Source organism: Mustela putorius, unplaced genomic scaffold (genome assembly GCF_011764305.1).
Source record: "Mustela putorius furo isolate JIRA1106 unplaced genomic scaffold, ASM1176430v1.1 tig00003932_pilon_pilon_pilon:0A:0A, whole genome shotgun sequence".
NCBI classification, from domain to species: domain Eukaryota; kingdom Metazoa; phylum Chordata; class Mammalia; order Carnivora; family Mustelidae; genus Mustela; species Mustela putorius.
The window spans coordinates 309,784-381,872 of record NW_025422077.1 but is presented as its reverse complement, the minus strand read 5'-3'; positions in this window follow the sequence as shown (position 1 = coordinate 381,872).

Genomic DNA, 72,089 nt, shown 5'->3' with positions numbered 1-72,089 from the left:
ATGTATTTTGCTCCTAAGTGAGCATTTCTTTCAATACATCATTTTGAAGATAAGGAAATGGAGATTCAAGGTAATGAATTCAATTAACCAAGATGACACAGCTCACTGATGACAAAGCAGGGGTTAGGCCTTATTTTATTTCAGTGTTTCTTCTGACCTGGCCCTGCTTCCGATTACTCCATCACAGAAAATTGTCAACAAAGAGGGGCTACATCTTCTGCTTTGCGCTGTACAAGCAACTATCATTAAGTAGCTAAGTAGTTACCCATTCATTCATGCAGTCAACAAATATCTGAATGGCTTCTTATACCTGATACTGATGCAGTTTCAGCAGATATAGTCAGGAGATATAGTTCAGGAGATATAGACTGTATAGATATAGTCAGGAGCTACCAGTCTGTCTCTGCCATCTGTGAGGACAAATGAAATAGGTCAGGTGGAGAAATATAAATCCATAAGGGGAGACTGGGAATCAGGAAGGGGCTAGGATTCTATGCAATCCAGCTGGATATCGAAAGGAAGGGCACTCCAGGGATAGGAAAAGCAAGCACACACAGGCCCGGAGATGGAAGTGTACTCGGCCTCTTGAAGAACCTGAGTGACCTAAGAAGGGAGAGTGCTAGGAGAGAGGACTGGAAAGGGGCCAGAGGAAGATAATCGAGACCACAGAGACGGGGCGGTGATGTTGATTTACTCTGAGATGGAAAGGTGATTGTCAAGTTCAGATCCCAGCTCTGCTACTTCCAGTTTATGACCTTGGGAAGTTACTTAATCTCTGCACTTAAATTCTTCATCTGTTATATGAGGAGTTGTGAGGATATCACTGGATAGGGTTGTGTGAAGTTTAAAAAGTTAACAAATTTAAAGTACTTAACATAGTGCCTAGAAGTACTAAAAAGAAGTTAGCAGTTATATTATCAACTGTTTAAATGATTGGTCTGGCTGCTGAGTAGGAACCAATTAGGGGAGTAGGGGCAGTGTAATGTGAAAAGGAAAGAAAACAGTTAGGGGTTTGTTATAACAATCTAGAGTATCATAAAAGATGTTTGAAGAAATGGCCTGAGTATTTGGAGGTATTGAAGGTAATACTAATTGGTATTACTAATACCAATTGGTATTGAAGGTAATACCAATAAAATTACAGATGGCTTGGATGTAGAGTCTAAGAGAAAATGAGGAGTTAAAGATGACAGCAGGCTCTTTAACTCTGTCACAAAGGAGTCGCCTGTTGCTCAGATGGGAAAGGTGGCAGAAGGGACTGGTGTGGGGTGGAGAATTACAACCCATTTCGGAGCATATTAAGCATGAAATGTTTATTTGGCATCTAAATAAATATGCTGAATAGCTGGCCTCGTCCATCAGCCAGAAGGCTGGGAGAGAAAACTGGGCTGGGCGCACACAGTTGAAGTTATGAGCAAGTAGAAGCCCTCTGACGCTGTGAGCTGGACGCAAACATCTTGAAGGAGTGGTGTGGACAGAGACAGAGAAGGCCAAGGGAAGAGCTCGGTTTGCAGGCTGGCAAGATAAGGAGAGGCTGCAGAGAGGGAGAGAGACATATGTGAGGAAGGGAAGAGGCTTTATTTTTTGTTTTATTTTTTATTTAATTTTAATTAATTAACATATACTGTATTATTTATTTCAGACATAGAGGTCAGTGATTCATCAGTCTGATATAACCCCCAGTGCTCTTTACATCATGTGCCCTCCTTAATGCCCATCACCCAGCTGCCCCATCCTCCCACCCCCCCTCCTCCAGCAACCCTCGGTTTGTTTCCCATGATTTGAGCCTCTTATGGCTTGTCTCCCTCTCTGATTTTGTCTTGTTTTCTTGTTTCCTCGGGAAGAGGTTTTAAAGGGGTAAGTGCTGTTGTGGAATCCAACAGAAGAACGTGTCCCAAGGTGTAAGGCTCTCTAGCTCCAGCAATGTAAGACTAAGTGTGGTTACGAGGCCAACCCTACCTTTGAGAGAAACTAGACCAAGATCTAGATGAAAGTAAAAACTATCTACTTAAATGCATTAGATAGCTAAAAATAAAGCAGAAATTGTTTAATCTGCAGAGATATTTTTCCCTTCTAATTCTGAATGTTTGATTTTTTTTTTTTTTAATTACTAAGCTATGATCTAGGAAGAGAAAAAACACCAAATGATAAATTCAGAATCTATGACCTCTTTTACTATGAGCATGGCTGATTCTGGAGAAGGTGGCTGAGAGGTTGGGAAGCAGAATACTGTCAGAAGTTTCACAGGTCTCATAAAACAGCATCCGGAGCCCAATGCTCTCCACGTGGAAGCCAGGAACTGGTGAACCTGTGGGCAGCTCAGTGTACCAATGAGCGATATGCTAAGTTCCAATGAACTCCCACAGGAAATCTTCTCAATTTCTAGGGCTTCTCTCAATTTATTGCTGTAATTTCTAATATTGTATTTGGCTCACAATAAAAAAATAGCTGGCAGATGAGAAGACAACATTTTTCAAAATAGCAGAATTAAATGACAGTAGAAAGAGATCCACAGAGGCTGTGACAATGAACTGAAAATAATTAAGCTTCTTGGGTTCCAGTAAATAAAAGACAGGATAGAGAAACATATAAAATATAAAAAGGTAAGGCAGAGTTGAAAAAAAGACCACTAACAGCAAAACAAAGAAACCAACAACAGGTGGGTTTAATGGCAGATCAGCTAGAACTAGAATTAGTGAACTGAACGACAGGTCAGAAGAAAGTATCCAGTAGGACAAAGACACTCAAGATTGCAATATGGAAGAGAAGGTGGCAGACACAGGGAACACAGAGAGCAGGTCTAACCAACAGACACAACATATAGCAGAAGAAAATTTGAAAGTAAAAAGCCCAAGAATTCCAAAACTATCAAAACATAAAAATAAATTGAATTCTAACAGGTGTGAGATGATACCACATTTTAGTTTTGATCTGCATTTCTCTGATGATCAGAGATGCTGACCATCCTGTGTCTGTTGTCCTATGTCTGTTGGCCATCTGGATGTCTTCTTTAGAGAAATGTCTATTCATGTCTTCTGCTTTTTTTTTTGAGAGAGAGAGAATGAGCTTGAGTGGGAAGGGGCAAAGGAAGAGGGAGAGAGACTATCTTAAGCAGGTGCTCACAACCCTGAGATATCATCCTGAACCAAAATCAAGAGTCAGATGTTTGGGGAACCTGGGTGGCTCAGTGGGTTGAAGCCTCTGCCTTCCGCTCAGGTCATGATCCCAGGGTCCTGGGATGGAGCCCCGCATCGGGCTCTCTGCTCAGGGAGAGCCTGCTTCCCCTCCTCTCTCTCTGCCTGCCTCTCTGCCTACTTGTGATCTCTGTCTGTCAAATAGATACATGAAATCTTAAAAAAAAAAAAAAGAGTCAAATGTTTGACGCCCCACTTCTGCCCATTTCTTAATTGGATTATTCATTTCTGGGGTGTTGAAATTTTAAGTCCTTTATATATTTTGGGTACTAACCTTTTATTAGATATATCATTTGCTAATCTCTTCTTCCATTCCCTACACTGCCTTTTAGTTTTTTTGATTGTTTCCTTTGCTGTGCAGAAGGAGGAACCCTCTGGCACTGCTGATGGGAATGCAGACTGGAGCAGCCATTGTGGAGAACAGTACGGAGCTTCCTCAAAAAGTTAAAAATAGAGCTACCCTACAATCCAATAATTGCACTATTAAGTATTAATCTCCAAAATACAAAAATACTAATCTGGGAAACACACTCACCCCAATGTTTATAGCAGCATTATCAACAACAGCCAAACTGTGGAAGCAGCCAAACTCCCCATCAACGGATGAATGGATAAAAACGATGTGGTATATACATATATACACATACATACCAGGGAGTATTACTCATCTATCAAAAAAAAAATGAAATTTTGCATTCACGACAACATGGATGGAGCTAGGGAGTATTATGCTAAGTGAAACAAGTCAGTCAGAGAAAGCCAAATACCATATGATTCAACTCATATGTGGGATCTGAGAAACAAAACAAATGTGCAAAGGGAAAAAAAGGAGATAGAGAGAGAGAGGCAAACCAAAAAACAGACTCTTAACTATGGGAGAACACACCGATGTTTACCAGAATGGAGGCTGGAGAGATAGGGATGGGTGAAATACGGGGATTAAGGAGTGTACTTGTTGTGATGAGCACCAGGTGTTGTACTGAAGTGGTGAATCATTACATTGTGCACCTGAAACTAATATTATACCATATGTTAACTAATTGGAATTTAAAAAAAAATAAATTGAGGCAGGATACACAGGTAGGATAAATATTTTTAAATGGACACATGGAAATATCATACTAACACCTTTCAAAACCAAATACAAAGATAAAACATTAAAAGCAGCTCGAGAATAAAATGCAATTTTTCTTCAAAGGAGTAAAAAAATTGAAGGAAAAACTGACTTCTTAGAAGACACAATGGAAGCCAGGCAAAAACGTAGTGCTAAAATTCAATTATGCCAGCCTATACTTTTGCCAGTGAAGATGTCCTTCAAGAATGAGCATGAAAGAAAGACATGTTCAGGTAAATAAAAACAATTTACCACCAGTTGAAGGGCACTAAAGAATACTAAAGGGTCTTGATCAAAAGAAAAGTCCACAGTTGCAAACAAGGAAATGTAAGGAATGCCAGAGCAATTCAAAAGATAATTACATAGTAAATCCAACTGAATACTGACTATAGAAAACAGTAACTGCAACATGTTATAAGGTTTTAAGTATATATCCATTGATAAACAAAAGTATGCAATTTGGAAGGAGTTAAATGAAATCAAAGACACCTTACCTTGTCCACAATAGGGGTAAAAATACAAGTCAAATTTGACTTTTATTAGTCAAGAATGCATCTTGTCATCTCTAGGTTACCTTTGAAAACAATAAAATATTATATAACTATGATACTTTTACCTAATGAACATATTTAAAACAAAACTACTCCGTCACCTCCTAGCCCTCTATGCTTCAGTCAATGCTCACTCAACCTTTCCACTAACTAAAGTGTTTGACAAAAGAAGGCGTGAACAGCTCTTCCAAGAGAAAGGCCTGGGTTGAGTAGATAAAGATGCAGAATTTGACCTATGGACTTAACAATCTAGAGGTCACTGACAGGAGCTGTTTTAATGGCAAAGGAGGGCAATTAAAAATAGTAATTGGAGTGGGTTCCCGAGACAAAAGGAGGAAAGAAGGAGAAACACAGAGGACTTTTGTGAGGAATCTCAGTAAAAGGCAGAACTTACAGCTGGAGCTGAAGTCAAAACCAACAAAGAATACTTTTGAATATGGAGGACAGTACAGGGATGTTTGTATGCTCGCAGAAATGATCCCACAGAGGGAAATCCTATTGCAGAGAGAGGGTGTGTGGCAGGGATTTCTGAAACAATCACCTGGATTTTGAACGAAGCAATGCAATGCAGTGCCCAAGGAAGGGGTTGGCCTTAGATGGGGGAAGACAACTCGTCCACCAAAAAATAGGAGTGACAACAGATGTCAAGTAGGTTGGTGGATGAGGTGGGGGACCATTGGAGGCTCTTCTCTGATTGTTTTGATATTTTTAGTAAAATAGAAGGGAGATGGAGCAGACTTGCCAGGCAGCACTAAGGATCATCAACACCAAGTGAGGCTAGCCGGCAGAGCTAGATGTTTTTCTTTAACAGCCTGGATGCAAACACATGAGAGAGGAGGATTTTAGCAGGTGTGGAATTAGCTCAGCTGAGAAGAGGGGACAGAATGGCTTTATCATATAACATAAACTGAGCAGAGAGAGAAGTGAGAAGACCAGCATAGTGAGGGATGATGAAAAGCTGGTAGAACCAACACATCATAGAGCTGTTAACAGAAATCAAAGTTTCTCTAGGGTTCAGGTCCTAGGAGTTGACCTGGAAACACATGAGGTGGTGCTGAGAGATGGCATCCTCGACGAGGAGAGACAAGGTGTAGCGATCTAGAATACCAGCACGAGGGTGCTCTTGGAGCAGTGAGGAAGTGGGCAAGTCCACCCATCAGTTAAATTTAGAATTAATCCACTAATATTCATGTAACAGGTTTTCTTTTCTTTTTTTTTTTTTTAAGATTTTATTTATTTGACAGACAGAGATCACAAGTAGGCAGAGAGGCAGGAAGAGAGAGAGGAAGGGAAGCAGGCTCCCTGCTGAGCAGAGAGCCCGACGTGGGACTCGATCCCAGGACCCTGAGATCATGACCTGAGCCGAAGGCAGCGGCTTAACCCACTGAGCCACCCAGGCACCCCATGTAACAGGTTTTCAAACCATTCTAGAATTCAAATCTGGTAATGCTGTTATTGAAAATCCTGTAGACTATGCTTCCCAATCTCTGACCTAATTTCCAGTATGAAATTCACCCACAGAGGTGGGCATCAGAGTCCGTCCATTATCTGATTTCTCCTTTCTTCTACAGTATCAGCAATAATTATTTACCCCCACATACCCTCTCTGGACTGAATATTAACTCTTTCAAAATATATCTTAGGGTGCCACTTTTTCTGAGACATAGACCTGCAACCATGCCCCACCGAACTGAGTTTAGCCATGTGATCTGAGTTTGAACACTCGTCCCTAGCATTGCACGTATATTGCCTTTTCACTACTAATGGCTTCCCACAAATCAGAAGGTCTTTGAGGACATGGATTTCTTTATCTGTAACCCTTGCTCTCTCACTACCACTTCAACATATTTGTGCATTAATCTAATTACTAAGAAAATGTAATGTAAATAAAGAATAAATGTACATCCTGCTTGAGGCAGAAACCAAGCTAAGGATTTAGCCTTGAGACTGCAGTCAGAAATACACACTCTGTTGTTCCCAGAGAGGAGTCTGGGGGTGAGGGGCAGCTGTAGGAAGAAATTAACTTATCAATGTATCCCAGTTTTTAGAAACATAGTAATGTATTACTAACCAGTAGCCCAGCAGATGCAATTGAAAATTTATGGGCAATTCCAAAAAGTGAAATGGTACTCAAGTTAAAGAAACTAGAACATGGTTTCAGGATAGATTCCGTATAAATGTCAGTCACTTCTGATAGCTTTGCCAATATGCTGACCATTCAACATTTCTGCTAATTTTTTCCCCCAATCTTAAAGTGGCTAAATAATGATGTCAGTTGTGTATATAAAAGAGGTAATTAATGCTTGGCAAGAAACTGGAAACAATGATGCTCAACTCTACCTTTATTTAATTCTGTTCAACATCTTTGGTTTCTATGTTCAGCTGTTTATTGGTATCTAGGTAGTTATTTAATTAGCTGTTTATTTAATGAAACCATTTATTACAGCCCAGATAGCCCTAATCAAAGGTATAATACAAATAAGGTATGAAAAAGATTAATATCAATTCATCAGACAAATATGAACTCCTATACAATGGGGAGATTTAATTATTTCAGGTCTGGTATCGAGATTAGCCTGACTGAATTTCTGGCTTTGATTCAATGATCTATTACCTCATTTTGAGATCAAATCTAGTGCGAAATAGTCCCATCATTTGTTTTGGAGGCCAGATGAAGGAAATGTATATTCATTTACCTACCATAGCACCTGACAAAACAAATTACTGAGCAAGATAGAATGTATTATGGTTTTTACTCATTAAGCTTCATTCTACACTAATTTTTTGTGCTGTGCTAGGCTTTAGGAAGACCAAAGTTGGGATCATGTTATTTAGATAGGAAGTGGTTTCTTTTATATTATGGCACAACCTGACAAAGCATGTTATAAAATGCTTACCCACAAATTACAGGAGAAAAAGATTTACTGTCTTTGTTTCTTCAAAAATAAACAAAGGGAAAAATATGGACTGAAGAATAATTAAAATATTACACAGTTTTATGAGACTCCAACACATGGCCCAAAGGCATACATTTACATAATGTCTGTGTGTCTTGCTCCTTATCACCCCACTCAAAAGCTAACTTAATCCCATTAAGATCTCTTTCCTAAGGAAGGAAAGAGCTAGAATGGAAGTATAAGTAATTAGGAAACAGAAGCACAGGTGGGGTGGGGGAATTCACACCTGCCTGAGTTGGAAACCAACCAAGAAAACTCAAAGGGGTTCCATTTGATTGGATTATCTTTTATTTCATGTGACCTTAATTAATCAGAAGGATTTGGCTCTTAGAAATACAGTGTTAGGTAAACCAAATTATATAGTAGAATCAAAGGCTCTAGACACTCCAAGTGATTTTTTTGTCACATACAAAATGAAAAAAAAAAAGTCTTGCTACCATGTGGAGATCCAGGAGCACAGCAAAAACTGGCAGCATGCTATCACTAACCCAGTTCGCTGATTAAGCATAAATAATGCTACTCACAGGAGAGGACTGGGTTTTCCCAGAGTAATTGCCAGTCAACTGTTAGATGGAGGTATTATTAGAACACCAAGTGTCTAAGCTGATGGTTTTCGATCTCAGGCTTTGATCTTCAGCTGATGCCTTCAGAAACGGAGAACATTGTACAAAAATTCTGTCAGGAAAAGGATGTGTCAGGATAAAAGATTGATACTTCCACATGGTATATTTTTCTAACCATATTCATGGTTGGTTGTTCTCAAAGGATAGTCACTTTAGCCCACTTAAGCCATTTCCAAAACTCAAGTTACTGGATTTCATGCAAAACATGTAATATGTTAACCACAATTTCTCATGATTTAATTCAGATATGTTTTTGTGTGACAACTTAGCACCTGAGGGGGGGCAAGTCTATTTTTTTCTTCAAAACTACTGCACAAGATGAAAAAGTTATGGGTCTTTTCAGTTGGCTTTTAAAGTAAGATCATTTCTTCCACAGTCACTTAAACTCTCATTTATACTCACACACCGAGAAAGCAGTCCCAGGCAAGTTCTGCAAAGCTCTGCTACACAAGGATTTGGATTCAACTCAGCAAGGATTTCCTCAACAACTACTTTGTGCTGAGCCCAGTGCCAGATATGCCAGGAGAATGCAAGGAATTGTAAGCATGGCTCCTCCCTTCAAACATGTTTTACTAATTGGAAAGGCAGAGTACAGGCATGCATGATGCGGTTTTATACATGTTTATGTGTTAAATACCATGTGTGGTGCTGTACCATAAATTAATGTAATAGCACACTTGGGCAGAGGTTCAGCGGACAGGAATTTATTTCATTATGGGGGAAATCCTAATAGAAGAAAAGTGACATGAGTGAGTACTGAAACTATAAAACATAAAATAAGATACTCTATCATCCAAAATTTTAAGAGATCAGATATCAAAACCCAAATAAAGAAAGCCAGGGAAATGGCACAGCAGCTTCAAAAATCAAGAACAATCTACCAAAATAAATTTATATATATCAACAGGAGTAAAGTTATAGGAACAGCAAAATTACATGTTGCTGGTCTTGAGGTGGATAAACATGAAAAAAAAAAAGAGGATAAGATCGTTAAGATTTTGAGGGGAAAAAAAGACTATTGTGGAAAGAAATTATGGAGGCACGTGTTATTTTAACTATCCTGTGACCCTTTCTCATAAAACACACTGAAAACGTGAGACTTTTCTAAAAGACTCCCATTGTTTCCACCAAGTAAGAACATATTCCAGCAAGTTAGCTTGAATAATTAAGAAGAGATTTTTGTCCTATAAATGATTTCTTTCGGGGAAAAAAAGTGGAAGTAAGCTTAGAGATTCTAATCATTTTGAGAATTGAAAAGGCATCATATAAGGCAAAGGAACATATGGCTGAATGTAGATTTATTACATTGGAAAATTCAGGTTATCAATTTGAACTCAAGGGCAAAAAAATAGTAATAATGATATGAACCACATACTATTCCAACATACGTTTTAGATCCTAATATATATATATTCTACCATCTATACTATTATATTCTATTTGTAATATAGAATATAATATTTGTAATATAGAATTTGTAATATGTAATTTGTAATATAGAATATAATATTTATCTCAAAAGTAATTTTAAGGGTTAAAATAATTAGTATATATTTAATCCATAATATTATTATAGTAGCATTATATATTAATATAGTTATTTAATATTATGTAGAATAATGGATATACACATACATATTCCTTAAAGTAAGTCTCTGAGGTAAATGCTTGATTGTCCCCATTTGCAAAGGGAACAATGAGGTCTAGACATGATAAGCAAAGGGCCTAAAATCCCCCAGCTGGGATGTAGATCTGGGGATTCAGTATAGGCAATCTGGCTCCAGAGTGTATGTTTTTTGCTTGCTTGTTTGTTTTTAGAGAGAGCATAGCAGGGTTGGGGGACAGAGAGAGGGGCGAGACCTCAGGATCCTGAGACCATAACTTGAGCAGAAATCAAGAGAGGGCGCTTAACCAACTGAGCCACCCCGGCGCCCCAGAGTATGTGACTGTACCTAGTACATTCCATCTCTCTCATTCTTGCTGTTTTTCTCGGGTGCTGACGTTAAGAGTTAATATGCTTAGGGGTCGATGTTTGGATCCCAGCAAAAATTGTGGTCAAACTTTTAGTGCCCAGAGCAGCCAGCCAGTCAGGAAAGCAGCAAGTCTTACACAGTGAGGCCCTTAAAGGCTTCCTTCTGATTGGTGCCACACATGCTAATCCAATTCCCTTCATTCCAAATCTTAAAAACTACAGTCTGACACCCTGCAGAAGAACTGCTCTCCTGTGATACATGATACTGAACTCCCTGCCTCAGGTTTATCAACAGATGGGGATGAAAGCCCTTGTTCCTACTTTCCACCTCAAATGGCAAGTCGACCCACCTATCGAATAGGATAGCAGAATAAAGAAATTATAGAACATTAGTATAGTAAACAAGGAGTAGAAATAAAGGGGTCCCATCCTTTCCAACCAAACACAAGAACCTTGCTTTTCAACACTAATAACATCCTAAAGCCCTATCTCTACTGATTTGCTTCATTTCCTGGTCCTCTGAGTATTTATAAAAATTACTTACTATATTACAGTGTGGTTTATCTAGCTTTACTGTCATCAAAAAGATTTTCTTCAGTGACTAAAAGAATAATTGTACATAATGGTCATACGTCTCATGTTACGAACACTTAATTTATGATAAATATTTATGAGCAATTCTAGAAAATACTGTCTGAAAAACAAACAAAATTAAAAATTAAAAGGGTACTTTATCCTTCCTACTATGGCATACAGTGAAACCATTTTAAACTTTTAAAGGGAAAAAAATACTACAAACATTTCAGTATAGTGAAGCCAGAGGTGAATACTTAAAGTTCTTTCAGTTCAGGAACCAAAATATATATGAATGTCAATGGAGGGGTACCTGGGTGGCTCAGTCATTAAGCCTCTGCCTTCAGTTTGGGTCATGATCTCAGGGTCCTGGGATCAAGTCCCACATCAGGCTCCCTGGTCAGTGGGGAGCCTGCTTCTCCTTCTCCCTCTCTCCACTCATGTTCTCTCTCTGTCTCTCCCTCAAATAAATAAAATCTTAAAAAAGAAAGAAAGAAAGAAAGAATATCAAGGGAGGGGTGCTTGGGTGGCTCAGTTAGTCAAGCATCCAACTCTTGATTTCGGCTCAAGTCATGATCTCAGGGTTGTGAGATCAAGCCCTGCTTGCTGTGCTCAGCAAGGGCTCTGCTTGAGATTCTCTCTCTGCCCCTCCCTCTGCCCCTCCTCGCTCCCCACCCCACCCCTCAAATAAATAAATAAATCTTTTTAAAAAGGATGGAAATGAAATGTTATGTCGAAATATCTCATGATACAAACATAATTGTTTCTTTTTGCATTTTGAATTATTACTTTTGAATGTAAATGACCCTGAAAAACATTTTTTCTGCTATTTCTTATACAGTTACCACAAAGTAATGAAGTAATGTGTTTCCTTTCAATCTGTCCATTTGTCAAATGTCAAGCTTTAAAATGATTAGCATCACTAATATTCTTAAAGAATGTTTATGTTGAGGGACGCCTGGGTTGCTCAGTTGGTTGAGCACCGGCCTTTGGCTCAGGTCATGACCCCACCATCCTGGGATCAAGTCCCACATAGGGCTCCTTGCTCGGCAGGGAGGCTGCTTCTCTCTCTGCTTGCCATTCTGTCTGCCTGTGCTTGCTCTCTCCCCCTCTCTCTCTCTGATAAATAAATAAAATCTTTAAAAAAAAAAAAAAAAGAATGTTTATGTTGAAGTTCACAGAGTTTTAGATTTCAGTGTTATTAAAAATGGATAAAATAACATTGTCTTATACCGCTTGCAGGAAAAAAAAAAGTGTTACAAATATACCTCCTTTTAAGCTTTAAAATTGGGGTGGTATTTTATTTTCTTTTACTTTATACTAGTTACACTTGTTTTATTTTATTTTTTGCACTTATTTTAGTTTTGCTGTAGAATTGCCATTAAGAAGTCCTGGTGCCTCATGCAAAAGAAATCAAGATTACATTTTTCTTAAATTCCTACACTTACCAGTTATTAATTCCAATGGGGAAAATTATCTTTAGCTTAACTAGTTCTAGTAGGCAACCAAATATTATTTCGTAACTGTTAACGAGTACAAAGAACAACCATACCAGCTGCTGTATCAGTTTGAGTCGGACCTTACTTGTACAAGTAGAGTGCATTGCTGGGGATCCAGGGCTGATGTATAACTCTCCCATTCAAAAGGGAACACCTGGAAAATTAAAACAATAAATAAAGGAAAGAAATCAAAAACAATGATTAATCTCTTACAGCTCCTAAAAATTTCCTGGTTTAATGCTTTTTGCCTTGAGGCAGGGTCAAGTGCTTATTCATATGGAGAACTCCTTACATTCTAAGAAGCAGGGGTATGAATGGTGAGTACTGCATGGGACCGTGTAGGAGTGAAATGAGATAACACACATGAGAGACATGGAAAACATGTGGCACAGAAGAAGCACTGAATAAATGATAATTATGACAATAATTTTCATTATTTTTACTATTACTTCTAATAATTCACAGCAGTTACCTTCAGTCGAATAACCAGAAGAAAGGTAAAAAGAGCTCAGTTTGCTGGAGAGTTATAATTTACTGTTGCTCCTAAGCACTCGGCTTTTTTCTTCCTCTTTTTTTAATTAAATCTATATCCCACTGGACTTTCAAACTCAACGTTTATACACACAAACCTCTAAACTTTCATAGTGATATTGGTCTTGGGTAGTCTTCAAGGGAAATGCTGAACAAGAAGAAACAATCTGGAAACCCCAAAGTAACAATGAGATAACCAGAATTTTTGTTGAATGCAACACCCTACCTTTTTATGGGGTCAATCAGTTTTCCAAGCACATGCTCAACGTATATTATCAAATTTCATCCCACTGAAGCCCTGTGAGGCCACCTGCATTCAGAGGAATGAAGGAAGCCTGATAGCAGACATCTGGAATCACGGGTCTAGCAGACACCCAGGAGGAGAGCAGGGTCAGAACTCATATGTTCTCACTCTGGGATTCCCCATTAAACCTATGTTGCCTTTATGAAGTGTTGACCTCCATGACTACCTATTAAATAAAAATTAAATAAACTTCTGAGCACTTGCCAACAGGACAGAAAGAAGTATTGGTTTCAGCAGGCTTTCTAACTGGGGAAACACAATGCTGTGAGGGACATAAGTATCACTTTATCTCTATGTGTGGCATTGCTAACCCTGTTTCTTCAAGGAAACTAACCAAGATGCCTCAATTCTTTAACCTCCTTGAGCATGGGAGTTACAAAGAAATAATGAGAGAACAAAGAACTTTGTAGAAAAATTTGAAGGTAGAAATTAAGTAATACAGGAAATTCCTTCTAAAGAAGGTGTTCTGTGACACCTGGGTGGCACAGTCGGTTAGGCCTCTGCCTTTGGCCCAGGTCCTGATCCATGGGTCCTGGGATTGAGTCCAGCATTGGGCTCCTTGTTCAGTGGGGAGCCTGCTTCTCTCTCTGCCTGCTGCTTTCCCTGCTTGTTCCCTCCCCCCATCTATGATAAATAAAATGTTCCTTAATAAAAAATAAAGAAGGTGTACTTTTTCTTTTTCTTTCTTCTAAACCCTTTCACTTTCCCTTTTTGTAGTATTTGTGAAATAAGGAAACTGAAAGGAAAGAGAAAAGACTTACACAAAAGGGAAGAAATAAAGTACAGTCTGTCCAGGTACCTGGGTCCATCTTCTTCTTTAATCAAACATAATAGCAAGAGGTGGGCTGTTTTCACAATGGTAACCCAACTGGTGGAAAGTGACTATTTCCCTCATGTTACTCACATAACACAAAGTCTTCTTGTTATATCTAATCTAAGAGTGGAATTACTTGTGTTCCCATATATTTCTCTCCCAGTCATTATACACAGAATAAGTTATCACTAATTTCAAATGTTGAGTTACTTTTTTCACTATATTACTCTTTCTGGGGTTGACCTTATCTCTGCTTATCTACACCATTTCTCTCTTCCTGTTTTAAATCCCCCCCCAAGATATAACCCTAGTTATAACAATATATAGAACTTCTTCTACTTGACAAATTTCACAAAGACCAAATAGGCAAAAAATTTGTTTTTTATATGAATATGTCAATAATGGGTGTCTGTCTGTGACCCATTCTGGAAAAAAAAAATCACACATATTATTTAAAGGGAACCATTAGGTATTACCACTTTGGCATTAAAGTCACTCAAATGAGAAATTGCTTCTCTGTTATTGTAGTTTCTTCAACCTATTAATTCAGTTCATTACAAGAAAATACTCTACTTATAAAACATTGAGCATCTGAATATACTTTTTCTTCTGAGTCTTGAGAGAGACCAAAAGTAATAAAACTGCTTTGAAACTGAAATAAAGAAAAAGGAAGAGAAAGAAAGAAAGAAAGAAAGAAAAGAAAAGAAAACAAAACAAAACAAAACTCAGGGAAAGTAATTATTCACAAATTGTAACTCTGCAGTTGGGCATGAAGATGAGACTTGAAATGGTCTTGATAAGCCCTCCAAGGGCACACTGAGGATAACTTCTCAGGCTTTGCTTATTACATGGCTATTTTGAAATAAATCAGCCCTTAACATGGACCCAGAAATATTTTTTTAAAATAATTTTTTTGTAACATCAACTCATCCTTATTTTTTTTTCATCCGTATTTTTCAAACAAAATTTGCTATTCTAATGTCTCCCTAAGAAATGTGAGCAGAGATAACACTGGAAATCTTTTCCAAAGAAATGAGATTTCCTCTTATTGTGAAGATGAAAACACTCCCTCTTAGTCATGGTGAAGGCGGGAAGGAGATCAGTCACTTGATAGTGCCTTGGTTTTAGGTGTGTCTTCTTAATTGGATAGTATTTGCAAACACTCAGGATGCAAGACAAGGACTTCGCCTAAGTAGCTCCTGATCACTAAATAATATAGATTTCAGAGATTACATTTGGTCCTACCCAGTGAAAAGCTGTATGTCAAAGAGGAAATGACCTTTAAAATACCTCCTGATTCCTCATAAGAAAAATCAGCTCATAAGACTAGTCCCAGAGAAGCAAGCTGAATTTTAGTATTCTCAGCTAGGTGACATTGTCATTAAACTGACATTTTGGTTTTAAAATAAGATAGAAGCTATCTTCCCAGTAAAAAAGAACTCATTTCTATAATATAAATAAATTCTAAAGGGGCAGTGAAGAAATGTTCAATTTTAAACAATAAGTGATATAAGTGTCACTTCCTGAGCATAATACTCTAATTGTTTGAGGCTATCTCATGACCTAACATATTACTGATCTCAGAAAATGTTTCATGTGCACTTAAGAAGAATGTCTATTCTGCTGTTATTAGGTATAGTGTTCTGTACAGAGATATATATGAACTCTGAGTACTTCTCTGTATGTAGGTGAGATTTTAATAATATTTTTATTAAAAAGAAAGAAAAAATAAAATTGGCTTTTCAACATGTAGAAAGGTCTCTAATCTCATTAGTAATCAAAGGGAAAATTCAAACAACTAGATTCCTGTTCTTGCCTTTACAATTAGCAAGGACTTTTATTCACATTTTTAATGAAAATACCCAGTACTGTTAAGCATCAGCGGCCAAACTTCTACACTGCTGGTAGGAGTGGTTTGGTATGACTCTTTCAAAAACAGTTTGGCATTCAATCATTTTACTTTGGGGAAAAATACATTAAAGTGTTACTTATATAAGCAAAAACTAGAAATAATCAAAATGTAATGGGTTACAATGATGTCTGTGAAAAGTTTGTAAGAACGTGGGAAAAAGCAGTAGACATTAACTACTATTTAAAAAGACTGTCAGAATACAAGCACACTTGCGCACACGCACACACACTGCATCATTATTAAACAGAGGCTGCCCCCAGAACATAAGGACACCTCAACATTTGAAATGCTCTCCCTGTAATTCACCATACTGGAGAATAACCACGTGACTCCGACAAAATGTTTTTTCATTCCAGTTAACTTGCCTTGTGACTGAACGTACCTACAGAAAATGGATTGACTAACCCTTTCCCTCTGTTTGGAACCTAAACTACATGCTTCGCCAGGCAACTGAGCTCCAGCAGGGTCATGAGCCAACCCCTGCTTCTGTGCACGTGAACTCATTCTCTCTCGTATAAAGACTCAGCAGATAGCAGAGTCCTACAATACACTTGGGCACTGTGGCTCAAAAAAGCACTTGATGAATCTCAATAGGCATAAATAAGTCTTAAAAAGTTCTTTAATTAGGAACAGAAGAGAATTTGCTCGTACTGATGCTTCTAAACTTATGGCAGGCCCTATAAGCTCACTCACTTTGCACCCATTCAATTATGCTCTGGTAGAAAACTTGAAGTACCAAGGTCAGAAAGCTAAAAAACTACATCTTCCGTACTTTTATTACAGCTCACTTTCTGTGTGGGACCTGGCTTCAGCCAGACAGATGTATTAGGTGAGACCTGGAAGTAACATGGCAGAGAGACTGGCTTGTGGTGGTGGAGGTCTGGTATTTCTGGGGAAACTGAGGCATGTGTCAGGGCATTTGTTCACAAAAGCCCCCAGTGCTGAATGGCAAGCCACAACCTCTGCACTATTTCACCAGAACCTGACTGTCATGAAAGGAATAGAGACAGTGACTTCACGAGGACAGAAAGGTGGGGACAGAAAGATGAGAGAGAGAGAAAGAGAGGGTTTCTGTCCACTTTCATGCCTGGGTATTACTCCAGGAATTCTCAGCTGTACCTATTTGGGGCCACTTTGCTCTGCCCCTGTGGGGGCTGCAGAGTTCAGCCTTGTGAGATGGACCAACCTCTTCAGGATAGCAGGATGGCCCCTGACGCCATGTCCATGATCCACAGCCTCAGCCCCAGCCCTGGGGCTGCGCCGCAAACACGTGGCTGTAGAAAATGTTATAGCACCCCCAAACCTGAACAAGGGTATAACACCACCCACTCTGACCAGCAGGAGTTGTGAACTAGCATCACTTCTTTCCTTTCTTCCCCACATAGAATGTTCTGGGAACTACTGGTCCGTACAGCTCGAGCTGATATGCTCTGTAAAATCAAAGAGTCAACCTTCTGCGATGCCTCCTGCCAGCTCTTCCTTCTGCCCCAGCTCCTTCTGCTGTCTCCCCAATTCCATCTGGCAAGATTGCAAATCCTCATAACATGTTAGTGCAGATGCCTCTTCCTCAGGCCCTGTTTTCTGGAAAAGCTGGCTCACGCAGGTAGACGAGCAAAGATTTGTGTGCCTTGGTGCTCAGACATGCACTGGCCCCAGAAAGGTGATTAACTTAGCTCTTCCACCTGGGGTTAAGGAACGAAAGGAGGGATGGGCAGAATGGGGGAGCAGAGAAAGCAAAAAGGAATAAGAAAAATGCTACAGAACAGTGGCAAGATAAAAGGCTGGATCTTTAAAAACAAAATGCTAAGATATTTGAATCTCTCTGAGGGCTAGTGATGATGAACATTTTTTCATGTGTCTGATAGCCATTTGTATGTCTTCATTGGAGAAGTCTCTGTTCATATCTTCTGCCCCTTTTTTTTATATGATTGCCTGTTTTGTGTGTGTTGAGTTTGAGGAGTTCATTATAGATCCTGGATATCACTTTTGTCTGTACTGTCATTTGCAAATATCTTCTCCCATTCTGTGGGTTGCCTCTTTGTTTTTTTGACTGTTTCCTTTGCTGTGCAGAAGCTTTTGATTTTGATGAAGTCCCAAAAGTTTATTTTCGCTTTTGTTTCCTTTGCCTTTGGAGACATATCTTGAAAGAAGTTGCTGTGGCTGATATCGAAGAGATGACTGCCTATGTTCTCCTCTAGGATTCTGATGGATTCGTGTTTCACATTGAGGTCTTTTATCCATTTTGAGTTTATCTTTGTGTACGGCGTAAGAGAATGGTCAAGTTTCATTCTTCTACATATAGCTGCCCAGTTTTCCCAGCACCATTTATTGAAGAGACTGTCTTTTTTCCACTGTATATTTTTTCCTGTTTTGTCGAAGATTAATTGACCATAGAGCTGAGGGTCCATATCTGGGCTCTCTACTCTGTTCCACTGGTCTATGTGTCTGTTTTTATGCCAGTACCATGCTTTCTTGGTGACCACAGCTTTATAATAAAGCTTGAAATCAGGTAACGTGATGCCCCCAGTTTTATTTTTGTTTTTCAACATTTCCTTAGTGATTCGGGGTCTCTTCTGATTCCATACAAATTTCTGGATTATTTGCTCCAGCTCTTTGAAGAATACTGGTGGAATTTTGATTGGAATGGCATTAAATGTATAGATTGCTCTAGGCAGTAGAGACATTTTAACAATGTTTATTCTTCCGATCCAAGAGCATGGAATGGTCTTCCATCTTTTTGTGTCTTCTTCAATTTCCTTCATGAGTGTTCTGAAGTTCCTCAAGTACAGATCCTTTACCTGTTTGGTTAGGTTTATTCCCAGGTATCTTATGGTTCTTGGTGTTCATCATCACTAGTCCTCAGGGAGATTCAAATTAAAACCACATTGAGATATCACCTTACACCAGTTAGAATGGCCAAAATTAACAAGACAGGAAACAGCATGTGTTGGAGGGGATGTGGAGAAAGGGGAACCCTCTTACACTGTTGGTGGGAATGCAGGTTGGTACAGCCTCTTTGGAGAACAGTGTGGAGATTCCTCAAGAAATTAAAAATAGAACTTCCCTATGACCCTGCAATTGCACTCCTGGGTATTTACCCCAAAGATATAGATGTCGTGAAAAGAAGGGCCATCTGTACCCCAATGTTTATAGCAGCAGTGGCCATGGTCACCAAACTGTGGAAAGAACCAAGATGCCCTTCAACGGACGAATGGATAAAGAAGATGTGGTCCATATACACTATGGAGTATTATGCCTCCATCAAAAAGGACGAATACCCAACTTTTGTAGCAACATGGATGGGACTGGAAGAGATTATGCTGAGTGAAATCAGTCAAGCAGAGAGAGTCAATGATCATATGGTTTCACTTATTTGTGGAGCATAACAAATAGCATGGAGGACATGGGGAGTTAGAGAGGAGAAGGGAGTTGGGGGAAATTGGAAGGGGAGGCGAATCCTGAGAGACTATGGACTCTGAAAAACAATCTGAGGGGTTTGAAGGGGCGGGGGTGGGAAGTTGGGGTACCAGGTGGTGGGTATTATAGAGGGCACGGATTGCATGGAGAACTGGGTGTGGTGAAAAAATAATGAATACTGTTATGCTGAAAATACATAAATTTAATTTTTAAAAAAATGCTAAGATAAATCTTTAGGGAGAGAAAAACAAAAGAAGGAAAGAAAAATTTAAATGGAATGGAATAAATGACAGATTTTTCCAGTGATAAAAAGTTCTTGTGCATAACTCTATGTAAATAAGTAAGTCCAGGGGCACCTGGATGGCTCAGTCGGCTGGGCTTCTGCCTTCGACTCAGGTCATGATCTCAGAGTCCTGGGATCGAGCCCCACATCGGGCTCTCTGCTCTGGTGGGGAGCCTGCTTCCCCCTCTCTCTCTGCCTGCCTCTCTGCCTACTTGTGATTTCTGTCTGTCAAATAAATAAATAAAATGTTTTAAAAAAACTAAGTCCAAATAAAATGAATGTATTTCTGAAAGATTTTTTTTAAATATTGAGAATTTTTTAAAAAAGAAAGAAAGAAATGAAAAGAAAAAAAAACTAGAAAAAGCTGAATCAAAGGGAGTATTAAGTAAACAGATGAAAATACAGCACTCAGCCTTTTGCACACACACCCCTAAAGAGATCTAAGGCCAGAGTTTTCATTGGTGAGTTCTAATTTCGAAGAGCAAATAATCCTTAATTTATAGAAATAGAGAATATGGAGGGAAAAATCTTCCCTATACCAATAAAGCTCATATAACCATAATAACCAACCCAGGTAGAGAGAGTACCCCTGACACACAAAATACATAATATAGCTCATGTATATGGACTCAAAATCCTAAATAAATTCTTAAACAGCTTAAGTAACATTTTTTTTAAAGATTTTATTTATTCATTTGACACAGAGAGATCACAAGTAGGCAGAGAGGCAGGCAGAGAGAGAGAGAGAGAGGAGGAAGCAGGCTCCCTGCAGAGCAGAGAACCCGATGTGGGACTCGATCCCAGGACCCTGAGATCATGAACTGAGCCGAAGGCAGCGGCTTAACCCACTGAGCCACCCAGGCGCCCTTAAGTAACATTTTTTTTTTTAAGATTTTATTTATTTATTTGACAGTCAGAGATCACAAGTAGGCAGAGAGGCAGGCAGAGAGAGAGAGAGAGAGAGGGAAGCAGGCTTCCTGTGGAGCAGGGAGCCCGATGCGGGGCTCGATCCCAGGCCCCTGAGATCATGACCCAAGCCAAAGGCAGCAGCCCAAACCACTGAGCCACCCAGGTGCCCCCTTAAGTAACATTTTTAAGTGGAATACATCCACTTAGAATTTCTTACTAGAAAACAAAAATAACTTTGTAGCAGAAAATGAATCAATGTGATTCCCCATATGATTGACTAAGTGAACACGACTATGTTAGCCACCTAAATCATTGAAGGAAAAGCACACTTGAATTTTAATTCAGCATCTACTTATGACAAACATTCTAACAAAAATATAAACAGAAAAGAACTTTCTTTACTTATTGTAGACTGTTTGCAAAATAAATTACAAGATGTAATAAATTACAAGATGTCACCACATCTAATGGAAATTGTGAAAATCATTTTTCCGAGGGCACCTGGGTCACTTAGCGGGTGAGCATCGACTCTCGATTTTAGCTCAGGTCATGACCTCGAGGTCATGAGATCGGCCCCACACCAGCACTATCCTCCGCAGGGAGTCTGCTTGAGATTCTCTTCTCTCTCCGTCTCCCTCTGACCTTCTCCTTGCCTGTGCTCACATTCTCTCTCTCCCAAATAAATAAAAATCTTAAAATTATTTTTCCTTAACATCAAGTTATAAATACTAGTTGTCACCACTATTGCTCAAGACATTACTGAGACTCTTAGAAAATGGCTGAGAACAAGGAAAAAGGATAGAAATACAGTTTGATTTGCACAGAAGACTAAATTATCCTGATTTCATGATGACCTAGTCATTACTAACAAAATCCCATGAAGGTGCCCAGGTGGCTCAGTTGGTTAAGTGACTGCCTTCAGCTCAGGTTATGATCTGGAGTCCCAAGATCAGGTCCCACATCGGGCTCCCTGCTCAGCAGGGAGTCTGCTTCTGCCTCTGACCTTTTCTCTTTCATGCTCTCTCTTTCTCTCCTTCTCTCACATAAATACATAATATCTTAAAAAAAAAAGAAAAAGAAAAAGAAAAAGAAATCCCATGAGACTCATCTGAGCTTCTCAACAGATAAACTTCAAGATTTAGTATTATAATAAAGAGTCTGACTCCGTTGTTTTGATGTGACACCTAGCAACATTTATGCCTAACCCCTACCTCTTCCATGGGGGCCCCACCTCTGGGCAAGCCAATAAGAATGCCCTGGTGCTGTGTCCTTTGGTTCCTGGCAGGAGATTCCAATGAAGCCAGTCCCTACCCACACACGGGAACCCTCACTGGCAAATATAAAATATAAAAAATATATGAAATATAAAAAATTTAAAAATGCATATATTTTGGGGGGAAAAATTTTAAATTTCTTTTTAAAAACACAGAAGGTCACAGTGCTGTGCCATTTTATTGCCCTTCCTCAGCTGGGGCCACTCCGACAGCCTACGCTCTGAACAGCATCCCCTAGCGTTGTGCTACACATGCTTCCTGATTGTGCTCACAACAGCATTACAGATACTCGTCCTCTAATTCTGAAAGCGCAATGCCGTTCAAACAAAAACCCCTGGAGGATACTGAAGAGGAATATTATGACGTAATCTGAAATTTACTATGGGAAAATAAAAATACAAATAAAAGTCCCTATAAAAAGAGTACATTACCACCATTGTTAAAATAGTGTAAGACTTGTTCCACTTCAGGTCAAGAAAGAGTAACAGAAACCAGATTTCACTTCCTGCCTCACACAACTAAAAAGACAAAGTATCTGGAATAATATTTTTTCAAGACATCAGACATCATGCAACAAAGCAGTGACTCTGAGTGCTGGGGATGCATGAGCACTGTGGTTTCACACAGTGAAACCATACAGTGTGGTTTCACGGCTTGCCTCTCTGAGCAGGTCTCTAGGCCACCATGAAGGCTGGAGTCCCAGGCCCAGCCAGCATCTTCCCGATCTGAGATGACACAGCTCAGAGTCCAGGAGGCCATGGCAGCATGAGTTTTCAAGGCTGAGTACCAGAGAGGAGGACATCCTGAACAGCTCATGTATGTGAGGAAACTTACCGAATCCATGGGAAGAATCACCCTACAAAATTAGAGGCAACCATCCCCAGACCTCACTCCTGGAAACAGTGCCCCTTCCCAGCAGCTAGCATGCAAACAAACTCCTGGGGCTTCAAGTAAGAGTACTCAGAGGAGTCTTGGCTCTTTAGTAGAAAATAATTCACCTAAGACTAACCACTGTCCTCATCCCACCTAAAATATTATAAAAGGAAGACCTAAAAAGAACAGTTTCTGGTAATATATTTATTTATTTATTTTTAAAGGTTTTATTTATTTTATTAGACAGAGATTACAAGTAGGCAGAGAGGCAGGCAGAGAGACAGAGGAGGAAGCAGGCTCCCTGCTGAGCAGAGAGCCCAATGCGGGGCTCATCCCAGGACCCTGGGATCATGACCTGAGCCGAATGCAGAAGCTTTAACCCACTGAGCCATCCAGGCGCGCCAAGTTTCTGGTAATATACCTGCATCCCATAACAAAGGTAAAATCTATCTATATATTTATTTAGGAAGAGACCTTCCTAACACTAAACTTGTAGCACCTGAAACCTAAGCCAGGATAAGAACCACCACCGGCGATTAGAACTTCTGGAAGCATTCGATTCCCCAACCCCAAATGTTCTGATTCAGCAGTTTGGGATGGTGTCCCCAATTGTATATCAAACTTTGATAATGCTGATGCCGTTGTTGGCAGAACACTCTTGAGGAGAACTAGTCCAGAGCATTTGCTTTAAGCTAGCATCTTTGATGTGAACAGGAAGCCAGGAAGCATGGGTGATAGGGCAGGACTGGACTGCACATGAGGTAAGCTGGTGAGAGCAGGGAGAAAGGCTAGAAGTGTACTACTAATGCACCTCTTCTTTGTGAAAAAGAACAACAAAATGTGGAAGGGAACGTTCTTCAATATCGTCTAGCTTTTTGTTCCCTTAAGTCTTTGGGCTTTGCCACTGAGCCCATGGCTACGCTGAGGCTGGACACCACCCTCATGGGATGGGGACAGCCATCCAGCAGGGTATACCACATTGAGTGGCCTTCTTGACACTATTATTGCTCTCCTGAATGCCCTCCAGGAGCCCCTGGGAGGAATTCAACATATGACCCAGAGAAAACCTCTTAAGTGGGTCAGAGCAGTACGTCAATTAAATCTACTTCATATCACTACAAGCCAGCAACTGCACTACCGGGTATTTAGCCCTAAGATACAGACGTAGTGAAAAGAAAGGGCACCTGCACCCCAGTGTTCAACATCCACAATAGCCAAATTGTGAAAAAAGCTGAGATGCCCTTCAACAAGTAAATGCATACAAAGGTGCGGTCCATATATACAATGGAGTATTACTCAGCCATCAGAGAAGATCAGTATCTACTGATTTGCATCAAACATGGATAGAACTGGAGGGGATTATGCTAAGTGAAATAGGGCAAGCAGAGAAAGATGATTCTCATATGGTTTCACTCATATGTGGAACATGAGGAATCGTGCAGAGGACCAGGGGAAGGGAGGGACAACTGAATGGGGAGAAATCAGCGAGGGACACAAAGCATGAGAGACTATGGATTCCGGAAATCAAACTGAGGGTTACAGAAGTGAGGGGGCTGGGAGGATGGGGTGACCAGGTGATGGGTATTCAGGAGAGCACGTGTGGTGATAAGCAGTGGATATTATACACAACCAATGAATCACTGAACACTACATCAAAAACTAATGATGCACCCTGTGTTGGCTAAGCGAACACAACGACAACAACAAAAAACCTACTTCCTAGCCCATCTGTTCACAGAGCAAAAGCCCACACTTTTCTCTATGTCACATCCCAAAGTACATCAAGCCTATTGGAAAGGGTGACCCATCAACCCAGTTTGCCCCAGACAGAGGCATTTCTGAGATGTGCGACATTCTGCTTTAGAACCAGAATAATCCCAGGCCCACTGGGACAGTCTGGTGAACTTCTACAATCTCATTAAATGACAGTAATTTGGATATGCCTGGAATTTGAATATAAACTTTCCCCCATTTATGAAATTCTGGAGAAGAAATTTAAGTCAATGCACAAAATTACTTCTCAAGATATACAGGAAGTACATAGCAGGAAAAAAAAGAAAAGCCTGAAATCATCTCTTCCAACATTTCATCCTGCTCTGTCTCAGCCAGAGGATTCTAAAGAAAGCTGGCATTTCTTCAGTAAATATAGCCTGGGAAGCCTCACAACACACAGCATTCTTCCTAGGCCTCCAAAGCTGTAGCACTGTTCAGTTTCAAGATTCTCCCGAGACCCACTTGTAAAGAATCCAAAGTGGTTCTGGACTCACAGGATTATCCGTAAGATTATCACCTCACACCCATTAAATTTAGAACACAAGATAGTCTTCAGATTCAAAAACAATTATCCAAGGCAAAAAACATCACACTCCCAGAACCCAGGAAGATTTGCCGATGAAGGCACAGCAAAATCCTGCAGTTATTACAGTCATGGACTCGAGCCAAGAGCACTCCAGGGTTGGCATAAGGGAAGGTATCTGGAGAAAAACCTCAGCTCCAGCTTTCCCAGGAGGCCAGTCATTCTAGGTCCACCACCCAGAATCCATGATCTGTGGACTTGTTTGTGTGTCGGAAGGAATCTGAATAAGAGGCAAGTTTTGACCATCTCCCGTCCCCAACTCAGTAGTTAAGACCGACATGGGCTTACTGCCTTCCCTCCCAAGGAGAAGGGAGGTACTGCTGCCCTCACGAAATGTTTAGACACTTGCAAAAAAAACGGCACAGTCCCGTCTTACTGAAGTTGCCTTTCTTTTCTGTCCATTTCATTATAAACTGGCTTCATTTCCTTCTCCCTCAAAGGCTGGTGTTTCTGGCCCCCCACAAGTAGCAGCATCTACATTCCGGCTAGGATGTTCTTCAGAACCATCCCACGGGGGTCCTTTGCATTGCCTCTCGCTGTTACTGCTGTCACCAAAGAAGCAGGTTGTGGGGTGATTCCTCCCTTACATACAATTTGCCCTCTTTGAGACTGCACAGTGGGGCCCACCTTGGAAGCCACTGTATAGCCACTGAAAGCCAGTGTTGCTTCTTCACCCCTCCCCGTGGACCCTGCATGCAGAATGGGCTTGGGACAGCTGATTGGGCATCTCTAACCTCAGCTGGGCACTAGTGATTTAAAACTAAAACCTCCCCAAGGCTTTGTTCCATGAAGGTTTGATTTCTGCACTCTCTTGTCTATAAAAACAGCAACTTTCCTGTGGACAAAGCAGTCATAAGCTGAAGCCACTTGCCAAGGTCAAAAATCTCACGTGGCCTCAGATTTAAAACCACCACCCACCAGGCACATGTAATAATGAGCCCAAAAGGAGAGTGCAGAGACTGTGGGACAAAGTTGGGCTGCTCAGTCAAGTGGAAAGAAAACCCATGGGCCAACACCACAGGCTCCTCCACTCCAAGTTCCTCTCATCCATGTCTTCAGTGGTCCTTGATGCAGGAAAATCCCATCAGTTTCCTAAAATTTTTCCGGAATCCTTAAAAAATTGTGAGTTCACCAAACAGTGTCTACACTCCTGTGGAGCTCTTTGAGAAGCAGAGCAGAACTTGGGAAGCCGAAATATTTGAGTGACCTCGAGTGAGAAAGCATTTCTTTAAAAATGCCCCATGCTGTTGCCAAGGAGAAGTGGGGACATTTTAAGAGAAGGGGAAACAAGCAAAGAGACACAGGAGAAAGGGCATCCTCATGATACATTTTGTGAAGACGATGGTAGAGTTGCTAATGTAATTTTTGAAACCTGCAGACTTACAATCAAGCTTCCTTGGGGAAGGTGTTAATTAAAATACTTAAAACATTTTTCACTTTATTGATCAAATGATTCCAAGCCCATAAGAATGGACACAGCGATTTGACGCTGATCGAGAAAGGAGAATCTGAGTTCAGTTGAGTGGAGTTCAAATGGCTTCAAATGGACTTCAGAAGCTGGGAAGGATGGGGCAATGGTCTCTGTTTCTATCATTTCAATAGTCTCCACATGCATGATCTCTTGAGATGATGCACAAGGTGTGTCAACTGGTCAGTTGCAGATAGAGCAGATGGTGATTCACGGTCAATGAGTGAGAAAGGTCTGAAATGGAAAAGGGAATCCTGGCATTTTTAGAGTTTGGGGAAGGAAAGAAAACCACACTGCAATATTTCATAACTGAGAGAATTCTTGAGGTTTAGAGTTCTAAAGGTAGATAATGTTTCTTGTGTCTTTACTAATTTTAAATTCATTTTCAACTACTTGTTTCTTAAAGGGCTACACTACAGGTTGACCTGCGGCTTTGTATGGGGCAGTCTCACCTCATGGGAGGCAATACCTACACACCTCAATAGTTTTTCCTTTTCCATGAAGCCTTGGAGAAGAGGCAATGGATACAGTAATTACAATAAAAATATTTTACCAGGTTTTTTTCATGGCGTAGATCTTGACGTATTATGGAGTTGTCAGCATAGGTGAAACCCATTAAAACTGTCTCCCTCTTTGTCAGTGGAAGGGATAATTAATTTTAGATTTAGTACCTAGGATCAAATAGCTGAAACAAATGTTTAATTGACTGAAACCTTAAACTCTTTTTTTGATTAGTGTATTTCCTTTTTTTCAAGTTTATTTTAATTCCAGTGTAGTTAACATACTGAAACCTGAAACTTCTAACGGCTGTGCCTTTTGATGACTTGAGGGTTGTTCCACTGAAGTTTCCTTTTGTTTCTTACCCCTGTACCTTAGTGCCCACTTGTGAGCATACTGGGGTGCATGAGCTAAAACTAGAGAATGTTGTGGCCTGGGTGGCTTGGCACCTGTATGTTTGGTACTGTTTGCCGTTCAAGTTGTTAGGGGGATTGAAAGAAGATATAATACATATTCCAGAATGGGAGCAAATGGTAGGATGAGAAATGAGATTAGGCAGGAAACAGGGCTGAAACAACTACTGATTATTAATAATAAAGAAATCATAGCCCTATAGCACACTATACACAATGGACAAACTGAAGATACCTGTGTAAGAAAGAATGTTAAATCTTTTAAACAAAATGTAGAAGGATATTATCATGACTTCCAGAAAAAGATTTATTAGATGAAATGCTAGCCTGAACAAAAAAGCAAAACTGGTAAGTTTCTTGGGTTTTGTTTTGTTTTGTTTTCAGTAGGCTCCATGGTCAGCATGGATCCCAAAGTGGGGCCTGAACTCATGATCCTGACATCAAGATCAGAGAGGTCTGTGATCAAAAGTCAGATGCCTAATTGCATGAGCCACCCAGGGACTCCTAATTTTTTTTAATTGTTGTATGTGTGGCTGACAATAGACTGATAACTAGAATTGTGAAAAAGCCCAGAATTTAATTTAAAAATATCAATGTAGAAGGAAATGGCCAAAGGATATAAACAGGAAATTCATAGAAGAGGAAACCCAAATGACCAACAAACATATTCAAAGATGTTCAAACTCACTAGCTGCGGGAGAAATTCAAATTAAAAGCACAATCATACCTTATTTTTCACTCATCTAATTGTTAAAAATTTTAAATTAGATGATACTATATCCTGGCAAAGAAAGGGAGAAACAACTCATGGGCCAAGTGTGAATCCATACAACTACTTTGCGAGGTCAATTTTTAATGTTCTTTTTTTCTTTTTAAAGATTTTATGTATTTATCTGCAGAGGGCAGGGGCAGAGGGAAAAGCAGACTCCTGGAGGAATGGGGAGCCTGATGCAGGGTTCCATCTGAGGACCCTAGGATCTTGACCTGAGCTGAAGGCAGATGCTTAACCAAGTGAGGCACCCAGGTGCCCCTTTAATATTCTTAATTACAGTTTTAAAGTTTGCATCCAGTAAAGTTGAAAACATGCATCCCCTAGAACTCAGAAATCCTGCTTCTAGTAAAAACACTAGAGAACCTTAAGCATGTGTCCAAGGAAGCCTCTATTCAGATGCCCTATGCAGCATGATTTTCCTGGGAAACACTGGGAAAAAACTAAATGTGTATCAATGAGACAATAAACACGCACATATTTATACAATGCTACTCCATTTAGCTACGAAAATCAGTAAACTGATCTTTACATGATGTAGTGTATAATACCTTTATTCAAATTTGTGAAACTTCAAATGATAATTCTTATTTAGGAATAAAAATTATTAGCAGTACTAAAATTAAAATGTGAAGAACATTAACTTCAGAAAAGTTATTCTGGCAAAGAGAGCTTAACATTTAATGGAGAGGAGGTACAGAGGAAGTTGCATCTAGCCAGTGAATTATTATTTTTAAAAAGACTGATGTAAACAAAATTAAGGATTAATGATTGTTAAACATGAGTGATAAATATAAGTATGTGTACTCTAATTGTCTGCATATTTACATATTTTTGTACTAAAATAAAAGCGATATTGAATTTCCAACGGTCCAACTGCACTTTAATTTAACGGAAAAAAAAGCAGGATGTTGAGTGCTGCGTGTGGTTTCCACGACATAAACCAGCAACGGGGAACTGGCCGCCCACAGTCCAATAAGCGCTCGGCCCTTACCACTTGGCCGTGTCTTCAACTTGGCCCACACAGTGTTTTTCAAAATGTGGAGACTTTGCCAACATTGTAAAATGGGGAGATAGCACATAAAAATCCTGATTTCTGCCTTCATCTGCAAAATGAGACAGGGCCACGCTGGAGCCCCGAGCTGTGGAGCAGGAGCTGTGGAGTTGAGTGGCCAGTGGCCCCTGGCACTGGGGGACGAGGTCAGACTACCAAGTGACCCCTGCAGCCATGTCCCCGCCCCTGCGGCTGTCACAGCCCATCACACCTGCTCTTTCTTCTTATACCAGAGAGGGAAGCCTAATATTTCCCCTGCATCTACTCCAGTAGTTTTCATGACCTGCCTCCTCATTAGCATATAAGTTTATACTTTCTATTTAAAAGGAAAAAAAAAAAGCACCAAACAAAGATTGGAAAGGAATACAACAAATATTTTTCACTGCTGTCTCTGGGCTGTTGGATGGCCAGTTGCTAAAGGTTAAAAAGCACTGTATAAAACTGTAAAAATGGCCAAACCAAAAGATGCTTCCATTTAGAGCCCAGAATTAACCTTTAGGATGATGTTCTGCTTTCCATTCCTATCACAGGAAAGCTCCCACCACTGCTTCAGAGCCCAGTGGACCTTCTAAGATCCAGAATTAATTTTTTTCTCTAAGCTATTCCTTTAAAAAAAAAAATCCTTCTTTCTATTTGTATATTTCTTACTCATCTTTCAAAGCTCTTACTCATAATACAAATCTACAGTGAGGATTTTCCGGATTTCCTCTGATAATCAGAATTCTTCTGCCATCTCTGATCACATGGCCAGCAATCCTTTCAGTGTCTGAGAGCACATAGCACAGGACCACCCCCCCATCATCTGTTTGTGTGTGCCACTAAAAGCAAGAGGAGGACAAATCTTACCCATTACTTCCTTTCCAGCTTAGAAAGGACTTAGACACTCAAATATATCAAATGAAAATAGTAGGCACTCAAAAATATCAACTGAAATACAATATATTAAATGTCATCTTAGAATATACTATGCTTAGGAGATATAGCAACTAAATTTTCTCTATACTTCTCTTAGGATATACATGATGAAAGTCACTTTTTTTTTTTAGATTTTTATTTATTTATTTGACAGAGAAAGAGAGATCACAAGTAGGCAGAGAGGCAGGCAGAGAGAGAGAGAGAGGAGGAAGCAGGCTCCCCGCAGAGCAGAGAGTCCGACATGGGGCTCGATCCCAGGACCCCGGGATCATGACCCAAGCCGAAGGCAGAGGCGTTAACCCACTGAGCCACCCTGAAAGTCACTTTCTTGATTAAGCTTAACATGCATTTCTTTCTTTCTCTTATGAACATAGGAATGTAAAAACTGAAATCACATTGAACATATAAAAATTCATACTCCATGGTTTCCAGATAAGTGAAATTTATCTCATTATATTACATTTTCAATCTAGTAAGGATTCTTTGTTCTAATTTCTGCAAATCTTCATTAAGAGTTTATAAAGGTTGGTTGACCATATTATTAAGAATTAGGTGACTTTTTACCCAGCATATTCAGTGAGTTTTAAGAATACTCCCCAAAGAGAGCACCTGGGCGGCTCAGTGGGTTAAGCCTCTGCCTTCAGCTCAGGTCACGATCCCAGAGTCCTGGGATCGAGCCCCACATCAGGCTCTCTGCTCAGCAGGGAGCCTGCTTCCTCCCCTCTCTCTCCCTCTGCCTGCCTCTCTGCCTATTTGTGATCTCTCTCTCTCTCTCTCTCTCTGTCAAATAAATAAATAAATAAAATCTTAAAAAGAAAAAAAGAATACTCCCCAAACAAAATGTATAGTAACACATAGTCCAACATGAACAGTCTTTACCAAATCACTCTTGGATGCAACTTAAAGGATTGATTTATACATATTTCTGCCATGAGCCCATTTCTCCTGATCCCCCTTCATGAAAATTAAGAAGTACTATTTCATTTACTTCCTGAACTCAAAGAACCAATCATGAATTATCTCTCCATCCAGTATCAGAGCCTGATGTCTCTACTGATTTTAGTAATAACTGAGCTGTTTGAGTTTTTTCATGCTTTATAGAGAATTTATTTACCAGTGAGAACAGTAATAGATAGGAGAATGGATAAAACCTAGTAAGAACTACAATTTTATATTACCCCACAGATAATAGCATTTTTCTTTCCTGTCCATATCATCAGAAGCTTCAGAGACATTTAATCTATCTTTACATTGAAATTATTTTTAACATTTAGAATTTACTAAATTTAGCAAAGCTTCATCCCTGTTGCTTTTAGTTTGACAACATCATAAAAATAAGTAAGTAAAATATAAGTAAGTGCCTTATTAAGTTCTGACGGTCTATCAGCATGAACACGTTTTGGTCACATTATTCTGCTCTCGCTAAAACAGCCTCACTGGAACAGGACAGATGCCTTCTTAATAAACATTTTTTCTTGAAAGTGGACTCCAAAATGTTATAAATATAGCAGGCAAGAAGAATGCTATGCATGACCTCAAAGCCAAAGATTATCACGATGTGGGCCAGTAGTAGTAAAAATAGCATCTATGTTGCATGAACTAGTCGGTGAATGGTTGCTGGCAATCATCCCAGGGTAAAATTCTCTACCATGACCAGAGTCAAAACACCAAGTAACTTGAAACCTGAAGCATTTGCTAATAAAGAAGGAAGAAATATGTTTCACCAAATGTGGCAAGAGCACTGATGAATGACTTACACTAGGGCATCTTACCATCTGAACTGTCACGCTGTGTGCCAATCCAAGGGAGGGGAGAGGAGCCGTAATCAGGGGTCACCCTGGCAAAGTACTGACTTTGAAATAACAAGTTTGGTATGCAACTTCTGCTGATTCAAAAACTTAGAACAATTTATTGAAAGGACAGTTGCTCTTAAATGCCCTCTGAAGACAAGACACCATTAATGAATAACACTGCTGCTTGTCTTGTCGATCTAAAGGTTATGTGAAATGTCATATAGCTGGTATGCTTTGTATATGGGCAGAGTTCTCTGGTCTTCCATTTACTATGCTTGGGCAGGATCATCCAGTTAACCAACATAGGTTCACAAGGGAGAATGAACCACAGAATTGTGCACAAACCAGGATGAAAATGTTCCTAGAGCATTCAGAAGAGGATAATGACTAACAGTGACGTTCTTCAAATTCTGGCTCTGTTACTTAGCTACACTATCTTAAGAGAGGTATGTGTCTGGGTTTTTCAATTAAAAAATAGTATTAGGCTCATAAGGTATTGAGAAAGAAGACCACAGCAACAAAATTAATAAATGTTTACTTAAAAGCCTATTAAAATTATTTATTTTCAAATATAAAATTCATAAAGACACCATTAAATTTTTTTAAAAAATTGGGGACTTAGATTCTTTTCACTTATAAGAAGTTATACAATGGGAGGGGCGCCTGGGTGGCTCAGTGGGTTAAGCCGCTGCCTTTGGCTCAGGTCATGATCTCAGGGTCCTGGGATCGAGTCCCACATCGGGCTCTTTGCTCAGCAGGAAGCCTGCTTCCTCCTCTCTCTCTCTCTCTGCCTGCCTTTCTGCCTACTTGTGATCTCTCTCTGTCAAATAAATAAATAAAATCTTTAAAAAAAAATAAAATAAAATAAAAAAAAGAAGTTATACAATGGGATAATTTCTAATAAATAACCATGATTTTTAAAAAATCTTAACTGGTTATATATTAAATAAAATTGTGTCACCAAATAATTTCATAGGCAAATTTAAAAACTATTCCCAAAGCAAAAATATTATTTTTAATGTGAGATGTGGGAGTATTTCAATATGGCTGAGTAAGATAAGGATAAGGATGACAAGCAATAAAATCAAGAATGCCTAGAGTTTGCGAAAGTTTAAGTGGCTCAGGAAACTTGTTAGAAAACAGTGCAGGAATCTAGGCAAGAATAATGACTATTTGGCCCAGTGATGACAACACGCATAATTCTCCATTTAGTTACTTCATGGTTCATCTCCAGTATAGACACATACCAGTATCTGAATCGTTAAGCCCCGCACACCACATGAACCAACTTTATCAACTCTTACAGACTCTGTTCATTTCCAAATCTCCTTTGCTCAGTTCCTTTCTTCCCACCCCTTCAGTAAGACAGTTTAATACATTTATAATAGTAGATTATCTCACAGTTTGCATTTTATTCTGAGATACCCCAACTTCCAAAATGATTTTGTAAAATTTGCCTACTCTAAGGTTCACTCTCTGTGCTAGTAAGTTCTGCCAAATGCATAGCATCCTATAACCAAAATTAAAGTATCCTACCACCCCAGAAACAAACCAAAAGGAAACCCTATGCTTCGCCTGCTCAATCCTCACCCACTCTCCCATGAACCTGAGGCAACCACACAGCTTTTCATTATCTTTATGGTTCTTTTACAAAATATCATATAATTAGAATTATACAGCCTGTGTAGCCTTTCCGACTGGCTTTTTTCACTGAGCAATAGCCATTTAAGGCTTACTCATGTCTTTTCATGGCTTAATAGCTCATTTCTTTTTCACAATGGAAAATATGCACCGCATGGGCGTACCACAATTTGTTTATCCACCACTCATCAAGGTGTATCTTGGTTTCTAGGTATTGTTTATTATGAATTAAGCTGCTACAAGAATTCATGTGCAGATTTTTGTGAGGACTTGGGTCTTCCTGTCAGTTGGACAAATACTTAGGTGCACGATCACTGGATCTTACAGTAAGACCATGTTTACCTTCTTACAAAACTGCCAGACTCTTTCTTCCAGGGTGTCTGTACCACTTTGCTTTCCTACAAGCAACGGGTGTTTGTCGCTACTGCTCCACACCTCATCAGTAACCCCTATAGTCAGTTCTTCGGAATCTAGCCATATTAAGGAGGTATGTACTGGTATCTCATTGTTACTTGAATTTGTAATTTCCCAATGAAAAATTATTTTTAGCATCTTTTCGCACGCCTAATTTCCATTCATCTATTCTCTTTGGTGAGATGTCTTTTCAGATCATTTGCTCATTTTTTGATCAGGTTGTTTGTTTTCTTATTGTTCGAATTTAAGTGTTCTTTGTGTCTTTTGGATGCAAGCCCTTTATCAGATGTGTGGTTTGCAAATATTTTCTCCCAGTCTCTGGCTTGTCTTCTCATTCTCTTAATAGTTTCTCTCACAGACAAAAGGTTTGTTTTAATGAAGTCTAACAGGTCAGTTTTTCTTCTCCCATGGATCATGCAGCAACATATCAAAAAACAATCACAAGATGCAAGGTCAGGTAGACCTTCTCTTATGGCCTTGTTAAAGCTTTAAAGTCTTGCTTTTCAAATTTAGGTCTATGATATGATTTCACTTAATTTTGGATAAATATTAAGGTCTACATCTAGGCTTATTTTTTTCTTGGATGTGCAATTTTTCATTACGAGTTCTGTCCTTCCTCCATTAAGATACATTTGCCCCTTGACCAGAGATCACTTGGGTTTCATTGATCTCTTGTTTTACCAACACTGCACTGTCTTGCTTACTGTTGCTTTATAGCAAGTTTTAAAATTGGGTCTTGTGAGTCCTCCATCTTTGTTCTGTTTTCTTCAGTAGTGTGCTGGTTAGTCTAGATCTTCTGACTTTCCATGTAAACTTTAAAGTAAGTTTGACAATACCTGCCAAAGAGCTTACTAGGATTTGGATAAGGATTGCACTGAATCTTTTCATCCACTTCATTAGTGCTGACATTTTTAATAGTCTGATTCTCCCAGTCCATAACCTCGGGATATCTTTCCATTTACTTAGATGTTCTTTAATTTTTTCATCAGAGTTTTGTAAATAACACACACACACTCTACATACATACCAGATTTATATCTAAGTATTCCGTTTTGGGTGGTGCTATTGCAAAGTATATTGTTTTTAATCTCAAATTCCAAAACTGTTCTCTGTTGGTATATAGGAAAACAACTCACTTCTGTATGTTAACCTTGCATCCTGCGACCTCACTGTACTTATTTCTTAGTTTGAGGAGATTTTTTGTCAATTGTTTGGGATTTTCTACATAAACAATTGTGCCATCTGCAAATAAAAACAGTTTCTTACTATCCTTTCCTTGTATTATTGCAGTAGCCAGGATTACCGGTATTATGTTGAATAGGAGTAGTGAGAGAGGACACAGTTGCCTTACTCTTAGTATCAAGGGAAAGAATCCAATTTCTCATCATTAAGTGAGTGTAGATATTTTTTTTGTGGATGTCCTTTATCAAGTTTGGTAAAGTTCCCTTCTATTCTTAGTGTGCTGAAAAATTTTCAATGAATGGTGTTGGATTTTTTTCATATGCTCTTTTTGCTTCAATTGATAGGATCCTATACTTTTTCTTCTTGAGCCTACTGATGTGGTGGATTACATGACTCATTTTGATTTTGAGCCAGCTTTGCGTACGTGGAATAAATCCCACTGATTTGTGGTATATAATTACTTTCATGCATTGCTGATTTGTTTTGCTAATATTTTGTTTGTTTTATATCTACGTTCATAAGAAATATTTGTCTTTAGCTTTCCTTCCCTGTAATGTCTTTATCCCATTTTGGTATTTGGGAAATGCGAGCCTCATAGATGCTCAGGTCAATCACTTCCCAGTATTCCAATGAGAAATGTATTATACCTTTGTAATTGTCTCAAAATTCTGTTCCATTTTTTTCCATTATATTGTCCCCTTGCATTTCAATTTAGAACGTCTCTATTAACCTTTTTTCAATTTTTTTTATTTTTTAAGTTTTTATTTAAATTCCACTTAGTTAAGAGTGTAATACTAGTTTCAGGTGTATAATTTAGTGTTTCAACACTTCCTTCCATAGAATACCTACTGCTTATCACAACAAGTGAACTCCTTATCACAGATTTCACTCATCCCTCCACCCACCCTACCCTACCTCATAACCATCAGTTTGCTCTCTAGAGTGAAGAGTCTGTTTCTTGATTTGCTTTTCTCTCTTTCTCCCTGCTGTGATCATTTGTTTTGTTTCTCAAATCCTACATATGAGTGAAGTCATATGGATTTGTTTTTCTCTGATTTATTTAACTTAGCATCATACTCTCTAGCTCCAACCATGTCCATGTCATTGCAAATGCCAAGATTTCATTCTTTTTGATTGCTGAGTAATACTCCATTATATATCTATCTATATGTATCTAGATAGATACATATAGCTAGATATAGATAGATAGATATCTCACTTCCTTATTCATTCATCAGTTGATGGACATTTGGGCTGTTTCCATAATTTGGATATTATTACAATGCCACTATAAACATTGGGATGCATGTATCCCTTTGAATTATTGTTTTTGTATTCTCTGGGTCGACACCTAATCGTGCAATTGCTGGATCATAAGGTAGCTCTATTTTCAACTTTTTGAGGAACATCCAGGCTGTTTTCCAGACTGGCTACACCAGTTTGCATTCCCACCAACAGCATTAAGAGGGTTCCCCATTCTCCACATTCTCACCAACGCCTATTGTTTCTTGTGTTGTTAATTTTATTTTCATTTTTATATTTTTTAAAAGATTTATGTATTTATTTTAAGGAGAGCACACACATACACATAAGCGGGGGTGGGGACAAGAGAGAGGGGTGAGGAGAGAATACTCAAGCCAACTCAATGCTGAGCCCAGAGCCCAATGCCCGGCTCAATCGCAGAACCCTGAGATCATGACCTGAGCTGAAATCAAGATTCAGACTCTTAACTGACTGAGCCACCCAGGTGCCTGTTAATTTTAGCCATTCTGACAAGTGTGAGGTGATATTTCATTGTACTTTTGATTTGTATTTTCCTGATAATGAAATGTTGGGCATCTTTTCATGTGTCTATTGGCTATCTGTTTGTCTTCTTTGGAAAACTGTCTGTCCATGTCTTCTTCCCAATTTTCAATTGGGTTATTCATTTTTTGGGTGTTGTGTTTGTAAGTTGTTTTTTTGTTTTTAATTAAATTTATTTATTTTCAGCATAACAGTATTCATTATTTTTTCACCCCACCCAGTGCTCCATGCAATCCGTGCCCTCAATAATACCCATCACCTGGTACCCCAACCTCCCACTCCCCCACCACTTCAAACCCTTCAGACTGTTTTTCAGAGTCCATAGTCTCTCATGTAAGTTCTTTGTATGTTTGGTTAATAGCTTTATCAGATATGTCATTTACAGATATCTTCTCCCATTCTGTACATTGCCTTTTAGTTTTGTTGATTGTTTCCTTCACTGTGCAAAGGCTTTTTATGTTGATGATGTCCCAGTAGTTTATTTTTGCTTTTGTTTCTCTTGCCTCAGGAGACCTATCTAGTAAGAAGTTGCTATAGCACATGTCAAAGAGGTGTCCTCTTTCAAGATTTTAATGGTTTCATGTCTCACATTTAGGTCTTTCATCCATTTTGAGTTTATTTTTGTGCATGGTGAAAGAAAGAGGTCCAGTTTCATTCTTTTGCATGTTACTGTCCAGTTTTCCCAAGACCATTTGTTGAAGAGACTGTCTTTTTCCCATTGGATATTCTTTCCTGCTTTGCCGAAGATTAATTGGCCATACAGTTGTGAGTTCATTTCTGAATTTTCTGTTCTGTTCCATTGATCTCTGTGTCTATTTTTGTGCCATACCTACCGTTTTGATCACTAGAGCTTTGTAATATAATATGAAGTCTGGAATTGTGATGCTTCCAGATTCTTTTTCTATTTCAAGGTTGCTTACACTACTCAGGGTCTTCTGTAGTTCCATACAAATGGAAAGATAATCCATGCTTATGGATCAGAAAAACAAATACTGTTAAAATGTCTCTACTACCCAGAGCAATCTACACATTTAATGTGTAGATTACATTTAATGTAATCCCTATCAAACTACCAACAGCATTTTCTGCACAGCCAGAATAGTCCTAAAACTTCTGCTGTCCTATCTTCTATCAGTCTTACTGATTCTTTCCTCAGCTGTGTCCAGTCTACTGCTGAACCTATAAGAGACATTCTTCAATTCTTCTACAGTGTTTTTATTTCTAGCATTTCCTTTTCGTTCTAAGTTTCCATCTCTTCTTACACTACCTAGCTGTTCTTGCATGTTGTATACTTTTTCCATTAAATCCTTTATTAATTATAATTATATAAAATGTTTTGCCTAATAATGCCAACATCTGTGTTCTATCTGCATCTGGGTCTGATGATTACTTTGTTTTTCCAGACTGTGGTTTTTTCCTTGACTTTTATCATGACTTACAATTTTTTCATGAAAGTCAGACTATATAGAGAAAGAGCTTATCAATTCTCAAAGAGGTGTATGACTTGAAAAAGCTAAGAACTGCATAATAGAAAATAATTCCTTTTCCTTTTTTATGTATAAATACAACTCAACGGGTGCCTGGGTGGCTTCTGCCTTCGGCTCAGGTCATGATCCCAGGGTCCTGGGATAGAGCCCTGCATCGGGCTCTCTGCTCAGCAGGGAGACTGCTTCCTCCACTCTCTCTGCCTGCCTCTCTGCCTACTTGTGATCTCTCTCTGTCAAATAAATAAATAAAATCTTTTTAAAAACTTAAAAATAAATAAATAAATACAACTCAAGTTCCCAAGCTAGGAGTAACAAGAAATCATAAAGTACATCACTTTTTGTTTTTATTTGAGTATCTTGATAATTAATATAAATTCTGAATTAAAAGGCATTATCTGCCATCTATGTTCAGTTTGTGAAAAGTTACCCTGCTTTAATAATTCATTAAATAATTCTGACAATATGCTTTATGATTTGGCTTTATATAAATTCATCCTAACACCAGGCAAAATAATGTGTTTTCTTTAAGATACAGTAACTGAAGAGCAGACTCCTCTAGATACAGGACTAATACAACCTTCAGACAAGGCAAAAAAGATACTCAGTGATTTTTTTTTTTTTTTTTTTTGCTTTTCTAAAAAATACTTAGCTTTTTTATTATGGTTATTTATTCCAAATCTGATGTTGGAGATATCTCTTATGCTGTATGTTACATGAATGGTATTAGCAATAAAACAGTAATATAAAAGATTACTTTTTATAATTTTGTACCACTGTGCAAATCACTGTACTTATTTTCAAGGCTAATTAGATGGAATTGGTGAGAGAAGGTGAAAAGGAGCCTATGTGTGAGCATTCAATTAATATAACTTTTATTAAAAGAACATTATGGTGGCAATATCAAATCCCCAACTGTTCTCCGTCCTCTCTAGCAGATAAAAAAGAAAAGAAGTCCCACTGTTTACATGGAGAAGATCCCGTGGCTAGTCCATCACTATTTTGCTTTTGCTCAGTATTTTACATTACCATCAGACTTCCTAACAGTAGTCTCCAAAAGATGAAAGTGGACTCTCACTGAGAATTCCACACAAATGGATTAATTTGTGTCACCATTTTTGGCATGTTGCCATGGATACAGCCATCTGACAGCCTTGGTGCAGCTGTGAGTTGATTGACGGTCCATTCACAGTGCAAGGCTTTACAAAACCAGTAACATGAAAGAACACTCATTAGTGGACAAAGACCTTACTTAGACATTTGGGTGATGCTTCAAAGACTGAGTGTTACCTCTCAGTAAATCTGACCATATCAATATCACCAATGAACATTAAAATTACACCATGGGAGAATATTTTAAAAAATGTGAAGTTAATATATTTATTTGATACCTAGCTTTATTTTCGCTTTGGTTCAAATCTAGCAAAATGACAATGGAATGGAAAACAAACTGAAAAGTGTCTGTGTTGTAAATTCTATACTTTCTAAAAATTTTTTAAAAAATCAAAGAACAAAAAGCCCTTTCTCATTCTAAACCTAGAAACTGGTTATATACTTCAAGTGATAAGAGGGAATAATTTCTATCATTTACTATGAAGTAGAAAATCTGCCTTCGCATGTCTAACACATTGGGAAATATTGACATTTTACATTGTCACACACCCAAGTGTACAAAGATGTTGTTTATTTCTCTGTAATTACACTTACCTCATGAGACTCCGAAGCTGCTTGGTAGTGAAATACCTTATTCTCATATATTCAAGGTAATTCTGTCAACTCAGGTAGATCCCTCCAGGGTACCTACTCTATCAATTCAGGAAGCTTCCCTGACTGATTCTGTTTTCCCAGGGTGTGATCCGGGTCCCTGAGGCGGCGTATCCAGTGACCCACCATTAAAGAGGAGGCGCCGCTCTTGTTTGCCATGTGTTCACTGGGCCCTACAGACCTATCCCTCTAGCCTTGGGCGCGGGCCCTGTCTTGTCTCTTTGCTGATGTTGCCATCCCTCCCTGGCACCCAGCCATTAGGTCCCTGTCCCAGCATGCTCCTCAGCTTCCATGCCAACCCATCTATCCATCTGTCTGCTCGGCCACTTTATGTGCATGGGAACATGAGCCAGCTTTCTGTGTGGTACTTGAAGGTGCCTGAGACAGTGAGGCTGACCTTTGTCCTGACCACATGGACATCCCTGTACCTGAGACACAGAGAAAGAAGGCTTTTAAGATGATGGGACACAGAGAGACTTTGTTAAAGTCCACTGAATCACGGCCGGCTCTAACTCTTCACATCGTGCCTCATCAGATGGGTAAACTACATGTGAAGTTGATTTTTGACACTTTGATGTTCTTCAGCTATGAGTCTCCCTTTATTTCTATCAAAGGGCCAGAGATAACAACTCTTTCAGGACTTTCAGCGCTCAAGATTCCCACTGTTTTCCTTGGAATCAGAATCAAAAGACACCATTTGGCATGTAACCCATGTATAATACAAGCTAATCCATCAACATGACAGCATAAATGAAAATGGAATCCTACTGTCCTCTCCACTGCTGATGATTTCAGTAGGATTTACTATTCTGTCCTCTTCTTCTTTCCTGTTAAATTGGGCAGAAACACCAAATCAACATTTTGGAACTTCCTACTTTAGAAATATTTCATGTGCATTAAAATTTTAGCTCCTTAAATGAATCAGAACACTGATCGACTGAGAAATGTAGGAATATTTGCCCACATTTGGGCAGGTGCATCCTAAATTGAAACATTCTTTGTTAAACAGTCGATGAATCTATCCTAAAGCAGCAAAATTGGGTAAAAATAATGTGAATCACACATGAGAATATGTCATGTAGATAAAATGTGGAGCTGGATGGGGTATAAAAGATTTACGTTTTATGTCTTTTTTTCCTTTGTTGCTATTTATACATTATCCAAGTTCATTACTCTGGGGTACAGAAGGACACCAGGGAGGAAGGGGGAAGCAGCTGGGGAGTGGAATCCATTTGATGAAAAGGAAGGACAATTAATGAGGGGGGAAAAAAACTCGTAGGAGAAAAAAATCCTCATAGCAAAATGAAGAATATCAGGTACACTTCCAAAAGTGAGCAAGTAGTAGGCAGCATAGAGAAATGTAGTTTGATTGTCACGCCTTTGTGCCTGTTGTAAAAGCTGGTTTCTACTTCCTTTCAGATAATAATGACAATATCAGATCTATTCCTTTTTCCTATATTTGTGTTTGAAATTCAATGGTCGTTAACTTTGAGATGATACTTTGATCAGGAAATAATAGAAGAGCCTTTGTATTTCATTTTCTGTGAAGCCTCAATCCTAAACCTTTGAAAATGAAAAGTGGCCAGAGAAAGGGCAAAAGTCTCAGGCCTTAAATATATTAAATAACACTGAATAAAGACAAGAATGAACAACAGCCATTTGGGAAAAATCATTTCATTTGTAAGAATCGTTGTTATAGATGAAGAGTTAGTGGACACAGGTTTTTTCTTGGGTATGATTTTTTTTAAATATATGCAATTAGGGAACAGAAATGAATGGGAAAATTGATCTTAAAAGAGAATTAAGCAGCGTCTTTCATCTCAGGAAACCCAGAGTCTAGATATCTCTGTGTATCTTTTAAAAAGTCTTAGTTCCCTCTTCTATGTATCCAACTTCTTGGATGCCAAAAAGATTCCAAGCAAAATATAAATTGAAAAACATAAATCCCTAGGGGAAAAGTTACAAATTAAGTATAGAAATATATTTATCTGGATTTTTATAAGCCTGTGAGTAAATAGCTATTAATTTTACTTCTGGAAATTTCTGATTGTTTTCACCTTTAGTAAAGAAGCATTTTAGTTATCTTAAGTTTTTAAATTTATTTGCCTCAATGAAGGTGACAAAATTCCTCTTTTCTAAGACTCTGCATGTCATTTATCAAAACAAAACAGATTGATATCTGGCTGCAATATCCATATTGACCCCTAGTGTCATTAATTTATTAACACTGTCTATATCCATATGATTGGCTGAATCTGTAATTTTAGAGATAATTATAAGAAACATCTTGGCATTGGTTGACAGTAACACAGTCAACAGTCAACAGCAAAGCTGAAAATTTGTGTCACCAAGACAATAAAATACAAATCAAATAATGCAATTAGCAACAGATATTCATGAAAAATTTTTAAGTTAAAAATAGAGACTAAAAGATGCTTTGCTGATATTGAAGTCTTGTGGGGAGAGAAGCCAGTTCACAAGCTCGAGTGGCGGAGAAGAGAAGAGCAGCGTCAAATGCCCTAATGGGGCACTCGCCACCACGGCTGAGGCAGGCACGGGAGCTTATGGTTTCCTTTGTCCCCAGGGTCCCTCACCTCCCTTAAAAAAGTTAAGAGCAACAGAAACTTCTCAGAAATTCCAAATTTATATTTCAGAGTGCAATGATAGATATATGATACATTTGAGTGGAAAATATGAGGTGGGGTTTTTAAATGTGATTATCCATAAGTAATTATACCTGAATCTTAGAGTTAATGTTCTATATATAATTCTGTTCTCTGTCTGCAGTTTTCTCTTAATTAAGTATTTGGCTTTAGAACTCTGAATTTCAGTCAGTTCCATTTCACTTCCTACTGTTTTGTTTGTTTGTTTTTTAAGCCAGCAACAATAATGAATCAAGACAGAGTAATGTGAATTAACTTTTCTTGAGTGGCTCCCATGTGCCATGCACTCTGGGGCCTATTTCACTACTGCATTCCCCTTGAACCTCACACACACCTGGACCTGGGATATTGTTAGCATTCTTTTACGAAGAAGTAAACTGAGTCCCAGAGAGGTTAAACAACTTGCCCCAAATCTCAAAGCCAATAAATGGCGAAGCAAAGATGCATCCAGTTTTATTGTACTTATCCCTTCCAGACAAAATTCTCCAATACTCTAGGATCCTTGTTGCACACTTTATTTTATTAACAGGAGTCCGTGGCTCTATTGAAAAAGAAGTTTTCATAAATTGGATTTAGGCTAATCTAAATGTGATTGATTTTGGCTAAAACAGATATGAAAGTTATTTTTTAATCAACTAAGATCAAAAAGCAACAAGGGAGAATTTTTTAAAGTGGTTGTCCAGTGTCTGAGAGCTAAAATTTCAAGAAATGTAGCGTGTAACCCTCGGGCTAAGAGTGAACGAAACAGCCAGGAAGTGAATGACATCTGTGCAGAGAGAGCTGGTCCTTCCCGTTGAGCTGGAGGAGTGGAGGAGGCTGTCACCATTTCATCCTCACCTTCCCCCAGCTTTCTATTCCTGCTGAACTCCGGGCCACGCTCACATCATTTCTTCTCCACTATCTTTTCCACAGCATTGACCCAAAGCAGGAGCACAATCTTTACTCTTTACTTCCCCAAGCAAAACCCAAACCCACTGTGTGTGACAGTATTTAACTGAACACACAAGAGGAACAGAGAGGGTCAACGGGGTACAGCTGACGTTTTATTTTTTACCAACTTTCTTTTTTTTTTCATTATTTTTTATTATGTTCAATTAGCCAGCATATAGCACATCATCAGTTTTTGATGCAGTGTTCAATGATTCACCTGGTTACCCCATCCCCCCACCCCCTCCCTTCTGTAACCCTCGGTTTTGTTCCCAGAGGCTCTCATGGTTTCTCTCTCTCTCTGATGCCTTCCCATTCAGTTTCCCCTCCCTTCCCCTGTGGTCCTCCACACTATTCCTTATGATCCGCATATGAGTGAAGCCATATGGTAGTTGTCTTTCTCTGAGTGACTTATTTCACTTAGCATCATCCCCTCCAGTCCCATCCATGTTGATGCAAATGGTAGTTATTGATCTTTTCTGATGGCTGAGTGATATTCCATTGTATATATGAACTATATTTTCTCTATCCATTTACCTGTTGAAGGGCATCTCAGCTCCTTCCATAGTTGGGTTATTGTGGACATCGCTGCTATGAACACTGGGGTGCACATGCGCCTTCTTTTCATTACCTCTGCATCTTTGGGGTAAAGACCTAATAGTACAGTTGCTGGGTCATAGGGCAGCTCTATTTCTAACATCTTGAGGAACCTCCACACTGTTTTCCAGAGTGGCTGCACCAGCTTGCATTCCCACCAACTAAACTTTGACAAATCAGGAAAGACTATACAATGGAAAAAAGACAGTCTCCTCAATAAATGGTGCTGGGGAAATCGGACAGCTATATACAGAAAAAATGAAACTGGACCATTCTCTTACACCAAACACAAAGATATACTCAAAATGGATGAAGGACCTCAATGTGAGATGGGAATCCATCAAAATCCTAGAGAAGAACTTAGGCAATAACCACTCTGGCCACACTGACCTCTTTCAAGACACGTGTATAAAGGCGAGAGAAACAAAAACAAAATTGAACTTTTGGGACTACAACAGGTGACATTTTAAAAGTGAGGATGGCATCCTCTGATTCAAATAATCTGAATTTCCAACTTCTTTTCTATTCCTTACTATCCAGCAGAACTCCATGTGCCCCAATGAGTTTTCCAGGCTGAAAACAGCCAAGGAGGTTCCTCCCTGCCCCCAACCTCATCAGAGCACCTTACCTCCCACCTGGGTTGCTGAAGGTCAGCCTTGTGCTCCAGGCAACCGGCTGGGGTCTCCAGAATACTCTGCCTTAAAAAAACAGACACAAAGAGCATAATTTAAATGTCAGCCAATAGAATGTGATAAAATATTTTTTAATCATAGGAACAAGAGAGGAGAATGCATTCCAGGAATGGAAAGATAATTTAATACAATAACAGCATTTTCTTTAAAAAAAAAATCAACAGAGTTAAAAAAAAAAAAACTTTCTGAATGGACTGGAGATTAGTGGTCCACAACAAATTATATAGAAATAAATAATTTGATGCTAATTTTTAGAGAAATTGTTTAAAAATTAATAGGAAATAATTCTAATAAAAGTAGAAACAAGAGACATGAAATACTTAAATAATTTGATGCTTAAATAATTAAATACTTAAATAATTTGATGCTAATTTTAATAATAATACTTAAATAATTTGATGCTTAAATAATTAAATACTTAAATAATTTGATGCTAATTTTTAGAAAAATTGTTTAAAAATTAATAAGAAATAATCCTAATAAAAGTAGCAACAAGAGACATGAAATACTTAAATAACAGTGTGTAGAACTTAAAGTGAAGAAAACTAACTTTATGGAGGGACCAAAAAATGCACTGAGTAAATAAAAAGACAGATCATGTTTATGCATGGAAAGCTTCAGCAGTATTTACAATGAACACATTTTGATAATTCAAATGGAAGACATAACTGAACATGCATTTTTGTGAACTCCTGTGCAAGATACTAGGAATAGATTAATGAATAGAAAAGACATAGTCTCAGCTCTTACAGAGTTTTTATTTAGTGTGAGAGACAAGGTTAAAATACACAAATGAAGAAAGCTACGGAATGTGATGTATATATAACCAGGGCACTATAATAATGGGTCAGACCTAATTACCCAGTAAAGAGCTCCCCAAGAAGTAGACTCAAAGCTATAACAGAGAACATCTAAAGACAGATACACACATCTAGAAAGACAGGAACATATACACTACAATGTTAAGAGTGGTGAGAGATTAGTAATGTTTTCTTCTTTGCATGTCTCATTTAAAATTTCTATGATGGGGTGCCTGGGTGGCTCAGTGGGTTAAACCCTCTGCCTTCGGCTCAGGTCATAATCTCAGAGTCCTGGGATCGAGCCCCGCATTATGCTCTCTGCTCAGCAGGAAGCCTGCTTCCTCCTCTTTCTCTCTGCCTGCCTCTCTGCCTACCTGTGATCTCTATCTGTCAAATAAATAAATAAAATCTTTAAAAAAATAAAATAAAATTTCTACGATAAACATAAAAATTACTAAGAAAAAACCATTCATTTTAAAAATAACTTGAAACTAAAGACCAGAGCTTAAATAATGATGAGTTTTTCTGGAATGCCCTATTATAGAAACCATTGGTTGAACATCAATGTAGTCTTCCAGTTTCTTTCACATGAAAAAATGTATTTAACAAGTGAATGGACCTAGATATAGATGAATGTATCTTTTCAGAGTCCATGTTCATAAACATACCCCAAGTACTCTGAGTACTGAAATACCTACAATCTTCATTTCAGCAATTTTATAATATTTTACTTTTATATCAATTTGATGACAAAATACAGAATAATACTTACCTGATTTTTTAAAATGTTATCTGAAATTTCATGATGCTATTTCAAAAAAAAAAATCCCTGGGTCAGTTAGACACTAGAAGTTGTTAGATTAGTCTCTTTTATTACTTAATTTTGTTTCTATTTATGCTTTTCATTTTTTATAGATGTTCTGAACTCATTCCTTTGAAATTTAAGGAAGATACAGCAAGTGGAACAAACCTTTCACAAGTTAGAATAGATTGAAATTATCATTGATTTCTAAAAATCTTCCATATAGGAATCCTCTATATCTAATATGTAGCCAGTGTGAGCCCACCTATCCATTATTTTCCCTTCAAAATATGGAAATTGAAAATATTATCATATAATATATAATTTTAATAAGAGTTTTTATACCTTCATAAAGTGTTCTCCTTTAAAGGTTTTCATTAGGTAATACTGAAATCAGTATTATGATCAGCAGATTTTTTTATGATTCACTTATACTCAGCATGAAAAATAGACTTTTTATAAATAAATAAAAATATATATGTACCTTTCAAATGGTGTAGTTAAATGATTATTTCTAAAGATGGTGAATAATTTAGATTTCCACAGGTTATACTAATATGTCTTCAAACATAATCTCCCATTAAAGGACCTGTGAGTCTTCCAAATAAATTTTTTTTTTTTAAGATTTTATTTATTTATTTGTTAGAGAGAGAGAGCGAGTGAGCACAGGCAGACAGAGTGGGAGGCAGAGGCAGAGGGAGAAGCAGGCTCCCCGCCAAGCAAGGAGCCCGATGTGGGACTTGATCCCAGGACGCTGGGATCACGACCTGAGCCAAAGGCAGCCGCCTAACCAACTGAGCCACCCAGGCGTCCCCCAAATAAATTTAATGGGTACAATCTTAGATATGATAGCGTTCAGGTAAGTTTCAGCATCGGGAATACATGAATCCATCTAAGGTCTACTTCGGGAGACCATTCTTTAGAGCAGTAACTGGCAGGTGGTATGAAGCAATCAGTTGGCTGTTCCCAAGAGCAAGTAGGAGCCAGGGCATTGTGGTCCTGATTCAAGGACACCCCAGATGCTCAGTCCATCACAAGCAGAGTCCACTTTGTTTTCCATGACACTTGTATACCCCACTAGGGGAAGTGCTAATCAACATGCAATAGCTTCTACTTCAACATTTAATGCTTACACAGAAAAATCACTGGTAGCTCTTCCAAATAGTTTCTAGGACAGGAAAAGAGAAGCCAGAATAAGCAATGCAAGCCTGTTGCCCACCCAATGACCTTTATCTTGAGCTAGAGTTACTTCCCAATGTAGATGTTGGAGATGGTTCATTTCATATGTGACTTTGATCCAAACCAGTTCCATAAAATGAGGTAAAAGTGAAACTTGAGATCCCAAAGAACCAAAAGGAGGGATAAGATATAATGTGTGCTACTGCTAAACTCTGTTCACTAGTGCTATTGGCAGGATTTTAGTTTTCTCCTATTGTGTACATCTGGACAGACTTTCTTAGAGTATAGTAGAGAAAAAGATCATGTGGCATTTATATCCAAATTCAAATATCTTCCATTGACATTTGCAATTAAAATGCTAAACAAGGATCATCTATTCTAAGAGACAAGAGAGTTCTATAATGAGAGACTTACTGCCAGCAGCTATCCTTTAAGATCTGGAGCAAAATTATGTCTTTCAAAATCCTTGTGCCGAAAATGATAGAGGAAAACAGCTGGTGAAATGACAATGAACATAGAAGAGGTTGCATGGAATGTGTTATTAAATTTACTGATACCTTAGTTTGAGTCTATGATCTATAGCTAGGTTAGCTATAGATCCAAGTCAACAGAACCTTGATTGGTCCTAAGCTTACCTCATCTGTCTCAAACTTCCGGGAAAACCAGGAAATTCAACACCAAGCCCTCAACCGCAAAGCTTCATACAGGGTGTAAACATGACAATCACTCCTTAGGGATGTATTCAGTAAATCTGGGCCCCATGTGATCTAATTTTTTGTTTGTTTCCTTAAACATGTGATGATAAAAATGAATAGAAATAGGAAAAATATCTCTAGGGTTATTATTTTATTCACTAAAAATAGATAATGAAGAAAAAACAGAAATTATAAATCTATCTCAATCTCATTTTTCAGAAACGAAAAATCTATCACAGTTGATTATGACCATCATATTTGAGGTCACTATATTCTGAGAGAATTCACATCATATATCATAGCAAACTACCTATAAAGGACACTGAAGGAAGAGAAAGTCTTTATGAATAGGGTGAATGAATAGGCTTTATGAATAGTTTGTTTACAAACAGGAGGTAGCTGTTTTTATAAAGGAGTCAACATACAGGAAGTTGGGAGAATAGACAAGATGTGTACAAGAGTGATAACGTAGTACCAAGAGCTTAAGGAAAACATACAAAGAATGAGAAGCTCCTTAGTAAGCAGTACAGTAGGAAGCAATTATTAATGTTTTGAAGCATCTGGGCAACCAATAAATTCTCTTAAAATCAACTAAGAAATGAAATAGGCTAATGTTTGCTGATCACTTTCTGAAGGCCGGTTGCTCTGCTAGCCAACTCCATCCCCAAAAGGTAGGGATTAGTTACAAATCCACCTGGTAGGTGTAGATTTACTTCTCATGATGTCACCATGACATGAATATGTATCTAGTTTTGAAAGTGGGGAGACGAAAATTCAGTCAATATCCTGTTAAAAGCCACACCACTCCTGAAGTCCAGGCTGACCACGATGGCAGTCATGGCCAATTACAGAAGTGTGGATCCTGAGGAAGGGAAGAACTAGAAGAGGTTGAAGCAGGAAAAGCGACAGGAGAATGTGAATTAAATTAGGGATCTTGGCTCCATTTCAAGTCACACTGAACTACTTTCCTTCCCAGGAAAACAGTGTTCTCTGGCCTTTGCATTCTTTCTCAGAGTTGCTCGCCCTGCTTGGAAAACCTCCTCTACCTTTCCACTTTCTCTCTTTACCTGTTAACTTACACTTATCCCTTGCTTTAGAAGACCTGGATCAATCCCTTAGGGAGTATGGTTCTCGCCTGGGCTCCCCAAGCACTGTCCCTATGCTTGTCTCAGTCACACACTCACCAACCATGACCTCACCAATGGAGGGTGTCTCTTTATGTGTCTGTGTTCCTCTCTGGCTAAGTTTTTTAAGCGTGAAAACTGTCTTTTTCTCTCCTGTAACCATAGAGCCTCATTCAGTGCCTGGGACATAGGATAAATTTATATGCATATTATTGTTGAAAACGGCTGTGATATTAAAGATAAACGCGAAGAAATACACTCAAGTGATATAATATTGTCAAGGGATATGAAAAGGTACAATGGTATTATCAAAGGCAGACCAGGTTTAGAAATAAGGGTAAGGATGCATTCTTGCATGGTCTCTGGATAATAGGATGGCTTTGCCCTTTGAAGGGGAATGGTAGAGCAAGCAGGCCCCATCAGTAGTTCAGGAAGGCCTTGTTTAGCAGAGTCAAAGAGCGGTCAAAGAGGAGTTCTAAAAGACTGACTGATCATGCCTTATTCTGAAGAGACTTCCCATCATGCAGAGAGAGAGAAGCTGGAGTTTCTAACCATGCCCTCTCTGGCCCGACATGATCTGCCCTGTTTCTCTGGCCTTATTTCCCTGTTTCTCTTCTTTTCATGCCCTTTGTTCCAAATTCAGTGGTCTTCTGGCTATTTCTGTAAGAAGCCAAGCATCTTCCTCCCTCAGGTCCTATAGGGTTGACTTCATTTTTTACATTCAAGTCATCATGTCTTCCAAAAGGGCATCTACAAGCACCATGTGAAATGTCTTCTCCACCCACCCCACCCCCAACACTGTCAGGCTCTTTCAGTGCAGATTCATCTCTAAATTCATGTTACTTGTTTGCTTGTTTGATGACTTACTGGAATTTTAAGGCCCATGAGAGCAAGTACATACTGTCTCACTTTTGGATCCCCAGTGCCTGGTACATGGCACATGCTTAATAAATATTTGTGAATAAATGAATGAATGAATGGCCCAACCATCCTCGAATTTGATATGTGGCATAGTCAGTAAGACTGGATAAACATGAAAATAATAGCTACAATAGTTAACACTTGGTATATTACCATATTCTGGGTGCTGTTGTGTTTCATGTGTACTGATACATTCAATCTTCAGGAAAGCCTATCATTGTCCCAATTTTGCACATGGCAAAACACAGGCCCAAAGGGTTTAAAGTGTTTAGCATAGCCTATAGGTTAATGTAGGTACGAGGTAAGGTTAAGACACAAAATGATAGCATCTGGTTCTCCAACTTGTCGTGCGACATATAATATAGTTCCTAAAATTCATTGCTTCCATGTTGTTGATGCTACCACCATGGAGGAAATCCATACTTTGCCTCCAGGATTTAGGGCACATCTTGCCACCACTGTGTACAGGTGTCCCCTACAGGGCTGGATGTTCCAATCTGCTCCCTGGGAGCCTTCCTTATAACCGTGTTAGAGTTCAAACCCATTACAGGGGCCATGTGTCTTTATTTGGCTGTCTCCCAGCAGACAGAGTTCTCTGAGGGCAGGGATCCTGTCGGTTTGCCCTGCTATCATCCATGTCTGCGACAGCACCCAACACAGATTCTCGGCAAGTACTGACTGAATTAATGCCATCATTGCTCACACATAGAGAAATTCTGAAATGTGCTTGTTCCTTCAAACTGAAGATCCAAGTTTCCCCTACTTAAATGTGGTTTTTTAAAACAACCTCTAGTGACAGAATTTTGATAAGGTAATTATTTTTTTGGCATTTTATTATGAGTTAATTCAGTCCCGTATTTTTATTTTAATCATGTCAAACACAGGCATCTTACAAAATATATATTGATCTTGGGATTGTACATGAATGTGACTTTTCCTTAGCTGTGGTATGAAAAGCAAAACCATGGGGTTTAATTCCCTTTACATAAAAGTAGTAGTTCATCTGGCTAATTTTTAGCTCACTCCGTAATATATAGTTAGTTCAGTCTAGACAAGAAACCCTCCAGAAGTTCACCATTGGGATTTGGTTAAGCAGATAATCTACAACAGTGGGTGTTTCTCTGTTGTATGGCTTGTCTGAGCCATCCAGACCTCTGGTGTTGACTACGCTGGGCTAGAAATCTTAGAAGCAGAGGTGTCCTCATAATATTTTTCAACACAATTTGTTTCTGGCTTCAGCCAAAAATAATGTAAAAGAGATCTGTCGACACATTGAGGTCCAAAGTTAGATTTTTAAAAAGAGAAAAAAAAAGATTGTGGGGGCAAAATAGCCTTTGAAATTAAAAAGAGTTCCACTTTGGCTTGCAGTTCAAACAACAGCCATAAAACCACAACACAAGCGGTAAGTGCCCTGGACATTCATTCTTTATTTTAATAGATTAAGGTGTGGCTCTCTTTCAGCTCTGAACAGAGTCCATGCAGTCTTTCCCTGCCTCTGGCAAATTCATCTCGACTAAAAAGACGGGGAGATGGTGAAGAGGTACTGAGTTGCAAGGAGGGCAGCCTATAATAAGAAACAGCATAACAGGAAATAGGTGGTCCTCACGCGAGCATTACAACGTGCCTTAAGTGTGGACCTGGGCGGGAGGAGGGCAGTGAGAACAAAGCAATGGCCCAAGCCACCAAGCAGAGCAACGCTTTGGCCCTAAGGAGGGAAGCTCTGCCTGCATATTTGGAATATGTTGATTTTTCACTGTCAGGCAACTTTAATTGAACCCATGTTCTAGAAGCAACCAAAAAAACGTTAGGTACTAGCTGGGCTTGAACTCAGACTCTAGTTTGCACACCTACAGATAACTTAACATTTCCAAAAGCGTTTCCAATTTTTTTTTTTTACTAATATAAGAGCTATTTTGCTTTCAGTATTCTGCAAAACAAAACCACAATTTAATTACCTTAACTTGATGTATTCAATACTTGTTTGGAGTGCACTAGACTTCCAGGAAGCTCATGAGACCCAGCTTCAGCTGTGTGACTTAGGGATGCAGTTCCGTGCACACTGGAGCATAAAGAAAACCACAATCCACAGAACCTGTACGAGAAGAGAAAAAATACACCCATCTAGAGCCAGTCTCTTAAAAAGAGCCATTTAATAAGGTTCCATTATTAGACTGCAGATGCTACAGTGTAAAAAGCCATATGGAGTAAATCTTTTGCATTTCTCTTTATTTTTTGAACTAAATTGCTATCACCTGCCACAATCATCGATCTCATTCATCGGGCTAGTTCTAGTGTTACGGACAGTTCCCTAAACTAAAGTCTGTCTTCAAAGAACAAATATCTATCGCCATGGAAAATATTCAAAAGACACTAAAAGTGATTTTTTTTTTTTTTTTAATGGAGCTCAAAATCAACTGAGATGAGCACACGTAAAACCACTCCAGGCCAGGAGGGCGGGACTGGGCAACCCCCTTGGAAGGAAGCCGGGCGGTACGCATACTCCAATGGTTAGTAATCCCCCATCTTCACATGGTCATTGTAAGTTTGTGTTTACTCCTGATTTCTAAAGAAGCCATTCCCTTTCCATAGTTTCTAAAAATATCTCCAAGGAAACCAAATACAGTTATGAAATGTACATCTGCACCAGCGACTGGCCCATTTGTGAAATGCGAGGCTCATTACTGGTAGTGGAATTGGTGGGGAATTTGAAACCCATTTAGAAATGCTAGGAATTATCTCAGGAGGAGTAAGAACCTTATTTGGACTGAAGCTGTCTGCAAAAAATATGAAAAGAAAGGCTCAAAGCCTGGCTATTTGTGCATCTTAATGCACTCCAGTCCCAGCCCAGTGGGTGGAGATGACTCATTCCCTTCTCGCTGAGGGGAACAAGGAGAGTTAATAGAAAACAGCGCAGTAATGTTCCACCAGCTGCCTGTTTTTCTTCACCAGGAGCAGCAGAGAAGGTTAAGAAACCTGTTTGTGGCTGGCCTATTTCTTTCTATTCGCACTACATTGCACAGAGACTATGGGTCCCCTAGAAAGCCTGGTTGCAGTTTGCTTTCTTCTGTTCTTTGGGATCCTAGGAGAGCTGGCAACGGGGATGGACAGAGAAGCAGGACAGTGAAGGCAGCAAGGAGTTTCAGAGGGATGGTGCTGTGTGGAGCTCCTTCCAAAATGTGCACCACAATACCAGCTGGGGTTTGGGGCTACCTGAGAGTCCAGGCTGCCCTCCATGGTGCCAAAGCCATGAACGGATACGTTCCTGCAGTAAATTTAATCTGGGCCACACATAGGAACAGGTCAAGCCAGATGATGTTGGCAGTCTGTCCGAAGCCACACCAGATGAGAGGCATCCCCTACTTCCTGATTCTAACAGCAGTTTGGGGATTCCCAAATACAGAAATATGTCATTACAATCTTGTGGTGTAGACGGAGGTTTAGGACGCCATGACTAATCTGGAGCAATCTTCGGACTTTCCCTCCTCTGGAGCAGAAGCACCCCTGGGAGTTCCCGTCTAATGGCCAGGACGGACAGCAACTGCTCCCTTCTCTGAACTCTCTGGGTCCAGGAGGCTCCCCTGGTAAACACGGGCCAGCAAAATCAAGGAAGGACCCTGTGCCAAGGGGATGTGAAAGGGAAAGGTTGAGAAAATAAGGTGAAGACAAGATAATATCCGGAGAGCTGCTTTCATGACAACAGCAATAATGGTTGTGAAGAAGTAAGTGATGCTGGCGAAGCGGGGTCGCATATCCGCACCCACTGACGCGTCATATTCCGTTCAGCACGCAACTGCTCTCCACAGGTGACACATTTCTGTGCCTCCGCTAGCTCTTCCTAGCCTTTCTGAGCAGACGACCGTAAGCTCATGATAGGCAGGTATTTGACCCAAAAGAACACTTATCTAGCAGACATCCTTGTCATAGCCATTCAGAAACACATGCTGATTTCTTTTGGACGAACTGAAGCATGAACACACGTACATCGCCAAGAAGAGGGTGAGATCTACCGCCAAGGTCACTGTCTACCTTGGGTGAGTGAGGGTGCGGAGGAAGGGTGACTGGTTCAGAGGCATAAATCCCTCTGCCCTTCTAGGCTACTACCTGGAAAGTGTGGTGAAGGAAAATTAAAAGAATTAACTTCCAAATCCACCACTTCCTCTGCTCCTAGAGGAGGGGACCTAGAACTGAATACCCACAGCTCAGCCGAGATCGTTCGTGAGCCTTCAGGGGTGCAGAGGTAGCCACGGAACCAAGCAGAGTGGAAAGCTATCTTTTCTTTCCACCAAATGAAGGGAGAAGAATGAGGCTGGGAAAAAGGAACGCGGAGGGTGTAGAAACAGGAGACATGGCACACCCGACTCTCGGTGCTAAACATTGGATATAAGTGATGTTTTGAAGGAGAAGCGAGGAAACAGGGTGTGCCTAACCTCCAGGGAGTTTTCAGAAGACAGAAACACCCAGACAGTAAGACGCTTTGGATGCTCATTACTTCGCTGGAAGGAGGAACTGAATCAGAGCTGAACCCATCTCCACCCACCCTCTCCTGGGCCCACATCACCACTTCTACTGTGTCTTCCTACCTTCGTCTGCCTTCGCAGTACATTCTCCTGTTCTCGCAACCCAGACTGACTCCTGTGAGGACCATTCAATCAGGATCCTACCTTCTCCTGGTTTAGCTGATGAACTGTTTATTATAAAGGCAGCAGTGACTTAACACATCTCCTGGAAAACCTAGTTGCATTTTCAAAAGAGCATGAAAGATCCTCTCAGAGGAATAACCCCAGTGTGACAGACGCTGGAAATGTGAAATGTGAAATGTGGGATTTCACTATGAAGGGCTCCCTGCACTTCTCCCACCATATCACACAAGCCAACACCTGCTTAACTATAATGTGCGGCTCTGACAGCCTCATTCACCAAAACTCGGCACCGACTTTCCCAGGTTCACGCCAAGCTCGTTGGCAAGGCCCCAAATAGTGCCTTAAATCCCCACGCCAGCTCCCAGCTGCTAGAAATAATGCTTCGCTTCTCCTACAGCATGAAGAAGATCCTTCTCTTAGGAGTCACTGTCAGTGAGTCTTCAAACTTCATGCAAATCAGCCCCGTTTACTCTGCGCTTTGCTCTTTCATCAAAAAGCATGACAACAACCACAAGGAATTTTCCATAATTCTGGCTACAAAGCTCTCCAGAAACAGAGGATCTATGGAGCTGGCTTTCAGAGTATAGTATTAGAAAAATCAAGTCTTTCTAAAGCCACATCGAAAATAAAGTTGTCGTTTGGTATTTTCGGGGCAGAAGCTCCAGACTCCCCACCAGGTTCAGCCCCGTAGGAAGAGCCGTTCCCCTCTCCAACTCAGCTCATAACTACCAAGACCCTCTCTGCACACAGAATGTTTATTGTTTTTCTCCCCCACTGTTATCCATGATTGAAACAGCTCTAGAAGGCAGGTGTGGGAAACAAAGTATTATTGAAATAGAAGGTGATGATAACCATTACATTTCAAGCTAAATTTTCTAACCAGGACTTAAATCATTTAAACTTCATACAATTGCAAGACTACATTTTTTTTCTTCAGTGGAAAAGAAAAACACCTGGTATGTTATTTCGTGGAATCAAACAGAAGGAGCCAGAGGAAATTATCTCTGACTGGCAGTAAGGATAAACGGTTATATATTTTAACTGTCAAATGTAACTATTCCTTGTAAAATGCTGAATGGCAACTGCTTTTTTCTTTCCCTCCTCTTTTGGTATTGTCTCTTATTTCTGTCTCCATGGGAAATTAGAATATGTTTCAGTTCTATCCTAACTTGCTCAGATTATCAAATAGATTGTGCAATGTTTCCCTGACATAGCACCATTACTTATTAATTAAAATTGGAACAAAAGATTAAGAGTTCCCTTGATGACTATTCAAAATAAAGGTGGATCTTCCACCATCAACGCCCTGTCTATGGAGCTAAAAACAAACCTCAACACCAAGAAGAAAAATGGAGATCAAGAAAGGCAAAGATCTCATTAAAGTAAAAATGTGATTTGTTGGGTTATTTCACCTGGAAAATGGTTCAGTGTTAGAGTAAGATGACCCTGTGCACCCAGAACCTGACCATGACAGTTCTGAGGCACTTGTGACAGCATCTACAACTGTTCATGAATACGCACCTTCTGTTTCTGGAACCATAGATTATTAGAAAGATAAGGGAGGTTCTCTGTGGTTTTCAAACTGTGCTCCACCAAAACTAGGACTCAGAGGAGAATGTTCTGGACACAGACAGGCTTACCATGCCACTGCTGAGAAAAAAAAAAAAAAGAAAGAAAAGAAAAGAAAGAAAGAAAGCCGCAAAAAAGAAAACGTTTGAAACACCTTGCTGGAGTTGAGTGCGGCAAGGGGTGAAATGTCTTACCCAGGGCTTACAAATCACTGTCCAAACCCAGTCCTGGCCTCCAGGTCCTCACTCCTGGAAGCCCATGGAGCTGTCCCTCACCTCTTCACAGCTTTATGGCTCCCCAAGTCAGGATACTGTCACCTTTGTTCTGCTAAAGAAGTTCCAGATTGTCCTCTGTCCAAATCTTCCAAACTGGGACTCGAGCACTTAGTAATGGAATTATAGGCTGCGATGCATTCAGTGAGTCAGCAAAGAAAGCACCTATGTAGACTGGTGGACAACCATAACACGTAAATCGTTCAGCTTAAGGGAAATCAGAAGTTCTGAAAAATCAAAATCATGGTTTGGCTGCCTTTCTCTCTCACTTCAGTTTCTTTTATTTCCTGATTCCCTTGCTGTGGAAGCAAAAGGCTAACCCCCCGGAATTAGACTGGGTATTTCCATTCTGACTTAGACTAGAAATACCAGGAAGATCACGAAGGACCTGGTTCTGGAGAGACTTCTACCCAGGTTACATACCACAGGGGCTGAAACCTGTTGGGTAATACGCAGAAGAAAAATAATAATGAAATTATGAGGGCTTAGCCAAATAAATCCCTTTCAAAATAATGTTACTAACATTTGGATTTCAATTAAAAACTGTTCGCTATAGGGAGAACCTGGGTGGCTCAGTCTGGTAAATGACTGACTCTTGATTTCGGCATAGGTCATGATTTCAGGGTCATCAGATGGAGCCCAGAATCAGGCCCTGAGCTCGGGGGTGGGGGGGGTAGTCTGCTTGAGATTCTCCCTCTCCCTCTGCCCCTCTCCTCAGCTCTCTCTCTCTCTCTCTCAAGTAAATAAATATTTCTAAAAAAATCTATTTGCTGTAAATCCTGTAACTTTCATCCTTTTTTATGTACCATTTTCCTTCAAACATATCCTTGTCTTGACTAGGAGTGAGTTCACATTGAATGATCTGAAAGTGATTACCACTATACCAATGTGATATTTCTCATGAATTTTCCTAAGTTGCTAGTGGTGCTAATTAGTAATTCACATTGAACGTGCTTTCTGTTATCACAATACCAATAAGATCATTAGCACACAATTAACTTGGATGACTCCTGGAGAATCTTATGTATAAAAAAAAATGCCATGACTTTCTTAAAACTGGATATTAAGCATATTTTCTAGATGCCGGAAGTTTGAAATATACCCACATTTCCTCACAACTGAATGTCATTTTTTAAAAAGTTTAATCGTACAAGAAATGCTAGTTTTAAACTAGCATTTCCTAGACTTAAAAGTACTTCCTAGACTTAAAAATATTCTAAATAAAATAAATTAGCCTATTTTGCCATTTAAGTTACATAAAAATAATAGGAAAGACAAAAGGGAACGTAAGGAAGTAAGCTTTTGGTATCGCACAACATGGGAAGACAAGTTACCACCTAGCCATACACCTCACTTGTGTTCTCCCCAAGGTGCCATTGTTCATGGACTGTGTATCTTGGCTAGGCAACTTCTGAGAAAAGGAAACTCCTCTTTACCTCTGGATCCAACTTTCCAGTACGTGTTAGTACAAAATACACTGATGCTGACCTCACTCAGTGCCAAGAAGTTAAAATTATGCTCTTAAGGTCACAGCAGAAACATGTGAAATTGCTTCGGAGAAGATTCACTAGTTTCCTCTCTCTCTCTTTTTTTTTAACCCCCTCCGCAGAAAAGAGTATTGCCTTTTGCTCTTTTCTGAGTTTTGGTGAAAAGTAAATGAAAATGCAACAAAATGAGCCAGAACTTCAAACATAATCACTGTTGTTGGCTGAAATAACAGGAACAATCCAGGAGCTAGGCAATGGCTCCTTGGCCAGGCCTGATTCTGGACTCGTCTTGATGCCGAGCAGACTGTGGGAAAATCAGGACGCGTACCTCATCGAAAACTCAGAGCCTTTACCTCTCCAGTCACCACCCTTCCAACACACATTCCGCTTGGTTTTCACAGGTTTATGTGTATTAAGGGAATTCTAAACCCATCTGCAATAAGAAGTTTCTAACAGTAACTAATTATTCATCAAACAGGCCTCCTGCTACGTGTTGTGGATGTCATAGTGAACAGAGTCCAACCCTCAGACGGTCTGACCATGTGTGGAAGAAGTGAGCCACAAAGCGGAGGGTGTAAACTTGACAGTGAATGAGTAATTCAAATAAAAGGAATATCACTCTACTTCAGTTCTAAGAAAAGGGATAGGTAACTGGGAGCAAGGAGTGGGGCATTCCACGGGAAAGAGGATAAGAGAAAGCCTAAAGTTAAAAGGGAGCACAGGATTGAAAATGATCTGATGTGACTCTAATAGAAGTGGGATGTGTGTGTGTGAGTGTGTGTGTGTGTGTTGAGGAAGACATGAGGAAAACACAGGAGTAGAAATTAGGAAGCTACCTCACCGACAGACCAATGAATTTTGTCTTCAAGACAATGAGTTCATTGAAAGAATGTAAGTAGAAAAAAGGACAGCCACATCTGCATTTGGAAGGATAATTCTAGAAGCAGCATAAGGAATGATTTTTCTTGGCCAAGAGACTAATTAGGAAACAGCTAGCAGAGAGATCACAATTCCATAAAGTAAGGTAGTGATAGAGCGGGTATGAAGAATGGACCAGCTTAAGAGGAAGATGCATGTCACTGACAGACTTCCAGGTCATCTGTACATCTGGTTAGTAATAGAGGAGGAGAATTCAAGGATAATTCCTCCTGGTGTTTCCTGGGAGCCGGTGCAGATGGTGGTGCCGTTCAGTGAGACAATGAATACAGGAGAAGAGCAAATCTGTGTGGCAGGAAGCTGACTGACCAAACAAGCAGTAGAAAGTAAGATTAGAAGAGCAACTGATGCCTCTAGAAAATATGGATACAATTTAGAGAAATTTCCAAGTCCTCACTATTATCAGAAGAAAACACATTCATAGTGAGTTTTTAAAATAAATATAGCCAATTTCTGAGTGATTATAAATATGGCCAATTTCATAGTAACAAAGTTTTTTGATAATAAATGTTTGTTTTCCCCACCCTCCATTTTTGCCCATTTGTAGTAGTTTCATCAGTACTCATTGGTCCTATTGATCCTTCCCCCAGCCCACTGGACCTTCAGATCCTCAAATCTCCAAGATTTAGATATGAAGAGAAACATCATTCATTTTGGCATCAAAAGCACTTTTAAAGGATTAAATTTATGCAAGTATGAATAGGGGATATTCCTTATAACTGAGGCTTATAAGGTACAGAGAACATGATCTAGGTTTCTGCCTCTTCAGGTATGTCAACAGAAAAAAATAAAATGGACAATATGGTTGATTGATTTGATTTCTCATGGCCTAGCTCTAAAATTCTCTATATTTCTGAGAATCTTAAATACTATGCCTATTACTGATAGAATAATCTTAAAGTTCCAGAGAATCATCCAACTAACTTTCCCAATTTCTAGAATGCCTTCCCCAGGCTCCACCTGCCTCCAACACCTGGCTCACTTTCATCCTTTACAACCTCAGTGATGAAAGTTCCAAATCCTTAGTGACTCTTTTCTACCTTTACCCCAATATCATGGCCGCTTGTTGGTGGCATTCATTCTTATTGCTAATTCTAAGTATAGTGTTTATCTTTCTTTTTTATTTTAATTTTAAATTGACTCCCGTGCCAGAATATCATATCCGTAAGAACGGGAATCAAGTCTATCTGGTTCCTCCTTACATCCTTGAAACCTAGCACAAGTGTGGCGCTTACTAACATAGATACTTGCTGAAAAAAATTAATCTCATTGGATTTTGACATTAAAATAAACCTTTGTTATTCCTTTCAGAAGGAATCATGATCATTCCACATCAATCACTATGCTTTTGACTCCCTATAAATTAGTTTGATATCCTCATTACGTCAACTCCATCTTCAACAAAACAATAAATTTATAGTTCCTAAGGTTTTTTCCTCGGTCTCCTTAAACTCTAGGATCCACAACTGCATGGACTCTGTTTTATTTGTCTTTGTCTTTAAGTTTTACACCACATCTGGTTCATAACAGGTATGCAATATTTATTTAAAAGGAAAAATAAAAAAAGCTAGTGGCTATACATCACTGAATAGGACATATTTTTTTATTTCAATTGTTTTTTATTACTAAAAAGTTATTCATTAAAAATAATATTTTATAATGACCAACTAAGTTTTTGCTTAGGTATTTTTTTTTTAACTACTAAAAGACATTTGGAGTTTAAAAAAAAAAAAAGGTGTGCATTTGGGTTGTAAAAAAAATACTGGCTGCGTGTCTCACAATCAAATAAAAGGATTCGTCATGAAAAATAGTGTCCTTCTTTCGCTTACTTTATTCTGAAATACGTGACACTTCTTAGTATCTTTATAAATGACTTTCACATACTTCCAGGATGGTCTTTAACTGTTTAACAATGTTTATCCTCAATCCTTTATCATCTTTTGCCACTAAGCTATTTAAAATCATGTTAGATGTTGAGAGTTAATCTGGTTATCACCTGCTAAAGCCCATAATGTCTCCTATATCTTGAAAGTGAGATATAAAGTAAAAATACCAGTCTTAAATATTGTTAAGCCTAGAAAATTGGTGCCTCACTGTCTGTACCTTATGTCAACTTGGTCTGAACATACTGAACTTTGTAATATATAGAGTGAGAAGGAATTCTAGGGAAATAATAGCCATTTCCTTAACCTAAGCCTTGCAACACCAAAATACGGAAATGACCATGAACATCACAGATATGTCTATAGCCTACTACGTGACAGTAAACCACCTTTATGATGCTTGAAATCAAGGATTTCAAAGAAATGTACAAAATTAACAATAACAGTTTACCATGCATCACATTTTTAAACTGAAAGTTGTATAGATTCCTCGTATTTTAGCGAGATCATGTGGGTAAAGAGCTTTGTGAATTGTAAATCAAAGTATATTTTATATTTTTAATTCTCTCTTTTTGAGTTTTAAGGGTAAATTTGTGTATACATCTTTACATGTCTGCAGCAGAAATACAGTTTATAGTATATTATGATCCCAAGTGACAACTAGAAGGTAATTAACTGAAGGTATTATATATTCTAACTATAAAGAATAATTTCATTACATTTTTCCCACCTTCAGAAAAAAATATGTATATCGACTAATATATTAACGATTGGTTACTTTTACCTCAGAATATATTTTAGTGGAAATTATATTCATATTAATCTGGCAAATTTTAGCTTAAGTTGAAACAAACTTAGTTGGGTGTGAATTAGGCTACGGAAAATATGTGCTGGTAAAGTGACTGTTGGTTCAGTGGGTGGAGGAGACTTTCTCTTCCTAAATAATGACTTGGGCTCCCTGTCAACAGACAGGAGTGCATCACAGCATGCTAAGTCATAGGAGATAGGTCACAAAATATTAGACCATCACTTTACAGATAACAAATAGAAGCCCAGGAACGTAAACTCTTTCCCCCGAGCCACATCTAGTGGAAACAATCTGCCAGAGCTCCTTAGGGGCACACTGGGAAGAGTGAGATCTTTCTGAGGGCCATGGAAGAGGGGTGCCTGTTAGATTTTACCTAATGCTTTCTGCTAGGGCAGAGCAGGCCAAATTTGAGTATGAAAATCACAGGGGGATTCTGGTCAGCCAGCAGATTCTGATTCAGTAGGTCTTGGAGGGGGCAAGCTCCCAAATGATGCAGGTGCCCCTCATCTGTGGAACACACTTCAAGGGTCAGGCTCAGGGTAAAAGAAGAGGAAATTTTCCATCCTCTTTTGCAAATTTCCTTCAATTTCCAAGCTCCCTTACCTTATGGCCACAGGTCAGTTAAGACACAACTTCTACAGCCTGAACACAAAAAATCTTTGAAAAGGCAGAATCAGATCAACTTTAAAGGGATTGCCAAAAGGAAAAATAGACATTTATTTAAAAACCCAAAGTGGGGACGCCTGAGTGGCTCAGTCATTAAGCACCTGCACTGGGCTCAGGTCATCATTCCAGGGCCCTGGGATGGAGGCCCTGCATGGGGCTCTCTGCTCAGCGGGGAGCCTGCTTCTCCCTTTCCTTCTGCTGTTCCCCCTGCTTGTGCTCTGTCTCTGTCTCTCTGTGTGTCACATAAATAAATAAATAAATTTTTTAAAATAAAAATAAATAAATAACAAAAAAACAAAGTGTGCTGGGGCACCTGAATGACAGTCAGTTGCGTGAGTGACTCAGTTTTGGCTGGGGTCATGATCTCGGGGTCCTGGGATTGAGCTCAGTGGGAGTCTGCTTGGGATTCTCTCTCTCTCCCTCTCTCTGCCCATCGCCCATTTATCCACACTCTCTCTCTAAAATAAATAAATTTTTTTAAAAAAGCATGCTCATTGGAATTAAAATAAAGGGACAGCCAACATCTTTAATAAAATTGTCTGCCTCACAAAAAATAACCATCAAATCTTTGAGGAGGAAAAGCAAGACTATAACTCAGGTTAACTTAAACTGTACGTTTCTAGAGTCCACATGGGAGAGATACCGTAAAGAAAGCTGGAGCCTGAATGCTCCTGCACCTCTTTCCCTAAGTAGCTAATATTTGCCTTCTCTACAAAGAGAATGTTTCTGTCCTATTATCTGTCAAGATGAAAAATTTAGTCTGGCATGGAAGATGCTAGGATGAAGCATAGTTATAACCAAATAAATCCTTCCCTGAAGCCGTTTCCCACTGGATGACCTTTGCAGCTTAAATACAAAAGTACTATTCATTAGGCTACCTTCTTTAAAATGTGTCCTGAAAATCAATTGTCAAAGCCTCCTCAAGCTTGTACCTGCAGGTGTTTGGTTCCTAGAATTGAAGTGGCTACATACTGAAGCACTAAGGTAAATAATGTAACTTTGGATGGAGGAGATGTGTAGATTTCCCCAAACAAGATATAAATCTGATGTTATAATAACAGTGATATGGAAATACTTTTATTTAAATAATTATAACAAAAATAACTGTGTTCAGTGTAAGAGAAATTGCAGATTTTAACTGTATATATATAATTTCATGAAAATTTGTTGCTCCATTCCCTTATCAAGTCCATTTTTTTAACAGCAAGAAAATCACATAAATGTCTCTATACGGTAGCCTTTTCAATTTGAACAGTATTCAAAACTCAGAATAAAGCAGGAAATACTAACACATTTAGCATTTGGGGTCTATGAAAGCAGACACATTTGGTAATCTCTCCTCTGTGCCTTAATGTTTGAGTAAGCGTGAGAAGGTGCTGCTTTTTTACTGAAGTCCTTAAGAATCTACTACCCTGGGGCATTTCAGAAATGGGAAATTAAGAATCGGTTTCTTTGCAAGTGGTAAGAATCTATCTGGTTCTTAGGCAAATAGCTGATTGCTGTTGATTAAAGAATCCATAATGAAAATGTTTTCCCCTTCTTTCAAAACTTCACACCTATCTCAAAGAGATACTGCAGGTGACAAGAATGAAGGATGCCACCTGGTAGTTTTACTTGAGACGTGAATCCAGCATAGCCAACAGCTTTAAAAGTTACATACAACTGCCTAAAAACAATACCGATTGCCTTAACTTTGACATAATGTCAAACTTGATAAGCAGAAATTTAAAAGATCTACATAAAATATATAAAAGGTACATACTAACAACCCAAAAAAAGTGCACAAAGGATATAAAGCTAAACAAAATATCTATCAGAAAATCTACACTTTCTGGGGGTGCCTGGGTGGCTCAGTGGGTTAAAGCCTCTGCCTTTGGCTCAGGTCATGATCCTGGGGTCCTGGGATCAAGCCCCACATCGGGCTCTCTGCTTGGCAGGGAGCCTGCTTCCTCCTCTTTCTCTGCTTGTCTCTCTGCCTACTTGTGATCTCTGTCTGTCAAATAAATAAATAAAATATTTTTAAAAAAAAAAGCAAATCTACACTTTCTGATATCCAATAGGCCCAAAACATTTTGATGGAGACTAAAAGTCACCATAGTTCCCGTTTTAAGATATTCTGTTCAGGCATAACTATTTATAGAAAAAATGTAAAATAAATATTGTCTCAATGATCAATTATTGCATAACAAACCACCACAAATTAAGTGGCAATCAACAATTATTTTATTTCCCCAGAATTATGTGGACCAGGAATTGGGCTTGACTCAGATGGCAAGGGTTTTTTTTTTTTTTTTGCAGTTTTATTGAAATAATAGTTGACATACAGCACTGAGCACTTTTAAGGTATATAGTATAATTATTTGACTAACATAAATCCTGAAATAATTATAAGAAAAATAATTCCTTATAATGAGGACTCTTGGGATTTATCCTTTCAGTTTTCTCATGCACTGAACAGGAGTGTTCCCCATAACTGCCACACTGTGCATTACGTCCCTGGTGCTCATTTACCTCACAGCAGCAAGTGTGCACCCTTTGACCACCTTCATCCCATTCTGCCTCCCCCAACCCACCCCGTCTAGTAACCACAACCCACTATTTTTACATGAACTTGATTTTGTTTCTTGTGGGTTTTGTGTTTCTATTTAAAATTTCACATATAAGTGAGGTCATGAAATATTTTCATTCTCTGACTTACTTCACTTAGCATAATGCTCTCAAGGCCCATCCAAGTTACCGCAAAAATCAGAATTTCCTTCTTTTTTATAGTTGATTAATAATCCATTGTGTTTCTACACCACGTTTTCTTCATCCATTCATCCATCAGTGGACACTTCGGTTCTATGCCTTGGCTGTTGTAAACAATGCTGCAGTGAACATGGAGCCAGCTATCTCTTTGACACAGAGCTTTCCCTTGTGTCAGATGTATTTCCAGAAATGGGATTGCTGGATCATGTATGATAGTTGTAGTGTAAATTTTTTGAGGAGCCTCCATACTGTTTTCCATAGTGGCTGAAACAATTCCCATTCCCACCAACAGTGCACAAGGGCTCCATTTCTCCATATCCCTACCAATGCTTGTCACCTTTCGTCTTTTTGAGACTAGCCATCCTCACAGGTGTGAGTTGATATCACATTATGGTTTTGATTTGCATTTCCCTGGTCATCGGTGATGTCAAGCATCTTTTCATGCCTGTTGACCACTCGGATGACTTCTTTTAGCGGCTGGTCTCAACAAGGGAGCTGCTGTCACTTGCCTGCTCACCTGGATCTACAATGGCCTTTCATAACTGGTAGTTGATGTCTGTAAGCTGGGCCTATCACTCCACATGGCGTCTCCTCCTCAAGAAAACTATTCTAGGCTTCTTCATATGCTTCTTCTCAGGATTCTAAGAAGTCAGAAGCAGAAGTTAAGAGTTCTCCTATAGCCGAAGTTTGAAAGTGACACATCCCTTCTGCCTTATTCTTCTGATCAGGGAAAGACCCAAGGTCAGCAGAGATGCAAAGGGCAGGGAAAACACACTTCACTTCTTGACGGAAGCAAGGACAGTACCACACTGCAAAGGGCCGTGCAACCACGAATGAGAAGAATGATCACACTCATCCTTGCAAGTGTCTACCACTTACATATTCAAGCACGCATATGCGCCGTAAGTGTGATACTGGGTCTGGCCATGAAGGTGGCAAAAAGAACTCACTGAAACAGCCCAAGGAGTAAGGCCAAAGAGAAGAATGACGAAGATAAGGCAATCAAGCAGAAACAGAAAGAGGAACAAAAGAAACTAGAGGAACTAAAAGCAAAAACTCAGGGGAAGGGCCCCCAGACCACCAGTGGAATTAAGAAATCTGAGGAAAACTGAGATGTTCTTTGTGCCTGTGGCAGTGGTGAGCCATAATTCAATTCCTGTTTAACCTTCTGGAGTCCTGCCATCACAGCTGTTGCCACCTACAGCTAGAATGAAGAGCGGTTTCTTGGATCCTATTGCACGTTTATAAGAATAAACTTTTGTAAAAGATAATTAAATTTTTAGAGGCATTGGGTGGCTCAGTCAGTTAAGCATCTGCCTTCAGCTCAGGTCATGATCTCAGGGTCCTAGGATGGAGCACTGGGCTCTCTGCTCAGCAGAGAGTCTGCTTCTCCCTCTCCCTCTGCCCCTGCTGCCTCTCTCTCTAGCTCTCTCTCTCAAATAAATAAATACAATCTTTAATATATATATATTTTTTAAGAAGGTAAGAAAAAAAGTACAATATTGTGATTTATAATAAAAATTATATGTTTGTTCTCACTGACACAGAACTCCTGAAAACCTTTTAAGTTCTGATGCTGAGAGTGAAAAAGGTGTCTTTTTTTGTTGTTGTTAATGAGATGACTGGGTGGGGGAGTGCTTTAGGATGCAGACTGGTTGTCAGGGGAACCAACCTGGTGATCACAGGGTTGAAACTTTTAGCCCCATCCTGACCACCTCTAGGAAAGGGAGAGGAACCTGAGATTTGCCAGGAACATTTCATCAGTCTTGCCTAGGTAAGTAAGCCTGTCACTTGCCTGCTCACCTGGATCTACAATGGCCTACTTTCATATCTGGTAGTTGATGATGTCTGTGAGCTGGGCCTATCACTCCACATGGCGTCTCCTCCTCAAGAAAACTATTCTAGGCTTCTTCATATGCTTCTTCTCAGGATTCTAAGAAGTCAGAAGCAGAAGTTAAGAGTTCTCCTACAGCCGAAGTTTGAAAGTAACACATCCCTTCTGCCTTATTCTTCTGATCAGGGAAAGACCCAAGGGTCTTTGGAAAGACCCAAATCCAAAAGGGCGAGATTCCAGTTACTGGACACAGGGAGATTCAGGGAGGGTGGCCCAGTCAACGAGCATGGAAGCACCTCACCCTCCCCACATACTCTGCCCTGTGCATCAATTCTGATGGTTCCAGAGCTACACCTTTTATAGTAAACCCATGATCAAGTAGTAAAGTGTTTCTCTGAGTTCTGCGAGCCACTCTAACAAGTTAATCGAACCGAAGGAGCAGGTCGTGTGAACCTCATATTCACAGCCAGGTGGTCAGAAGTACAGGTAACAACCTAGACATGTGATTGGCTTCAGAAGTTGGGGTAGATGGCAGGCTGACTTGAGGGGGCTGAGCCCCTCACCTGTGGAATCTGACATTACCTCTAGGTAGACAGTGTAATAATTGAGTTAAATGGTAGGACACCCAGCTGGTATTGTGCAGAATTCCCTGGCAGTATGGGAAAACCCTCCCCCCTACACACACACACACACACACACACACACACCCTTGACCCATGTTGAGATTGGGACCAGAACCCTAATTTATAAAGTAATAAAGATTAATCTGTATATGGTTTGTCTGTATGTATATATCTCTTGTAAACAATACTGTGAGGTGTAGGAATTGTATGATACAGAAGGGGTAAAAGACATATCTGATATGAAACCAAGAAAGCAATATAGGACCACATCAGATTTTTAATCCAGACCATGGTTTTTTGGTTTGTGTTAGAGAACCCAAGTGAAAATAAAACTCTAGGGGCGCCTGGGTGGCTCAGTGGGTTGAGCCGCTGCCTTCGGCTCAGGTCATGATCTCAGGGTCCTGGGATCAAGTCCCGCATCGGGCTCTCTGCTCAGCGGGGAGCCTGCTTTCTCTCTCTCTCTCTCTCTACCTGCCTCTCCATCTACTTGTGATTTCTCTCTGTCAAATAAATAAATAAAATCTTTAAAAAAAAAAAAAAAGAAAGAAAATAAAATTCTATTGTACAATCTATTAGAGCATCAGGTATCTCATTTTAATAAAGCTACAAGCTAATACCCCTTCCCATCATATCCCCTCTCCCTTTCCAAACTCAAAGACAGTTTTGTTTTCTCTTCTCACATACTAAAAGTAGATGTGAAGTGATGGCCATGTAAGATGAACAAATCCTTTTCTTCACAAACCAACAATAAAGCTAGGCAAAACTAACAAAATTAAACATTCGTGTACTCTGGAAACCAACCAAAGGCATACAACAGTCAAGAGCATTTTTGCTTACAAAATTCCTGACCTTGCTAAATTAGGCTGTATCAAAACTCTTAAAAAGACGCTCAAAACAGTGTTAATACTGTCACTATTAAGACAGATTTTATTTATTTATTTGACAGACAAGTAGACAGAGAGGCAGGCAGAGACAGAGAGAGGAGGAAGCAGGCTCCCCGCTGAGCAGAGAGCCCGATGCAGGGCTCGATCCCAGGACCCTGAGATCATGACCTGAGCCGAAGGCAGAGGCTTAACCCACTGAGCCACCCAGGGCCCCATCCTGCCTTGGTTTTAGGCTAGCTCTTCACACACACACACACACACACACGCATGCATGTATCTCTATGTTCAGTTACTGTGGGTTTTACAAAGCCGATCTCTCAGACGTTTCACATCTCTTCTCCTTCACATTATTCCATACATATATCGTATTTGTAACTTCTTTCATAATTGCATTGCCTTTGAAGCAAGAGTCTTCTCTTTTATAGCACCTAAGACTTTCTTCCTGAGACTCTCTTCAAATAAACTAGTTTTTGTTTAAATAATACATTTGACATCAAATTTAAGAACAAAGAAAAATGTTCTGTATGACATTAACTTTATAGGATTAAATTTATTGCTTTATTTCACGCAGCATCATCATGGATACATTTGACTTTTTTTTTATTAAAATAAAAACTATTCCTCAAGTGCACCTTGGCAACAAGTAATAGAAGTATAATTTAAAAGCACAATTAAGGACCGCCTGGGTGGCTCGGTCATTAAGCGTCTGCCTTAGGCTCAGGTCATGATCCCCGGGTCTTGGGATCAATCCCCGCACCAGGCTTCCTGCTCAGCGGGAAGCCTGTTTCTCCCTCTCCTACTCCCCCTGCTTGTGTTCCCTCTCTCGCTGTGTCTCCAACTCTGTTGGGTAAATAAATCTTAAAAAATAAAATAAAAAATAAAAGCACAAATTAATATAATTAAATACCGGGGCTCCTGGGTGGCTCAGTGGGTTAACTCTCTGCCTTCAGCTCAGGTCATCATTTCTCTCTGCCTGCCGCTCTGCCTACTTGTGCTCTCTCGCTCTCTCTCTGTGTCAAATAAATATATAAAATCTAAAAATAATAATAATAATTATATACCTTCTCAAGACATGTTATAGGCTGCCCTACATGGGCTCAAGCATTTTACAATTACTCACCTTTATTTTTTCTAAGTCAGTCAAATTTTTTGATAAAAGATTATCATTTGTGGTTTTAATATGGTACTCATCGGAGTACTAATATGCCACCAGCTGACTATTTTTTTAAAGATTTTATTTATTCATTCGAGACAGAGAGATAGAGAGAGAGCATGAGCAAGGGGAGAGGCAGAGGAGAGGGAAAAGCCGACACCCTGCTGAGCCGGGAGCCCTACATGGGGCTCCATCCCAGGACCTGGGGGCCATGACCTGAGCCAAAGACAGACGTTTAACCATCTGAGCCATCCAGGCACTTCTCAAGCTCACTATCCATAGTGAGTTGGTTTTATTCAGATTATACAATCTCATAAATAAGTGACCCACCTGGTTTTAGCAAAGTTGGGCAAATTGGAACACAAAGTCCTAGTTTTTGAGTAAAAATCAGCAGTGGAGAAAATTTTAAAGTATCATTCATTTGTTACTACACTGAAAAAATACCAAATAAGAACTACATGGTTAGCTGTATATCTTCGTAAGTTTTTCAGTCAGACAAAAGGAATTACTCTTCTCTGCACCTTATACCTTCCTTAAAAATTTTAGCACGGGGCTGTCTGGGTGGCTCAGTTGGTTAAGCGGCTGCCTTCAGCTCAGGACATGATTCCAGGGTCTCGGGATTGAGCCCCCGCATCAGCTGTCTGCTCAGCAGAGAGCCTGCTTCTCTCTCCACTCTGCCTGCTGCTCTGCTTGCTTGTGTTCTCTCTCTAGCTCTCTGTCAAATAAATAAATAAAGCCTTTGAAAAAAAAATGTAATGCCACTTAAAATATCGGTAAATGAAGCTATAACAAATTACACAGTTTCCCACTCTGTCCAGTAAATTATTACCTAACTTCCAAAAACCAAAAACAGTCACTGACTTTGGATACACTGTTCTTTTAATTGTATCATAAAAATGAAAGAGACATGAACCGACATGTGGAAAACTCACAGAAACTCATGAGAAGTCAAGGAAACCTTTGTAGAACCAACCTTCTTCCCCTATACTCCCTAACAGATGCTTGGACGGGTTTCCACACTTGACAAAAAAAGTCCGCTATGTCTCAGGAAATAAGCTGGAAATGTTCCATTATTAAGGCTTATTAAAGCATAATACATCAAACTGATGAGATCACGGCATACTTTCCAATGTGCGTAAAATGCACTGTTGTTTAATTATCATCATTTCCACAACTAGCAAAAGAACACAAAGTATGACATATGACCCTAATGTTTTAAGGTAAAAGCCATTTACCATTGAGAAGTCTATATTTTCTTTGCAATGAATAAACAGCTGAGTACTACTGGAAACTTTTCAAGCAACCCCAATTTGGGATTTGACATTTGTATGCTCCTGGACCCTGGGCATTGTGATTCTTTATTTTCTTGCCTGGAAGTCACTCTCCTCCAATTACTGTGTTCCAATGCTGCGTGTCCACCATATGCTGGTGGCACATTTTTCAATAGTTTTATAATGAGTGTAATAAAGTTCTTCTAATAATATCTAAATGTCCTTATCACTTGGAGATAAATAGGTTATTTAATTTTGAGACACACAAGTCTAAAAGTCTTCACTATTAGAATTTCTACTTCCTTTTTTATGTTAAGAGTATATAAATATTATCTTTCTATCACTTGCTTAAAGATTTTCTCAGTTTTTTATCTCTTCGGCCACTGATAGGTAATTCTTTTTCACTGTTAAAAGAAAAAATTCAAAAGCAGAATCACGTAGTACTCCTTTGAAACTCGTTATCAATTACAGAGTTGAGAGGTCATTAGGCTGGAAGAAAATAGGAAGTCCCGGAATTTCTCCAGTCTGCCTCCCATTATAGTACCAATTGCACCTGGACAG